This window comes from Neoarius graeffei, chromosome 19 (genome assembly GCF_027579695.1).
Source record: "Neoarius graeffei isolate fNeoGra1 chromosome 19, fNeoGra1.pri, whole genome shotgun sequence".
NCBI lineage: Eukaryota > Metazoa > Chordata > Actinopteri > Siluriformes > Ariidae > Neoarius > Neoarius graeffei.
This window is the reverse complement of record NC_083587.1, coordinates 12,335,072-12,407,160: the sequence shown is the minus strand read 5'-3', so window position 1 is coordinate 12,407,160 and position 72,089 is coordinate 12,335,072. Positions and strand designations below refer to the sequence as shown.

The 72,089-nt window shown below is 43.5% G+C and overlaps 1 protein-coding gene and 4 non-coding genes across 5 annotated transcripts; 1 reads left to right on the top strand and 4 right to left on the bottom strand.

Annotated features, from left to right (window-relative positions):
- Positions 1-17,225: 17,225 nt before the first annotated feature.
- Positions 17,226-17,298, bottom strand: trnat-agu (transfer RNA threonine (anticodon AGU)). The gene has a single exon. It is a non-coding gene; the product is annotated as a tRNA-Thr (tRNA).
- Positions 17,299-29,928: 12,630 nt separating this feature from the next.
- LOC132868118 (U2 spliceosomal RNA) lies at positions 29,929-30,112 on the bottom strand. Its single transcript, XR_009650807.1, has one exon. It is a non-coding gene; the product is annotated as a U2 spliceosomal RNA (small nuclear RNA).
- A 173-nt stretch (positions 30,113-30,285) lies between these two features.
- On the bottom strand, positions 30,286-30,399 carry LOC132868119 (U5 spliceosomal RNA). The gene has a single exon (XR_009650808.1). It is a non-coding gene; the product is annotated as a U5 spliceosomal RNA (small nuclear RNA).
- A 2,780-nt stretch (positions 30,400-33,179) lies between these two features.
- On the bottom strand, positions 33,180-43,353 carry LOC132867822 (uncharacterized). Its single transcript, XM_060900801.1, has 2 exons — positions 43,121-43,353; positions 33,180-34,238 (listed from the first exon to the last, which is right to left on the bottom strand). Exon 2 carries the CDS (start codon positions 34,210-34,212, stop codon positions 33,385-33,387), a length of 828 nt encoding a protein of 275 aa, XP_060756784.1. The 5' UTR covers positions 34,213-34,238; positions 43,121-43,353; the 3' UTR covers positions 33,180-33,384.
- Positions 36,067-36,148, top strand: trnas-acu (transfer RNA serine (anticodon ACU)). The gene has a single exon. It is a non-coding gene; the product is annotated as a tRNA-Ser (tRNA).
- Positions 43,354-72,089: the final 28,736 nt, after the last annotated feature.

Here is a 72,089-nt window from a genome sequence, read left to right as displayed (position 1 = left end):
CATTGGGACTGGTTGTAATCAAGGTGTGTTTTTTTTGTATATACTAACAGAAGCGTGCAGAAAGATCCACCCAACCTGTAAAGCCCACATCAAAGCCCACTCCGCAAGTGGCGGAGACACTGAAGCATGCCCCAAGCAAGAGGGGTGGATACCTCTTTCAGGTTAGCATTTGGCTGGGGTCTCAATTCCAGTGACATGATGCTTGACTGGCTTTCTGGTATTTTATGGTATTATGGTATTATGTAATAAAATACATGACATGCTCATGGTTCTTCTTTACTTTTGTGATATTATAATGGAAATCTCTTCAGAGTTCAACATTATTTTTCTGTGATATTGCAAAATGCAAATGCAGATCGTCTTCGAGATCTTCAATATTCATTGGATAAGAGTATTTTCTCACGTTTAGTGTAGAAATTATCTGTACCTCTTACAAATATTTTATGTGTACATACATCACTTAATCTGACCATATAATGGTAAACAAGGATTTCCAAATTTATCATTGATTTATAATTATATTTGCAGGCTCGCGCTACTGTGGCTGCAACAACGAACTACTGTACCGACCCACCATTCATCTGATTCGGAAACCAGAGACAGCTGTTAGCTCTTTCACTGCTAGAATTTCTATTACTGAATACTGGTTCACCATTAAATTTTTTCTAGAGCCAGAACAAAAATAATGGTTGGCATGTGTGTAAATATTGCAGTCAGTCTTTGTAGGTTTTTATGCCATTTTATGCTATTTTTGTTGTTGTTGAAAAAAAATGCACCGACTATGCAAAATATTGTTGCTTCTTCCATGTTTTCTGCATAATATTACTCGGGTTTTGTAAGGTAGTAGAAAGGATGTGAAAATGTAAGGTGGTGAGAACGTGCCCATATGAGTGTGAAAGTATCCATAGTGTAGTGGGAAGGTGGTGGGTACGTAACTTTACAACGTAGTAAAAACATTGCTGGTAGTCCAGAATTTTATGTAGTAATTACGTAAAAACACTACGTAAAGTCTACCAAACCACTATGTTGTAAGTACGTAGTTACTATGTAAATACGAATGCAGCGCATGGAGCTCTGGGGATTCGAGCTTTGACTTTGAAAAGACGATGGAGGTTTTGTTAAGAAAAAAAGTGCAATTGAGGAAATATTGAAAACTCAGCATCGGCATTATCAACATACGAATATTAAGAAATTGTGTTATGAAACTAGAAAGACCATTAAAGTGTTCTATAGTTATAGTTTGTTCATGAAAGATGGACATTTTTTTTTTAGAAGTGTGCACGTTTTGCACGAAGGTCTCAGGTCCTTATTACACAGTTATCAAAATGAATAATGCATGTAATACAGTACGTTGAGACAGAATTAACTCCATTGATCAGCCATCTGGCTGTATTTTTAGACAATTTCTGCAGGTTGGAATCTTTGGGCTTCGTTTCGTCGAGAAGAGACAATAACTGGTTTATATATAATAACTAAGAAACAAAGGGATACAAAAAATTAGAACAGGGACAATAGAAAGAAAAGAGCAATGACAAAACCTACACAACACCCGCAATACAAAAGAACAGTAAAAGATAGTGCAAAAACCCCATCATCCCACCAGCCAGGGGCCCAGACACAGCAACCACCGATGGGCCACATCACCACCCCCAGGACCCCAGACAGACCAAACGGGAGATGAGAACCGGCACCAGTGCGCAGCTTTGTCCTCGACCTGCACTGCAAGGACCTCATGCCATCTCTCCTGCACATCTAACATTGTGTGTGTGAGAGAGAGAGAAAGATTTTGATCATTCATATATATATATATCAGCTGGATAGTACAGTGGTAATGCTCACTGACTACGACGCAGGAGATCGGGGTTCGAATCCCGGTCGGGGCAAAACATCATCCAGTAAGGGTCCTTAGGCAAAAACCCCTCATGATATATCAGCCTACCTCAGGAATGAGTGAAAACATAACTGAAAGAGTCATACCGGCTCAGACGTCGCCCGGGTCAACAAGGTCTGCGTCAGTTGCTAGGGAACCAGGGCAAACTGATGAGAAATGGGCTACTGGAACAAGACATCGATGGACGAGGACAGAAAATACGGATTTGCTGGAATGCTACTATACAAGCAATCCCAGAGAGAAGGGATACATGCAGAGAATGTGGGACCATTGGATACTTCGAAACCCACAATCAAGGCTAACAAAGAAACAGCTATTAGCCCAGTGTTCCAACATCCATAATCGAAATCTGCTATCACAACTAGAGATTAATGAAATACAACAACGATGCTACGGCAAGGGGGAGCCAGGAAGACAGGTCAGCGGGGAGATGTCATCATCCCCACAACCAGAGATTGGGTACCAAGCCCCAACAGCTAACAGCCTCAACACAAGAGCTGCTGACCTGAGAAGGAAGATCGTGACCCAACTGGAAACCTGGAGCCCCCGACGAATACCGAAGCTGAGTTGCCAAGTACCTTCAGAAGATCTACTAGTAGATGTGAATGCTGCTCTGAAGACAATCTCCACAAGAACCATCACTGAGACCAACAAGCTGATACACAGTACAGCAACAGTAATCATGGAGATGCTTGGACACAAGGTGGGCTCGGGACATAACAAACAGTATCCACCATGGAAGAGACGATTAGAGGCCAAGATAAAGGCAGCAAGGAGAGAAGTTAGCCAGCTAGCTGAACTACAGAAAGGGAACATGGTGAATAAAGGGGCGCCCAGGAAGTACAACTCACTCTCCGTACCAGAGGCACTCGAAACTGCCAAACAGCGACTAACAGCTCTGGCCACCCGGTTGAGGAGATACACCAAGGAAGGAGAGGCCAGGAGAATAAACAAGCTGTTCTCCACTGAACCAGCCAAAGTGTACTCTCAATGGCAGGGGAACAACAACCGGTCAGACCCACCAAGAGCTGAGGTGGAAAAATACTGGAAAGACATATGGGAAAGAAAGGCATCACACAACACCGATGCCCAATGGTTAGTGGACCTAAGAGCTGACCACAGCAACCTCCCAGAACAAGAACCAGTAACCATCTCAATGGCAGACGTCCAAGAAAGAGTGTCAAAGATGAAGAGCTGGACAGCACCAGGCCCCGATATGATCCATACGTACTGGCTGAAGAAGCTAACTGCACTCCATGAACGCCTAGCAGCACAGATGAACCAGCTGCTGAGGGATGGAACCCACCCAGAATGGCTAACCCAAGGCAGGACAGTCCTAATCATGAAGGACCCCCAGAAGGGACCCATCCCATCCAACATCCAACATGGAAGGCCCTGTCAGGCATCATTGCGGCAAAAATGAGTAAGCATGTGGCTCAATACATGAGCGAGGCACAGAAAGGAATTGGCAGTAACACCAGAGGAGCCAAGCACCAGCTACTGGCCGATAGAACAGTCGCCCGAGACTGTAAGAAGAGACAGACCAACCTGTGCACTGCCTGGATTGATTACAAGAAAGCCTACGACTCAATGCCACACACATGGATACTGGAATGTCTGGAACTGTATAAGATCAACAGGAACCTAAGGACCTTCATACAGAACTCAATGGAAATGTGGAAGACAACCCTAGAGGCCAACTCAAAACCCATTGCCCAAGTCAACATCAAGTGCGGCATATACCAAGGAGATGCGCTATCACCACTGCTGTTCTGCATAGGCCTGAACCCCCTCAGTCGGATCATCACGAAGAGCGGCTACGGGTACCGATTCCGTAGTGGGGCAACAATCAGCCACCTGCTCTACATGGATGACATCAAGCTGTATGCCAGGAACGAGCGAGAAATAGACTCGCTGATCCACACCACCCGGATCTACAGCGATGACATAGGGATGTCATTCGGATTGGACAAGTGTGGCCGGATGGTCTCAAAGAGAGGCAAGATGATCCAGACTGAAGGGATTGACCTACCAGAGGGCAACATAGGTGATATCCAAGACAGCTACAAGTACCTTGGCATCCCACAGGCTAATGGAAACCATGAAGAGGCCACAAGGAAGTCAACCACAGCCAAATACCTCCAGAGAGTAAGGCAGGTCCTGAAAAGTCAGCTGAATGGTAAAAACAAGGTCCGAGCCATCAACATGTACGCACTACCAGTCATCAGATACCCTGCTGGTATCATAAACTGGCCAAAGGAGGAGATAGAAGCTACAGATATCAAGACTAGAAAGCTCCTCACCATGCATGGAGGGTTCCACCCCAAGTCCAGCACCCTGAGACTATACACTAAGCGGAAAGAGGGAGGCCGAGGGCTAGTGAGCGTCAAGACCACGGTCCAGGATGAAACATCGAAAATCCGAGAATACATCAGAAAGATGGCCCCAAAGGATGAACTGCTAAGTGAATGTCTCAGGCAGCAGAACCCTGATGAGAGTGCAGAGGAGGAGGAGGAACAGACAACCTGGAGAGACAAACCCCTACATGGCATGTACCACCGTCAGATAGAGGAAGTGGCTGATATCAAGAAATCCTACCAGTGGCTGGATAATGCAGGACTGACAGACAGCACAGAGGCACTAATCATGGCAGCGCAAGAACAGGCCATAAGCACAAGAGCCATAGAGGCCAGGATCTACCAGAGTAGATCAGACCCAAGATGCAGACTGTGCAAAGAAGCCCCTGAAACAGTCCAGCACATAGTAGCAGGGTGTAAGATGCTAGCTGGATCAGCGTACATGGAGAGGCACAACCAAGTGGCTGGGATAGTATACAGGAACATCTGCAACCAGTATGGAATAGAAGTACCCAAGTCCCAATGGGCCATACCACAGAAGGTGGCTGAGAACAACAGGGCCAAGATTCTGTGGGACTTCAGCTTCCAGACTGACAAACAGATCCTGGCTAACCAACCGGACATAGTGGTGGTGGACAAAGAGCAGAAGAGGGTGGTGGTGATAGATGTGGCGATCCCAGCTGACGCCAACATCAGGAAGAAGGAACATGAGAAACTTGAGAAGTATCAAGGGTTGAAAGAGCAGCTGGAACGGATGTGGAAGGTCAAGGGTTGCGTGGTCCCCGTGGTAGTGTGGGCACTTGGGGCAGTAACCCCCAAACTGGGAGAGTGGCTCCAGCAAATCCCAGGAACAACATCTGAAGCCTCAGTCCAGAAGAGCGCAGTCCTAGGAACATCGAAGATACTGCGCAGAACCCTCAAACTCCCAGGCCTCTGGTAGAGGACCCGAGCTTGAGGATGACATGGATACCCCCCCCCCGCCGGGGGTGAGAAGGAGATTTTTATATGATCAAAATCTCTATTTTTTATTCAGTTTTTTTATTTCACAATCTATTTTATTTACTACACACAGATCAAAACCTCTCTCTCTGCGCGCATGCCCTTCTAAGGGAGATGATTACCCACTTGACACTGTGGATAACAGTTGAAATAATCAAGACTGCATGATTGGGGGTAACAGTGAAATGAGCGAGCACAGAGAACACATTTACCTCATTATTTAGCTTATTATTTGCTCATTCTTTTGTGTGAATGTTTGTTCATTTAATTAAAAACATCTCACCTCATTATCTCTAGACGCTTTATCCCATTCTACAGGCAAGCTGGAGCCTTTCCCAGCTGACTACACCCTGGACAAGTCACCAGGTCATCACAGGGCTGACACATAGACAACCATTCACGGTCAATTTAGAGTCACCAGTTAACCTAACCTGCATGTCTTTGGACTGTGGGGGAAACCAGAGCACCCAGAGAAAACCCACGTGGGCACAGGGAGAACATGCAAACTCCGCACAGAAAGGCCCTCACCTAGCCTGGGCCCGCCCATCCTAAGCGTGACGCAACACGAGGGCCTGTTCCGAGCTTAATCTGGCCAGGCAGGCTATCGACAGCATTTCCAAGCTCCCGAAAAATCGGGAACCACTCAACTTTGAGCATCTCCAACGGCCCTGGGTAGAGGCGTGTTCAAGGCAGTGACGTAGTAGAACTGCGACCGGAAGCCATAGATTGTTTACAGAATCTATGCCGGAAGCGCTTCATTCACATCACAAACATGGAGCAGCGGCAAGCCTTTAACACAGCGGTAGATGCTGTATTGAAAGCATTCAACGGGAAGTTCTCATTGAAAACGGAGCAAAGAGCAGCCCTGGAGGTATTTATCTTCTTCCTGTTACTCAAGCAATTTCCGTCGCGTCACATACGTCAGAGGAAAGAGTGATGTGATTGGTTTAAGCTTCGTCACAGCCTTTTCTGGCTTCGACCAGTAGCAAACTGAGGCATTTCAGGGAGGCGGGTCAACCACGGGCTCTGGGAAACGGTTTGGCTTAATAGCTTGGCCAGACCAAATGCTCGGAGAGCTTTGAAGTTGCGTTAGCCAGGCTAGCCCTCACCGGCCACGGGGCTCAAACCCGGACCTTCTTGCTGTGAGGTAACAGCGCTAACCACTACACCACCGTGCCGCCCTAATTACAAACATGCTTGGAATAAAAGAAATTGCCAAAAACATAAAAGAGTTTCATTAATCAATGACCAAATTACATATGTAATGCTTCCAGATGATAATATATATTATTTTAAAATAGTATATATTTTAAAATTGGTTTGAAATTATTTTCTGCACCTGAATTGAGGACTGTGTAAAGGACATTAGACAAAAAGCAAAGGGGAGTCCCATATACATTTTCGTACATTGGGGGAGTGCCTGTTAGAGAGCGCACTTGTCCTGGGCCATCAGCATAGTGGCCAGTTCCTTTCCTCGCCGCCTTTAGTGTTTCCACTAGGTCCCCATTCACTGCTGGGTGGACAGGGAGCGAGCCCGAGGCTCAAACCAGGGACCGTTCGCTTAGCGGTCAAGCGCTCTAACCACTTGGCCACCTGCGCTCCAGACATTAGACACTGGATGCTTATTAATTTCCTTCCGCTTAACTATGACAAAACTGAAGTAATTGTACTAGGACCACATGCAGCTAGAAGTAAGTTTTCTGATTCCACAGTAACTCTGGATGGCCTTTCTGTTTCTTCACATGTAGCAGTAAAAGACCTCGGAGTGATTATTGACCCCAGTCTTTCATTCAAAACTCACATTGAGAAAGAAGTGGACGGGGGTGTTTTTTTTTTTAAATAAGAGTAAGAGTACTTTGGCTTGTTGGTCTAGGGGTACAGTTCTTGCTTTGGGTGCGAGAGGTCCTGAGTTCAACTCCTGGACAAGCCCAGGTTTTACCTTAAATGGTCGATCTGGACTGGGGTATCAGGGATTTCACTTGGTTCTTCAAGTGCTCATCTAATGAAAGTTACATCAGAAGATGTAATGTGTGTGATGTGCTCAAATACACTGTAAAGTTGCCGGATAAATAAAAAGGTTGGTTTGAAAAATGATTCTTTGCATCTGAAGTCTGTTCCAAAAATCACTAAAATCTCGTCCGCCATTATTAGTTCGCAGCGATTTACAGGTCGGCGGCGCTGCACACGTGACATCATTTGCGCCAGTCCGTTATTTTGTTTCCGCACGGACCTATCCTATTCTCTGCAGTGGCGTACGTTTTTGATACCGAGTCTTTTGAAAAAGACACGAAAGCTCTTCAAATTCGTCCTCAATCGTTCGCTTTTTGGATTCGGATGACATCGAACCTTTTGTGGGAGATATCATCTGAAAAACATGTGTCAGTTCAAAGGTGATCCCCCTGGTAACATTACTTCTTTGATCAGCTGCATCTCATGAGGCCCAAGGCAGCAAGCTAGCTACTGTGCTGTCAGCACAGTGCCAGCACCCTTTCAGGAATATTGAAACCCACTATGGTCTCAGTACCAGCACCTACCTGGACACAAGATTTAAAAACTTTGGGTTCCGGGACATGGCAACTGTTAACACAGTGAAAAAAAAAAACTTGTTGCTGAAATGCAGTCACTGAGCCAGTCCTCAGTCTATTCAGAATCAGATCCTCAACCTAGCACAAGCTCTGCCACCAGCACTGCCTCAGCAATGGCTCCTGCAACTACCTCACACTACCCTGCAGGAGCTTCTCCATGCCCAGCTGCAGCAAAAGGTGGGATATGGACAGAGTTTGACACTCAAATCCTGGAATCGCAGCAGCATCGCACAGCTGGCACTGATGTGACTATTGAAATGCACCGGTACACAGAAGAGAAGCCAATTCCACAGGATGGAGACCCACTTCTTTGGTGGAAAATGAATGAACCTACATTTTCCTCTCTGAGCAAGATTGCAAAAAAAACATCTGGGAGTAATTGCAACATCCATACCTGCAGAAAGGATTTTCTCTAAGGCGGGACAGTTAATAACTCAGAGAAGAAGTGCAATAAAAGGGAAGAATGTTACTGTTACTGAATAAAAACCTTTAAATCTGTTATCAACATGGGAACAGAGCCAAAAGGGCACCTCAAGGGATACTTCCTTGGAGGGCTTTGTGAGCAAAGAGCCAAAGGTTACGAGCCACTTGTAGTTTAAACCTGATTTGCACTACTGACTTTATTTTTCACACATATTTGTGTGCAATGGAAGAGTTTTTTTGTTGTTGTTGTGTTGTTTGTCTCATCTCATCTCATTATCTCTAGCCGCTTTATCCTTCTACAGGGTCGCAGGCAAGCTGGAGCCTAACCCAGCTGACTACGGGTGAAAGGCGGGGTACACCCTGGACAAGTCGCCAGGTCATCACAGGGCTGACACATAGACACAGATAACCATTCACACTCGCATTCACACCTACGGTCAATTTAGAGTCACCAGTTAACCTAACCTGCATGTCTTTGGACTGTGGGGGAAACCGGAGCACCCGGAGGAAACCCACGCAGACACGGGGAGAACATGCAAACTCCACACAGAAAGGCCCTCGCCGGCCCCGGGGCTCGAACCCAGGACCTTCTTGCTGTGAGGCGACAGCGCTAACCACTACACCACCGTGCCGCCCTGTGTTGTTTATATTGTCATATTTATATTTATTACGTAGTTGCTTTTATTTACTTATTTTGCACTACTGACTTTGTTACTTTATTACTGACTTTATTTTTCACAAATATTTGCGTGCAATGGAAGGTATTTTTTTGTGGTGTTGCTGACATTGTGATATTTTTGTTACATTGTTGCTTTTCTGTTATTTTGCACTTGTGACTTTTTTCTTGAACAATTTTGTGTAGCAGAAGGTGATAAGGGGCGGCACGGTGGTGTAGTGGTTCGTGCTGTCGCCTCACAGCAAGAAGGTCCGGGTTCGAGCCCCGTGGCCGGTGAGGGCCTTTCTGTGCAGAGTTTGCATGTTCTCCCCGTGTCTGCGTGGGTTTCCTCCGGGTGCTCCGGTTTCCCCCACAGTCCAAAGACATGCAGGTTAGGTTAACTGGTGACTCTAAATTGATCGTAGGTGTGAATGGTTGTCTGTGTCTATGTGTCAGCCCTGTGATGACCTGGCAACTTGTCCAGGGTGTACCCCGCCCTTTGCCTGTAGTCAGCTGGGATAGGCTCCAGCTTACCTGCAACCCTGTAGAACAGGTTAAAGCGGCTAGAGATAATGAGATGAGATGAGATGAGAAGGTGATAAGGGAATTATTTTATTATGAATATACTGTTGCATTGTTTCATATTGTTGTAGTTAGTTAATAAAAAAACATTTTTATTTGCCGAAAATCTTTGTCCTGCGTTTTATCAGACTCGTAATCAACCAAAAAAGGCAAAATCACAAAATTATTCAATGATCATAACATTTCAAGTAAAAGGTATCGGCATCAGCAATACTAGCCCTGTATTTACTTGGTATCACCTCCCCCTACTGGACACCGCTAGCCAAGCACTGCTCCTCGTCCGCTCGGCCAGACACATCATTGACCACACCCAGGTCTTGAGCTGACCACTGCTTGCGCCAAGCACAGGCCACAAGGCCCCTCAACAACCTGCTGCAACAAATGTCAGAAGTGGAATTCCAACCCACACCTCCAGAGGAGGTTGCAATTTGAACACAGCATCTTAGACCGCCCAGCCACCCTGACTTGCCACACCTAGCGCCAATCCGGCATAGAACATGCTCAGGTCTCATGTTGCTCTCACGCGCGGGGCATTCACTTGGCTAACTATTGCAATACTCGAGGCAGTGCTTTTACAAGTTTGCAGAAAAGACGGACTTTTCTGCAAACGTTTTACGGCAGTGCTTTGACTTGACCTGTCCGGGAGAGAAGCCCATTCTGGTTAAGACAGATACCTCTTTTGCCAGACAAAGCATGATTTATTTATTTATTTATTTATTTATTTATTTATTTTGAACTCGGCAATGAGTGACTGCTGAGCTGTGACCTCTGCTCTGCCCGTGCCAACTACAGAAGCAAGTATTTGCTTTCGACCAGCCAAGGTATGGACACATTTGCTGAACAAATCTTAAACAGTGACTCTACAGTTCTCTGTTTGTGGACAAATATACACCTGTCGCTTGTAGCCAATGAAAGGAAAACATGCAGGAGCCCGTGTTCTTCACCGCTTCATGGGTCGAACGTTGAAAAGAACAGTGCTTTTCTTTCAAAAATAAGGAAATTTCAAAGTGACCCCAAACTTTTGAACGGTAGTGTACTTCCGGTGTCCACCACCGGGTTCAGGGATTGCCCCCATGACAGGCACTGGAGACCTTGCGGCCACAACTCCAAACAGCCACATCTACAATGGAGGTAGAGAACATGGTCCACTCAGACTCAATGTCCCCCACCTCCCTCGGAAGCTGGGAGAAGCTCTCCCGGAGGTGGGAGTTAAAGCCCTCCCTGGCAGAGTGCTCGGCCAGACGGTCCCAGCAGACCCTCACCATACATTTGGGCCTGTCAGGTCTGTCCGGCTTCCTCCTCTGCCAGTGGATCCAACTCACCACCAGGTGGTGATCAGTTGACAGCTCAGCCCCTCTCTTCACCCAAGTGTCCAAGACATAAGGCCGGAGATCAGATGAAATGACAATGAAGTCGATCATCGACCTCCGACCTAAGGTGTCCTGGTGCCACGTGCACTTATGGACACCCCTATGCTCGAACATGGTGTTTGTTATGGACAAACCGTGACTAGCACAGAAGTCCAATAACAAAACACCACTCGGGTTCAGATCGGGGAGGACATTCCTCCCAATCACGCCCTTCCAGGTGTCACTGTCGTTGCCCACATGAGCGTTAAAGTCCCCCAGTAGAACAATGGAGTCCCCAGTCTGAGCACCTCTCAGTACTTCTCCCAGGGACTCCAAGAAGGCCGGATACTCTATACTGCTATTCGGCCCGTAGGCACAAACAACAGCAAGAGCCCTCTCCCCAACCTGAACGCGCAGAGGCAACCCTCTCATTCACTGGGGTAAACTCCAACACATGGTGGCTGAGCTGGGCAGCTATAAGCAAGCCCACACCAGCCCGCTGCCGCTTGCTTTGGGCGACTCCAGAGAAGTGGAGAGTCCAGCCCCTTTCATTGAGCTGGGTTCTGGAGCCCAAGCTGTGCGTGGAGGTGAGCCCAACTATCTCTAGCCGGTACCTCTCAACCTCCCGCACAAGCTCAGGCTCTTTCCCCCCCAGCGAAGTGACATTCCATGTTCCAAAAGCTAGCCACTGTGTTCGGGGATCAGGTCGTTGAGGCCCCTGCCTTCGACTGCCGCCCAATCCACAATGCACCGGCCCCCTACGGCTACCTCTGTGGGTGATGAACCCACTGGAGGTCGGGCCCACGTCACCACTTCCGGCTGAGCCCTGCCAGGCCCCGTGGGCAAAGGCCCGGCCACCAGGCTCTTGCATATGAGCCCCAACCCCAGGCCTGGCTCCAGGGTGGGGCCCCGGCTGCGCCATACTGGGCGACATCACGGTCCTTGATTTTTTTCATTTCCATAAGGGGGTTTGGTGAACTGCTCTTGGTCTGGCCTGTCACTTAGGACCTGTCTGCCTTGAGAAACCCTAACAGGGGTGTAATGCCCCCGACAATATAGCTCCTAGGATCATTCAAGCACACAAACCCCTCCACAACAATAAGGTGGCAGTTCTAGGAGGGGAATTATTTAAGACATTAAAATCCAATACCTCCAGACCGCCTTGTTCTCTATTACCTCTAATAACATCTTTTTTAAGATAATGAGTTTTTTTTCCTCCATATAAAATATAACATTTTGTCTAACTCCTTGATGATATTTGATGGTATACTGAGTGACAATGAAACATAAACTGATCTAGAGATACCTTCTGTTTTAGATAAAAGGACCCTTCCAAATAAAGAGGTCTCTCATTAACCAGAAGTTCAATTTTGCTTTTGTTTTTTTCAATAATAGGTAAGTAGCGGAGTTTGAATGCCGGTGAGTAAAGTGAATATGGAACTGTCATCACAAAGTTTTACCCAATAAATGAGTGTTTTTCACAGCCCGTGTGTACATTTGCATTTCTTGATATTAGACAAAGTGAACACAGATGAGAGATGTAAATGACAATAAGCATTTTGAACGAGACATGACAAACATTTGGTATCCAAAAATGCCGCTCGGCCTTTCCCCGCTCTCCCCACAGCACAGTTAAATGCATGAGAAAGTGATTATCGATAGCAATGTGTCCAAACTCCTTACGTGTAGCCATCCTACTACATGTCTACTGGACCCTATCCCAACCAACCCCCTGCTATCCATAGCTCCCATTGTTATAGCAGCAATCACACATGATTAATGCTTCACTGACATCAGGAATATTTCCTGCTGCATTTAAACAGGCTCAGGTAACACCATTACTCAAAAAACCTTCTCTTGCTCCCATTCAAGTGGAGAACTATCGGCCGGTCTCTCTCCTCTCATTCCTTTCTAAGACCATTGAAAGGGCAGTTTTCAAACAGGTCACAGAATTCCTCTTCCAAAACAACCTCCTTGACTCCAACCAATCTGGTTTTAAAAGTGGCCACACCACTGAAACATCTTTGTTGTCTGTGACTGAAGCCCTAAAAGAAGCTAGGGCAGCTATGAAGTCCTCGGTACTCATCCTGCTTGACCTATCAGCAGCATTCGACACAGTCAATCACAGAATCCTATTAAATATACTCTCAAATATGGGCATCACAGGTAAAGCACACTCCTGGATTGAATCCTATCTCACAGAGAGGTCATTCAAAGTGTCCTGGTTAGGGCACAGATCTGAACCGCACCTCTTTGTCACAGGGGTGCCCCAAGGATCAGTGCTGGGCCCCCTCCTGTTTCCCATGTATACCACCTCATTGGGCCAAATCATCCACTCACATGGCTTCTCATATCACTGCTGTGCTGATGATACTCAGCTCTATCTTTCATTCCCACCTGATGACCATATGGTCTCAGTGCCAATCTCAGATTGTCTCTCTGATATATCTGCATGGATGAAAGACCATCACCTCCAGCTAAACCTCTCAAAAACTGAACTACTGGTCTTCCCTGCCAAGCCAACCATACATCATAACATCTGTATCAAGACTGACTCCTTAGCTCTTGCTCCTACTAAAGTAGCAAGGAACTTAAGGCCAATTTTTGCTGACAACCCAGTCCTTGCAGATAGCGTCGCAGACAGTGTCTGCGTAGCCCCCCCACCTTCGCAGACGCTCTGCGCGCACCTCCCAAAAATTGTGACCACCGCAGAAGCCTCGCAGACAGCGCTGCAGACAAGAGGGCTCTGATTGGTCTACTCTACATCCGCTGTACACGCACTTCCGCTTCCCTACTTTCCCGGTTTGTTTTGTTTTCACGACCGGCATTTTTAAAAACACGAGTGAAGATGGAGCAGCATGAAGAGCGGTTGATTGAGGAAGTGAGGAAGTACGTACATCTATACGACTCCAGTTCTAGTCATTATTAAAAAAAAAAGTTCTAGTCATTATAAGTAACCGGAGGATAAACACTCCACTAACCACACCCACCTAGACACTCCTAGCGACTTCGCGCCCCCTTGCGTTGTGCCGGTGAATAACATCGCACACGTCTATACTCCCCGCTCAACAATAAATTACAACTGTCTGCGAAAAGCTATCTGTGAAAGCCTTGTCGCAAGAGCATGCAGAGGCCTTTAGGTGTCATGATTGATGATCAGCTGACCTTCAAAGATCATGTTGCATCTGTAGCCCGGTCTTGCCAGGTTGCATTATTTAATATAAGGAAGATTAGACCAGAGGGTGGCACGGTGGTATAGTGGTTAGCGCTGTCACCTCACAGCAAGAAGGTCTGGGTTCGAGCCCCGTGGCCAGAGAGGGCCTTTCTGTGCGGAGTTTGCATGTTCTCCCCATGTCCACGTGGGTTTCCTCTGGGTGCTCCGGTTTCCCCCACAGTCCAAAGACATGCAGGTTAGGTTAACTGGTGACTCCAAATTGACCATAGGTGTGAATGGTTGTCTGTGTCTATGTGTCAGCCCTGTGATGACCTGGCGACTTGTCCAGGGTGTACCCTGCCTTTCGCCTGTAGTCAGCTGGGATAGGCTCCAGCTTGCCTGCAACCCTGTAGAACAGGATAAAGCGGCTAGAGATGATGAGATGAGATGAGAAGATTAGATCATATTTAACCCAACAGGCCACCCAACTGCTGGTACAAACAATGGTCATCTCCCGCCTTGACTACTGCAATGCCCTTCTAACAGGCCTCTCAGCCTTTGTTGTGAAGCCACTTCAGATGGTCCAGAATGCAGCAGCATGCCTGGTCTTCAATCAGCCGAAAAGGGCACGTGACCCCTCTGCTAATTGAATTACATTGGTTACCCCTGGCTGCACGCATTAAATTCAAATCACTAATGCTAGCCTACAAAGTGCTTACTGGGTCTACACCTACTTACTTGAGTGCTCTGATAAAGGCTAAGGTTACTCTTTCTCAACTCCGGATATCAAAAGAACGCCGTTTGGTAGTTCTAGCACCACGCACAAGACAATCCAGACTCTTTTCATGTGTCATCCCACGCTGGTGGAATGACCTACTGAGTGCTACCAGAGTTGGGGCGTCCCTGTCTGTCTTCAAGAAACTCTTGAAGACCCAGCTCTTCAGAGAACGTCTTGTCCTGCACTTAGACTTTACACCCCCCCTCCCCTCCACTGCACTCATCTTGCTCTTGATTCCACTTTTGCACTCACACTCTAAAGCTCCCTCTAGTGATATTCCTTTTAAGACTTCTCCTATGTAGCTTGATTGTTAATTCTCTTTTTGTAAGTCGCTTTGGATAAAAGCATCTGCTAAATGCATAAATGTAAATGTAAATCTGATGGCAAACAGTGATTAATGATGAGCATGGCTTATGACACCAGTTATAATGATCAATTCAAACAGTATGGACAAGGAAAGAAAACAGCAATACACTAGCAACAGGTCAGCTGATGGTAAAGTGGTGGCAAAAGGCTGCCTGCGCACTGCGCATGCTCTGTTAGCTTAGCTTTAATATCGCCTGCATGGTTTGGCTCCTGTTACAACTTGGCCAATGAGGGGAAACATTTCAACCAAAGATCTTGAAAACTTTATATATTTTGCTTACTTTTCGATGAAATTTGCCATTCTGTGTTCAAAATAAGAAACCTATGATTTTGGTGTAGAGCAGAGGAAAAACCTGGGTGGGGGAGGGGTGGTTTCTGTCCCGCTCAATCCACAGAAATGACGTCAGAGAGCAGATTATCTCGCGAGCACAGTGAGTTTCAAAGATGGACCCAGTGCCAAAGATGAAAATGACAAACTCCAGATGTGTCGTGTTCTGTGACAGACGGCTGACTGGCTGTATTGGAACTGTTAGAGAGCACCAACTGCAAGTCGTGCGGATTCGTCATTCTAAATGACATGCTTTGCAGGCTGCTTTAGAACATCCCCACACCAACACGAGCTCTATCAGCATTTACTCACCTGGACCAAAGGTCCATGGGCTGCTGAGGTCAGTGTAAAGAGGTAAGGTTGGTTTCCTGCAGCAGAACTTGAAAAATGTGACAAATAATATCTTGAAACTTGGTATATAGTTGGCATATAGGGTGGGGGATATAGATGACTCTGTCTTCTTGTCATTTTTAACTTGTAATTTTCTTAACCTCATGCTTTTTCCATGTACATCTCATGGAGTTCTTGTCCCGAGTTTCTTAGTGCTAAAAGTTGGAACTGTGTAACCAGGAACTTACAAATATTTGCAGCATGATAAGAATCCTTTAGAGTTTTAATTGAAGTATTTTGTTTAAGATGTCAAAGGCTCACTGATAGATACTTGAGTGCAACATGTTTTGAAGAAACTTTATAGTCAGGGAGCATATGTAACCTACTTTGCAAAATTTGCCAAGTCTGGTTTCTCAGTATTAACCCTTTATTTACATCCCAAACAAATTATTTTTACTTGTTGTAATGTCAGCAATCACCATTTTCACCAAAAAAAGGAAATGCTAAATATCGCATGAAAAAACGTAAAAAAAACCCAACCATATATCCATATCACTTAAGTCCATTATAACATCTGTATTTTTTAATTACCCATTTACTAACTTTATATGAATAGAAATCATATATTTACATGATATTATCAAGTTCAGTTTAAAATGAGACATTTAAGTACATAGAGAACATAAAAAAGCCAGAAATATTTTACACTATTGCTACAGAACTTGAGAATATTTATAGCTTATATACATTCCAGAACTCAGCTCACAATCTCTCATTTTAGAAATTTCTGTGATACATTTATTACTAAGCTGCTCGCAGTTTTTATTTTTTTATGTCCAAACTACATCAAGAAGTAACACTTTGCCTAAGGATTCAAACACAAAACACGAAGATAAAAGCAGTTATTGGTAACACATGACCAGAACAGCTGCTTTTGACCTGAGTAAAAAGGTTGCGTGCCACAAATAACACCTATTATGGATATAATAATTGCATATTAATTATGTAATACTTTTATACCAATTTCCTATATGTGGTTTCAGGGCTCTTTTTATGCGCAAAGTTCCCCTGCATAATTAACTATGAAACAGCAGCCTACAAACATTACAACAAGCCCAGATTTATGAATTCATATCTGAACTTGTATATTATTACCAAAAACAAGACTTGGTAAATTTTGCAAAGTAGCCTCCAAATATAAACAAATACCACCTGACAATGATGGAGACTTGAGGGCAAAGTGCTTTGTAGAAATTACACACCAAAGACAACTTCAGATTCTCACTGATCTTCAAACTGTCTATATGAGGCCCTTCTGAAAGTGGTCTTCAGATGATGAGAAATCATGAGCAGCACTTTCTGGTGTCAGTGTTCTCAATATCCCTTCTTTTACCTAGATCATCATTCCACCTTCAAAGCATTCCTTGTAGGCCCCAGTGAGAATTGAACTCACAACCCCTGGTTTACTAGACCAGTGCTCTCACCACTGAGCTATGGAGCCTTAACACTTTCATAGCTGCTCAAGCTTGGGGCCACAGCAGAACCTTGAAGCCCCTGCACTGGGGTTATGACTGTGAAAGTGTTTTCAAAATTTCTACTTTCCTGATGTTGCATTTGGTGAACTTTTACTCATATATTACTTTTTTGAAGTTATTTTTATTGGGTCATGCAAAAACCTCTCGCACCCAACATCGCCTCACTTTTGATAAATACATGTATATTAAAGAAATAAATCATGATTATAAAATAAATTCATTGAAAAATGTGTAAAGTACTTTTATATAACAATAAATTGCTTAACAATTGTTGTAATAATAATTATAATTGTTAATTAAGTATTAATTAACAATTATAATTATTATTACAACAATTGTTAAGCAATTTATTGTTATATAAAAGTACTTTACACATCTTTCAATGAATTTATTTTATAATCATAATTACTTTTTGCCTCACAAAAAAAGGACACACATTTTAAATAATGCAGTGTGTCAATGGACTGTACATTCTGGCTACTTTCTCAATTATTTTTCAAATTTTTACATAAAAAATAGATTTAAGAGCAATGTTTGTTTCCGGAGCATGAGAGGTCAATAAAAATATACACTCACTTGCCAGTGTAATCGGAACTTGTTCTTGATTTGAAGATTCCTGTTCTTGGCTGCAGGAGTGGAACCCAGTGTGGTCTTCTGCTGTTGATTGCTGAGCTGCTTTTCTGTTCACCATGCTTATAAAGAGTTGCTGTGAGTTGCTATATCCTTGCTAAAAGCACTAAACAAGTTTTCAATAAGTTCATATACATCCCACTTTCTAAAGTCAAGATCCTGCAGTGTCTGAATTTTACAATGATATTTGTGTGTTAGTTTTTTGTAATCCACAGTGATTTTACACAGTGAGGTGTGTTTTAGTGAAATGAAGTCATTATTGAGAATTTCTGATATATATTAGCCTGGTGGATACACAGTACTACTAGGAACAGCTATTACACATAATATAATCTTATACCTTTTATATATTTACTTAAAAATGAGAAAATTGTCATGCTTGTGTGCAATCTACTTTCAGTGTTTCCTCTTTTATAATAAACTGTTTATTTGTGAATTATTCTTAAATGCTTCAATATGTCTCAAGGCTTGTAAAAATATTTCTGCGAACAATGGGAGAAAATCTTTCAGCAACATTGGTAACAGCCGAACATTGGCACCAGTTACCAGTTCTGTTCATACAAACTTTCCTTTCTGAGAGGATCCATAAGCAATACTCTTCTTTAACATAATGAGAGCAAGAAAACTGATTCCATCATTGTCTTGACTGTTGGATTATAAGTCATCCTTTTAATGTACTTCTTAAGTTTAATGACAGTTTTTCAATGCAAAAATAGTGTGTTTCACAAAAATGTTCAGTGATTCCTTGAAGACTTCTGCTAAAAGCGAGTTTGGATATTTGGGGTTTATATTCTTTTTTCAGGTTTTTTTTGACAATCTATGTTTTTTAATTATACCAACACAGAAGCTATACAGCACAACAAAAAAACAAAGACAATAGACAAAGACAACAGTGCACAAACAATGAACACAAGATGTGCAAAGAACCAAATGAATAGGTAGATTTTCAAAAGTGCAAATTAATCCTTAAGTGATTTATACAGTATCAGTGATTTGTATCAGTTTTTTTCTATTACCATTTTCTACACTGCAGAACAATACTGAAGACACCAAAACTTTGAAAAAACATATGGAGCACACATGGAACTATGTGACATACAAAAAAGTTTAAAAAATAAATTCCCACAGGAATGACAGACCGCATCAGAAACAAGGGGATACAAAAATTAGAACAACAGGGACAATGGAAAGAAAAGAGCAATGACAAAACCTACACAACAATTGCAATACAAAAGAACAGTAAAAGATAGTGCAAAAACCCCATCATCCCACCAGCCACCGGCGAAGCAGACAGGGGCCCAATACAGACACAGCAACCACCGATGGGCCACATCACCGCCCCCAGGACCCCAGACAGACCAAACACAGGGCAGCAAACGGGAGAGTAGAGCCAACACCAGTGCGCAGATTTGTGCTCGAACTGCACTGCAATGACCTCATGCCATCTCTCCTGCACATCTAACATTGTGTGTGTGAGAGAGAGAGAGACAAAGATTTTGATCTGTGTGCGTGTGTGCACTTCTAATGGAGATCATTACCCACTTGACACTGTGGATAACAGTTGAAATAATCAAGACTGCATTATTATATAATTATTATATAAGACTGGGGGGGGTAACAGTGAAACGAGCGAGCATGGAGAACAAATTTACCTCATTATTTAGCTTATTATTTGCTCATTCTTTAGTGTGAACATTTGTTCATTTAATTAAAAACATGCTTGGAATAAAACAAATTGCCAACAACATAAAAGAGTTTCATTAATCAATTACCACATTACATATGTCCCACTCGATGTGTTGCTACCTTGTCATGGTGGGGGGGCTTTTGTGCCTTCATGACCCTGAGGGCTATACCGGCGGGGGCTAGACCCCTGGCAGGTGCAACCAAGCTGGGCAGGGCTCAGGGTAGAGGACAGACGAAGAGCAGCACCTGGTCCTCCAGGTTGGGGGTTGGGCGTGGGGTTAACAACTCCACCCTGGAAAAAACAAATTGTTACAGAATCTCAAACAAGAAACTCAAAAGTCACTAAAGTTCTGGGAGAAGATGGACCCACGGCTGGAGAACGAATGATGCCTAGTAGTGAAAGCCTTATGGAAGCTACTAGGCGGACAACCATCATCTCTACCAGGACCACAACTAACATGGGAACATGGAACGTCAGAACCATGTTTGAAACTGGCAAAACAGCTCAAGTGGCGGCAGAGATGAGACGCTACAACCTAGATCTCCTGGGAATCTGCGAGTCTAGGTGGACAGGCTCTGGCCAGCACAAACTAGCCACAGGGGAGCTGCTGCTGTTCTCAGGTCACGAGGAAGCAAACGCACCCCACAGCCAGGGAGTGTCCCTGATGTTAATGAAGATGGTCCAAAGAGCTCTCATTGGATGGGAGGCACATGGCCCACGTATCATCATGGCCTACTTCTGCACAACCAACAGGAAAATCAACTTGGATGTCATCCAATGTTATGCCCCGACCAATGAGAGCGATGAGAACATCAAAGAGGATTTCTATAACAGGCTACAGACCATAATCCAGGCGCGGCCAAGAAGAAACATCATTGTCGCCTTGGGTAACTTCAATGCCAAGATCAGCAAAAACAACCAAGGGTTTGAAGGAATAATGGGAAAAGAAGGCTTGGGGGAAATGAATGAGAATGGGGAGAGATTTGCCAACTTGTGTGCCACTACAAACCTTGTCACTGGGAAGAGCTTCTTCCAACACAAGCGGACACACAAGACTACCTGGGTGTCACCAGACCTCAGGACCGAAAATCAGATTGACCATGTCTGCATTGGAAAAAGGTTTAGAAGATCACTGGAAGATGTACGGGTCAGAAGGGGAGCGGCCGTTGCATCAGACCGCCATCTACTGTGTGCCTGCATAAAACTCAAGCTGAAGCGAAACTGGACAGGACAATCCAGTCAGCGCCAGAGTACAACACCACCACCCTGAAGGAAACAGACAGGCTAGAACAATTTAAAACTACACTTTCAAAAAAGGCCCAGATCCTACAACAACAGACTGAGGAAAAAACTATGGATGAAAAGTGGCAAAGCATTAAAGAGGTAGTAACATCAACATGCCAAGAAGTGCTTGGTTACAAGAAGCAGGGACATAAAGAATGGATCTCAGCGGAGACGTTAAAAAATGTACAGGAGAGGAAAATGAAGAAAGCAGATATGAACAACAGCTGCACGTGTGCTAGGAAAGTTAAGGCCAAAGAAGAATATACAAAAGCAAACAGAAGGGTTTAAGAGCAGACAAGAAAAGATACATGGAAACCCTGGCATCCGAGGCAGAAGACGCAGCCCAAAAGGGCAACATGAGGGAGCTGTATGCTAACATCAAAAAGCTCTCAGGTAAATTTAACCAACCAGAGAGGCCAGTGAAGGACAGAGATGGGAAAAGTATTCCAGGGTTAAAACAACAAAAGCGGAGATGGGTAGAGCATTTTGAGGATCTCTTGAATAGGCCTTCTCCACCAAACCCAATAAATATCCAGCCAGCCAGCTGTGATCTCCCTATTGCTTGTGACGTTCCTTCAAAGGAAGAAATGTATAAGGCCGTCAAGCAACTGAGAAGCCAGAAGTCCGCTGGACCTGATGGTATTCCTGCAGAAGTTTTGAAGGCAGACGAAGTGACCATTGTGGACATGCTCCATCCCCTTTTCCAAAACATATGGGAGGAGGAGGATATTCCATTAGAATGGAAGGAGGGCCACCTGATCAAGCTCCCAAAGAAGGGGGACCTTAGCTCATGTTCCAACTACAGAGGGATAACATTGCTCTCAACCCCAGCTAAAATCTTCAACAGAGTCCTCCTAAACAGGATGAAAGACATGGTCGACCCACATCTCTGAGAACAACAAGCAGGATTCAGGAAGAACAGATCCTGCACAGACCAAATAACAACATTAAGGATTATCCTGGAGCAATCCTTGGAGTGGAACTCACCTCTATATGTAAATTTTATTGATTACGAGAAGGCATTTGACAGTGTAGATAGACAGACTATCTGGAGACTACTGAGGCACTATCAGGTGCCAGAAAAGATAACCAACATCATCAGGAACTCGTATGAGGGAATGTCCTGCAGAGTTGTTCATGGCCAACATCTCACAGAAGCCTTTCGTGTAAGGACAGGAGTTAGACAAGGATGCCTACTATCACCCTTTTGTTTCCTGTTGGCAATAGGCTGGGTAATGAAGACATCAACCGCCCAAAAGAGGAATGGCATCCAATGGACACCTTGGTCGCAACTGGAGGACCTTGACTTTGCTGACAACCTGGTACTTCTTTTTCACACCCATCAACAAATGCAGGAGAAAACCACAACCATAGCAACTTACTCAGCAAGTCTTGGCCTCATTATACACAAAGGGAAGAGCAAGATCCTTAAAGTAAACAAAACACAACCCCAATCAGGATTGAGGGAGAAGCAATAGAGGAAGTAGAGAGTTTCACCTATCTTGGAAGCGTAGTGGACAAAATGGGTGGGACCGATGCTGATGTAAAGGTACGGATTGGAAAGGCAAGGGCAGCTTTCCACCAGCTGAGGAATGTCTGGGGATCGTCGGAACTGCCATGCAACATCAAAATCAGGATGTTTAACTCCATGGTAAAGCCTATACTTCTGTATGGCGCAGAGACCTGGAGGACAACGGCCAACACCATGAATAAAATACAGGCCTTCATCAATACCTGCCTCAGGTGGATCCTAAGAGTATACTGGCCAAATACCATCAATAACCTGGAGTTGTGGCACCAAACAGGACAACAGCCTGTAGAAAAAGAGATAATCCAAAGAAGATGGAAGTGGGTTGGTCATACCCTTCGCAAACCTGCATCAAACACCACAAGACAGGCCCTATTCTGGAACCCACAAGGGAGAAGGAAGAGGGGCAGGCCAAGAAACAGCTGGCATCATGACCTAGATGAAGAGGTCTGGCTATACATGGGGACAACTGGAAAAGATCGCCCAGGATCGCGATGACTGGAGAGCACTTGTTTGTGGCCTATGCCCAAAATTGGGCAGTAGGCGTAAGTACATTACATATGTAATGCTTCCAGATGATACGATCTATTATTTTAAACACTTTATATTTCATTAGATTTTGGTTAAAAAGGAACACCATGTGACCTTACCGATTGGATTTAGCAACTACTAATGTTTATATTGGTGACATGACTGCTCAGATGGTGGCATGATCTTGCTGAAATAGCTCAGTAGGGAGAGCGTTAGACTGAAGCTCTAAAGGTCCCTGTTTCAATCTTGGGTTTTGGCACTGAAGTAATAATGCCACATTAAATCTAGTTCATGCTTTTGTTACCTCCAGGTTGGATTACTGTGATGCCTTACTGTCTGAATGATCTAACAGATGCATAAACAATCTCCAGCAAGAGTCCTTACTAGAACTAGAAGATATGACCACATCACCCCTATCTTATCCACACTGCATTGCTTCCCAATCAAATTTCGCACTGATTATACACTACTACTATTTAACAATAAAGCACCAAATGTGCTTTATCTCACGCCACAGTGCCTGAATGAGTTTCTGGTCCTTTATGACTCACCACAACGACTTAGCTCAAAAGGTGCTATCTGTTGGTACCGCAAATAGTTAAGGCTACAGCAGAGGCATAGCCTTCTTTTACAAATCCCCCCAGTTATGGAACAGCCGTACAAGTAGTGTTCGGGTCTCAGACACAGTCTCAGTGTTAAGTCTTGGCTGAAAATATATTTGTTTCGTCAAGCCTTTTTATTACATAAAGTAGCAGATCTGAAGGGTTCTTGGGCAGAGAGTGTGTTGATAAGTGTTTTGAGGAGTGTTTTGAAGTGCCCTTGAGCAAGGCACCTAACCCCCAACTGCTCCACAGGCTGCTCTGTGTATGTTGTACAACCCCGATTCCAAAAAAGTTGGGACAAAGTACAAATTGCAAATAAAAACAGAATGCAATGATGTGGAAGTTTCAAAATTCCATATTTTATTCAGAATAGAACATAGATGACATATCAAATGTTTAAATTGAGAAAATGTATCATTTAAAGAGAAAAATTAGGTGATTTTAAATTTCATGACAACAACACATCTCAAAAAAGTTGGGACAAGGCCATGTTTACCACTGTGAGACATCCCCTTTTCTCTTTACAACAGTCTGTAAACGTCTGGGGACTGAGGAGACAAGTTGCTCAAGTTTAGGGATAGGAATGTTAACCCATTCTTGTCTAAAGTAGGATTCTAGTTGCTCAACTGTCTTAGGTCTTTTTTGTCATATCTTCCATTTTATGATGAGCCAAATGTTTTCTATGGGTGAAAGATCTGGACTGCAGGCTGGCCAGTTCAGTACCCGGACCCTTCTTCTACGCAGCCATGATGCTGTAATTGATGCAGTATGTGGTTTAGCATTGTCATGTTGGAAAATGCAAGGTCTTCCCTGAAAGAGACGTCGTCTGGATGGGAGCACATGTTGCTCTAGAACCTGGATATACCTTTCAGCATTGATGGTGTCTTTCCAGATGTGTAAGCTGCCCATGCCACACGCACTAATGCAACCCCATACCATCAGAGATGCAGGCTTCTGAACTGAGTGCTGATAACAACTTGGGTCGTCCTTCTCCTCTTTAGTCCGAATGACATGGCGTCCCTGATTTCCATAAAGAACTTCAAATTTAATTCGTCTGACCACAGAACAGTTTTCCACTTTGCCACAGTCCATTTTAAATGAGCCTTGGCCCAGAGAAGACGTCTGCGCTTCTGGATCATGTTTAGATAGAGTTTTAGCTGGCAACGGCGGATGGCATGGTGAATTGTGTTCACAGATAATGTTCTCTGGAAATATTCCTGAGCCCATTTTGTGATTTCCAATACAGAAGCATGCCTGTATGTGATGCAGTGCCGTCTAAGGGCCTGAAGATCACGGGCACCCAGTATGGTTTTCTGGCGTTGACCCTTACGCACAGAGATTCTTCCAGATTCTCTGAATCTTTTGATGATATTATGCACTGTAGATGATATGTTCAAACTCTTTGCAATTTTACACTGTCGAACTCCTTTCTGATATTGCTCCACTATTTGTCGGCGCAGAATTAGGGGGATTGGTGATCCTCTTCCCATCTTTACTTCTGAGAGCCGCTGCCACTCCAAGATGCTCTTTTTATACCCAGTCATGTTAATGACCTATTGCCAATTGACCTAATGAGTTGCAATTTGGTCCTCTAGCTGTTCCTTTTTTGTACCTTTAACTTTTCCAGCCTCTTATTGCCCCTGTCCCAACTTTTTTGAGATGTGTTGCGGTCATGAAATTTCAAATGAGCCAATATTTGGCATGAAATTTCAAAATGTCTCACTTTCGACATTTGATATGTTGTCTATGTTCTATTGTGAATACAATATCAGTTTTTGAGATTTGTAAATGATTGCATTCCATTTTTATTTACAATTTGTACTTTGTCCCAACTTTTTTGGAATCGGGGTTGTACATCGAGCTGTGAAATGTCTGTAATGTAATGTAATGTAATGCCATGGTAAAATGGGATGTTTGGATTCTGCCCCCCCTTACACATTCACTCACATTTGTTGACAGTACAGTGGCCTTATGTACACTTTACGTACCATGGCGTCTTCAAGTCTCTGTTATGTTCTGACTCTCCCTTTTAGTTATGCCATCATATTTAGTCTTGCCGGAGTCCCCACTCGCACTCAGCACACAATGATCACTGTTTGTAACCATTACATGTCAGTGAGCATACCTAACAATCTGTGTTTCTCTCTCTATCTCTCTCTCTCTATTGTGCTACACATGCCACTCCTGAGACACCAGTGATGCTGATCTGATGCGTTACTTCTGGCTCGAGTTCTCATCACTTCACTCCTGTGGAGGATGACCCCTTATGGACAGCCTAAAGATCCACTTAGAAGATAGCATTGGAGAAAAACAGTTTTGCTCTGATGGCTCAGGACTGCAGTTGTCATGAACAGTTTTGCATTCAAGTCTCGATCAGTAAGCAGTTGATAACTTCAACAAAATAGACTTCATGCCAAAACTACAATGAATTTCCTGGTTACCCAGTTGCCCCTTTTCACTACAGTGGTGCTTGAAAGTTTGTGAACCCTTTAGAATTTTCTATATTTCTGCATAAATATGACCTAAAACATCATCAGATTTTCACACAAGTCCTAAAAGTAGACAAACAGAACCCAGATAAACAAATGAGACAAAAATATTATACTTGGTCATTTATTTATTGAGGAAAATGATCCGATATTACATATCTGGGCGGCACGGTGGTGTAGTGGTTAGCGCTGTCGCCTCACAGCAAGAAGGTCCTGGGTTCGAGCCCCGGGGCCGGCGAGGGCCTTTCTGTGTGGAGTTTGCATGTTCTCCCCGTGTCCGCGTGGGTTTCCTCCGGGTGCTCCGGTTTCTCCCACAGTCCAAAGACATGCAGGTTAGGTTAACTGGTGACTCTAAAATTGACCGTAGGTGTGAATGTGAGTGTGAATGGTTGTCTGTGTCTATGTGTCAGCCCTGTGATGACCTGGCGACTTGTCCAGGGTGTACCCCGCCTTTCGCCCGTAGTCAGCTGGGATAGGCTCCAGCTTGCCTGCGACCCTGTAGAAGGATAAAGCGGCTAGAGATAATGTGATGTGATGTGATTACATATCTGTGAGTGGCAAAAGTATGTGAACCTCTAGGATTAGCAGTTAATTTGAAGGTGAAATTAGAGTCAGGTGTTTTCAATCAATGGGATGACAATCAGGTGTGAGTGGGCACCCTGTTTTATTTAAAGAACAGGGATCTATCAAAGTCTGATCTTCACAACACATGTTTGTGGAAGTGGATCATGGCACGAACAAAGGTGATTTCTGAGGACCTCAGAAAAAGCATTGTTGATGCTCATCAGGCTGGAAAAGGTTACAAAACCATCTTTAAAGAGTTTGGACTCCACCAATCCACAGTCAGACAGATTATGTACAAATGGAGGAAATTCAAGACCACTGTTACCCTCCCCAGGAGTGGTCGACCAACAAAGATCACTCCAAGAGTAAGGCATGTAATAGTCAGCGAAGTCACAAAGGACCCCGGGGTAACTTCTAAGCAACTGAAGGCCTCTCTCACATTGACTAACGTTCATGTTCATGAGTCCACCACCAGGAGAACACTGAACAACAATGGTGTGCATGACAGAGTTGCAAGGAGAAAGCCACTGCTCTCCAAAAAGAACATTGCTGCTCATCTGCAGTTTGCTAAAGAGCACGTGGACAAGCCAGAAGGCTATTGGAAAAATGTTTTGTGGACGGAGGAGACCAAAATAGAATTTTTGGTTTAAATGAGAAGCGTTATGTTTGGAGAAAGGAAAACACTGGATTCCAGCATAGAACCTCATCCCATCTGTGAAACATGGTGGTGGTAGTATCATGGTTTGGGTCTGTTTTTCTGCATCTGGGCCAGGACAGCTTGCCATCATTGATGGAACAATGAATTCTGAATTATACCAGCGAATTCTAAAGGAAAATGTCAGGACATCTGTCCATGAACTGAATCTCAAGAGAAGGTGGGTCATGCAGCAAGACAACGACCCTAAGCACACAAGTCGTTCTACCAAAGAATGGTTAAAGAAGAATAAAGTTAATGTTTTGGAATGGCCAAGTCAAAGTCCTGACCTTAATTCAATGGAAATGTTGTGGAAGGACCTGAAGCGAGCAGTTCATATGAGGAAACCCACCAACATCCCAGAGTTGAAGCTGTTCTGTACGGAGGAACGGGCTAAAATTCCTCCAAGCCGGTGTGCAGGACTGATCAACAGTTACCGCAAACGTTTAGTTGCAGTTATTGCTGCACAAGGGGGTCACACCAGATACTGAAAGCAAAGGTTCACATACTTTTGCCACTTACAGATATGTAATATCGGATCATTTTCCTCAATAAATAAATGAGCAAGTATAATATTTTTGTCTCATTTGTTTAACTGGGTTCTGTTTATCTACTTTTAGGACTTGTGTGAAAATCTGATGATGTTTTAGGTCATATTTATGCAGAAATATAGAAAATTCTAAAGGGTTCACAAACTTTCAAGCACCACTGTATATAGGACACAGTTATAGAAGTGAGGTATTTATAATCACACCGTCTGTTATCACCCAAATGAGGATGGGTTCCCTCAAGATTTCTTCCTTTTGTTGTCTCAGGAGTTGTCACTGTAACCTCAGGTTTGCTCAGTCGGCATAAATTTATATCTGGCATTTATATAGTTCTGTAAAGTTGCTTTGCAACAGTGTCTGTTGTTAATAGCTCTATACAAATAAAATTGAATTAAATGTAAAGCCAGGATGCTGCAGCAACTCAACAATCTGTCAACACTGTAAGTGACACTGTCATGTGATGTTGTGGGGGCGGAGCTTCATGATGCTTCTTGAAGCTTTATGATGTTTCCATATTAGCTTACAGAAAGTCCTCAGAATATTTTAATTCAGCTAAGACCATTCATCATGTTCACTGTTATATTAATGTGTCTGTGGCTTTCACTTGGTGAGTTTTGATTAGATTTTTTTTATTTTATTTCAAAAGTTATGTGTTGACAATGATTAATTAGTCTGTGTGGTGTTAAGAAACAGTAGAATGTGGGTCTGACTTGTGTAGTTCTGGCTTGATTATGTAACGTTTAAAAACATTATGTTCTCTATGACAGGTGACTCCATGGCAGATTCAATAGAGCCACTTTTCACTCGTGAAGTTGTACATGAAGGTGATGATGTCACTCTGTCCTGCAGCTACAGAAAACTCACTGGTACAGTCAACAACCTGTACTGATGCATACAGCATCCAAAATCTACACCTGAGTTCCTTCTTTATATTTTTCCAAGTGGAGCTCTTTGTTCCAACCTTCCTCCAAGAATGTCTGCTAAAGTTGATGAAAAGAATAACCAAGTGGATCTGCTCATCTCCTCTACTGCTGGATCAGACTCTGCACTATACTACTGTGCTCTGCGGCCCACAGTGACAGGAAATCCAACTGCACTGTACAAAAACTTTCACACAGTTTTGTTTATACTGTAGGCAGTTCTGCTGATGATTTTGAGAAATTTTTGGTGGGAATCTCTCTTTCTCTCTGAATATTTATAAAGGGATTATATTGGTGCCACATGTTGTATAATAGTATCATAAAGCAGTAAAACAGTTTTTTTTATACTGAAGACAAATGAACTAATAGGTTGCTTAATTTGCATGCTCTCCAAACCTGATTTAATGAATTATCTCAAGCCACTTTATCCTGTTCTACTGGGTTGCAGGCAAGCTGGAGCCTATCCCAGCTGACTACGCGCAAAAGGCGGGGTACACCCTGGACGAGTCACCAGGTCATCGCAGGGCTGACACATAGACACAGACAACCATTCACACTCACATCTACAGTCAATTTAGAGTCACCAGTTAACCTAACCTGCATGTCTTTGGGGGAAACCTACACAGACAACATGCAAACTCCACACAGAAAGGCCCTCACGAGCCACAGGGCTCGAACCCGGATCTTCTTGCTGTGAGGCGACAGCGCTAAGCGCTACACCACTGTGCCACCCGGCATAGGAAGAGTTTTAAGCCTTAATATATAGATTGAGGCACTGCCTAAAAGCGGAGCTCCCATCTGCTTCTGGGTTGTAGAATTTTCTTATATCATAGCCAGCCTCTTTAGTTTTATTTCTTTACCATTATAGTTACTATACTGTTTCCTTATGTTATACAAAACGTTGAGCGACAACAGCGACAAGTTATTCACTACTACACTGTCCCAACTACTACTCTACTTCACTATTCACTTCACTAGTTGTTGGGTTTCCTGTGGTGGAAGGCACACACAGGACCAAAACCATCAGAAAGCAATTCAATGGGTTTCTTTATGTATCCACACTCTATACCTATGGAGTTACACTATGAAAGAAAGATGTTTTTTTTTCTTCATTTTTTGAATGAGGGCACTATTCCTGGAGGTACTAGAATCACAGGTTGATGCGTGGAGCAGAAGGAGCAAGCCACTATTATAACTCTCTGCTCTAAGAATCTGTTTAATAAAACATGCTCATAAAAAAAAACATATCCAGTAATAAACTGATAAGAACAGATACTACACTAAAGTCAATGGCTTTAAATATACCACTTCCACATATTAAAATCCAGAAAGGTATACACAGCTAGACTCCACCCCCAACAGCTGGATCCTTTTGAAGAGAGACATCATCTTGGGGGCGTGTATGTGCGTGTGTGTAGGGGAGTGTTTCCCTGCAGAAAGTTTGATATTTCAAACATTTGACCACCAAAAATGTCCAGCTCTACCAGAGCAAAGCCTGCAAAAGTAAGCTGAACTCATAAACATTCCTCTCCCTGGAAATCTTTAGTAAAAGGTGAAAGATTTATGCGGCAATGAAGATAAACCTGAGCTACACTTAACACTGGATCAGGTTAGTGACACCGTCTAGAGCAGTGGTGGCTGCTGGTTTTTAAAACAGGGGAAGCCCATTTTACGCATTCATCGTAAAACCTGTAGGCCGGATATCAAAGCATAGAAAGGTGTGCCCCATTAGCATAGTGAACTAGACAACCCTACCCAGTGGCAGAAATTATTTTTGCTTGTACATGCTAGTGCCTCATATCCTTAATCAAAAATATCGAACATCCAAAAATCACTGGCTATTCAACGAAGAGCCTTGAACATCATATCCTGATATGCAACACAGAGTCTTTAACACAACATCCAGCTGTACAACACATCCTTGAACATCTGCAACACAGTCTGGAAATTCATAACCAGGTAGGCTATGCAACACACAGAACCCAGGTATAACCTATAACACAGAGCCCACCATTCTCTTAACATTACTGAACAATATACACACTTCAGATTCATGAAATTATATGATGCACACTATTTATACACAAATTCTGCCCTCCGCTCCTTTTCCAGAAAATGGTCTGTGACCCTGTCATACTAGCTGGTTGTGCTTTCCAGAGACTTCACCAATTTATGTTAGCAGCTAGCACTGCAGATCCCAATAAGGCTCAAGCTAGCCTACAACCAGATTGAACTACAAATGAAATAAACGAGTGAATTCACGAATGATCAAACTGATAGAATGGATGAAAGTTAACGGAGCACAATGAGTAATATTTACATTTATTTACAGAGTAATGTACAGAGACATCAATGAGAAGAAACGTTTATATAAAAAGAAATTCGGACAGCACTTTGGCACATGACTACACTTTCTCGACATCCGCTAGGGACTGACTGATCATGCTTCCGTGTTCCTCTCCGAGGCCAAAGTACAGAGCCCGCCCTCCTCATGTCTTTCAAACACTACCTCCAATAATCCTTCGTCAGCCCGGCTTCTTGCCCCTCCCACTGTCTCGTTTAGTCCCAGAGAAGCCCGGCTTCCCTAAAAGTGACGATTTTGTCGATTTTAACCAATAACAACTAGCCGAAATTGGCTGTTCAGAGCCCTCTCATAGACTGCAACGGATACCCGGCTGCCAGTCCATAGAGCCCATTGAAATAAGAAAGGTTACAGCCAGTGTTGCCAGATTGGGCGGTTTTAAGTGCATTTTGGCGGGTTTTGAACATATTTTGGCTGGAAAACGTCAGCAGTATCTGGCAACTCTGGTTACAGCCTGGCAGCAAAGGTGATTCTCGTAGCGAACTGCAAGTTCGTCAGACATCACTCAAATAAGTTACAGGATAGTTATGAACGTAAATACAATCTTGGGCATATGTTATGCAAGTTATTGTTTTAATGAGAATTCAACATCATAGATGCCGCAGTTTGGGGAGAGAATTTTAGGGGAAGCTCGGCTTCCCTTGTTGTCTCCGAGAAATCGCCTCTGGTCTAGAGTGTTTTCACGTGACATCCTCAAACCAGAAGTCGACCATATTGGAGGCATCGGACACAGCAAAGCAATCTTTGTGAATTTTTCATAAACAAACCAAATAATGGTGAATTACTGCACAGTTTTGGGTTGCCACAATCGCTCAGATCATGAGAAACATCTGCACGTCTACCAATTACCTAAAATAATCTAAACTCAGGGGGAGGAAACCAGAAAATTGTCAGAGGAGCGTTGTTGTCTCTGGCTTGCCAAACTAAACCAGGATCTGACCGGCAAAAATCCGCACAACATAAGAGTGTGTTCAGTTCACTTTGTATCAGGTATGAGTTTTTTTAAGTTTTGATTAAGGTCTTAAAATTAAGCACAAAATTATATTTCTACTGTCTAGCCATGATGGTGCTTCTGTATGTTCTCTTGAGAGGAAGCTAAAGTTAAAAATCACAATCAGCCATCTGCTGTCAGCTGAGGTAGGCCCACAGGGGATGTGCACACATGATCTACAGTATATCACTGTACACAGTACACACCTTTGCTTTCACCTGACATTTGTCACCAAATTTCCGTGCTTTTCGTTCCCTGACCCAACCACAGCACATCTGGTTATAGGCTTCTCGTCCCTTGAAACACTTCAGATCCTCAGCAATGTGTGGACTTCGCGAAAAAATTATGTACTTGATGATGTTTGGGTATATTACAGCGGGCAGCAATGCATTGTCTTCACTCAGTTCCTCTCCCGTTTCGTATGGTTCCAGGCTGTCAATTAACTGCAGTTTCTCTCAGTAGCAGGCTCTTACACTGGGCTCCAGACTTTCTAGCAGCTTCTGCGGAATATAAATCTACAGACTGATTTTTAAAATAATTGCTAGAACTGCTTTATTCTAAAATGATTATTTTATTAAATTATTATTGTTGTTGAAATAAATTGTTAATTTTAATAACCATTTTATTTTTATTTATTGATTATTTAAAAGCAAAAAAATAATATGCTAATCTATACATTTATCAGATATTATTAGACTATAATATTTATACTTTATTATATATCTTAAAAACCTATTAAGCTTAAAGCTTTAATAGACATATGTACATATTTACATAAAGAATACATAAAATATACTATACTTTACCATTACCATGTATAAATTTGATGACTATTAATTTATAAATATTGATCATACTAAAGAATGACATAATAACATCCTACTGTTAAACACCTGGATTTTTAACACTATAATATATAAACCTGCAGACTGATTTGTAAAAATAAATGCCACAACTGCTTTATTCTAAAATTATTATTATTAATTTATTTATACAATATTTAAATACATTCTTGTTTTTTCATAAATTATTATTACCTTTTAATTAATTAATTAATTAATTAATTAATTAATTAATTAAAAGTGTAGTGTCGAGGGTTACAGCTCACTTAATAATTGGGATGCACCTCCTGATGAAGCCTCCTCAGAATCTTAATGAGGGTCCAAATTCTGCCTTTTACGAGGAGGGGCTTCACTGCAGTCAGCCTCATCCCACCTCCTCCTTATCCCTGGACAATCATCACCTGGTAGCCTACAGGTTTCAAAATATCGGCGTTTGGGGTCCTCAAAGGGGGCAGGTGACATGAGGGGGTCGGGGCCCATGAAGGAGGTAGGTGACATGAGACGAATGAGGCCCATAAAGGAGGCAGGTGACATGAGGCGGATGGGGCCCATAAAGGAGGCGGGTGACATGAGGGGAATGGGGCCAATAAAGGGGGTGGGTGACATGAGGGGGATGGGGCCAATAAAGGGGGCAGGTGACATGAGGGGGATGGGGCCCACAAAGGAGGCGGGTGACATGAGGGGAATGGGGCCAATAAAGGGGGCAGGTGACATGAGGGGGATGGGGCCAATAAAGGAGGTGGGTGACATGAGGGGAATGGGGCCAATAAAGGGGGCGGGTGACATGAGGGGGATGGGGCCAATAAAGGGGGTGGGTGACATGAGGGGGTCAGGGCCCATAAAGGGGAGGGGTCATGTGAAAGAGTCGGGATCCATAAAGGGGGCAGGTGATATGGGGGTGTCGGGTCATGTGAGGGGGTCAGGTCACATAAAGGAGATGGGTGACATGAGGGGATTGGTTCCCGCAAAGGAGTTGGGGTCCGTTTCCCCAAAGGGGAAAGGTTCCATAAGGGGGACAGAGACCTAAAAGGGGACTGGTTGCATAAGGGGGATGGGGTGTTCATCGGGGTCCATAAAGGGGAGGGGGTCATCAAAGGGGACGGGGTCCTCAAAATCACCCCACACTCGTCACCATCCTCTTTCTCCCGCTGATCAGGCCTGTGGTCTTCTTCATGGTCGTCATGCTCTTCTGTGCTGTTGTCGAGCATGATGACAGGAAACGTCCTTCCTGTGTCTAAAGAGATGGAGAAAAAAAAGTGAGACACATCTGCACGTCTCATCTAATGAATCAGAAACCTTTCTTTTTAGAACAGAGTCTGTTTTGTACAGCAGGAAATCCTCACTCGAATCATCCTTTACACCAAACACATTTACACAAGTGATGCTCCTGCAAACTCAGACACACAAACAATTCAGGAATTTTATCTTTTTTTTTCCTTCCTCCTGTGAGAAATACATCAAGATGTGCAAAGACAATTCTGTACAGAGAATCTGTAATAAACATCCCCTTCAGTTTTCACCACCGGCCTGTGTGTTTTTAAACCCGATTCAATACCACCATCCCCTCAATAAAAGCATTTAAACACTCAGCTATCACATTGTGGACATTTCTAAAAATATGTTTGACTAAATGCTTTAATCCTTTCGCTTGTTGTCCCACTGCTTATCATCTCATTTCTGCTCACTGACACACAGTTTTCTTTCCTATTAGTTCTACAGCACTTTTCTGAACCGCACCAATCAACAACTCAATACAGTCATAAACTCCGACACATTTCATCTTATTGAAAACATTTTATCTGTTTTAACTCGGTTATTATTTCCCAGAGGGTCTATTCACTGTTTCACAGCCCAATAAAAACACAAATAAAACCCTGAACACTGAAAAACAATAATTTAGTCACATTAGCTATGCTAACTGTGCTAATTAGCTGGCTAGCTAACCTTAGCTTCGCTAATATTCCTCCTCAGAGTAACTATTTCACTTTTAATCAACTTCAAGTAAACTATCGGAGTTTTCCAACAAACAAACTAACATTAAGTTACAGAAATAATTATCTCTTAAAACTTTAGCTGAATGGTTCATTTCTGCCCACATTAACATTTCTGAAAACATCAACACTTTTTTTCCTTTTCTGCTCGTTTGCTGTTTGTACTTTAACACATTTAATGACATTTTGAGCGCATCTGTCTGTTTTTAACACTCATCAGATTATCTGAAGTGTTTGTATCCATTGTAGCTTTAATATTCACACAGTAATGTGCTAATGCTAACAGCTAATTAGCTTAGCAATCGGATCCGACTTTTCTGGCTAGCCGCTTACTTTAGGCTCATTATCATAGATATAAACCGATTCGCCCAGCAATAAGGATCTCGCCGCTTCCACAAATAAGCGTTTTGTGGGGATTTCCAAACATTTAAACACAAACACCTTTCAATTTCCGCGAGGTGGGTGGGGAGATCATAAATATTCATGAGGAAAGTGCCGCCTGATTGGCCGGTGAAGTCTTTCTGTTCCACCGCATTGCTTTCTGGGGAAGTGGTTTTGTTTGGTTCCGAACCCATCAGTCCGAGTCCAGTAATTATTCTACCATCAGGAAAAGCAGCACAGAATTTACTGCGATTGGTTTCAAATGCATTTTGTTGTGGTTTGTGGATTATTATCCGTGAATAAAGTTGGACTTTTCTTCAAAAGGAGTGAAATAAAAGATTTGTACAAAACACAGTTTATGGCCCAAACCAGCATTATGTAATAATTCATTTACTGTGTTTTGATACAATCCTATAATTAGCCTCTGATCAGGAAAAGGAGCACAAAATTTACTGCGATTGGTTTCAAATGATTATAATTTCATTATCAGTCAGACTTCAGATGAGCATTTTAGACGGATTTATTTTTGAATATGTAGTTTTCACATTTTCATAACAGGCTTATTAAATAAATATACAGCAATAATGTTCCAACAAATATTTTAATGAGTCTGAGTTTTGACTTTGACAGGGTTACTAACACACCAAAGATCATTGCATCAGACAAAATAAATAAACACATTTAAATGTGGGCGAGGTGGCCGAGAGGTTAAGGTGATGGACTACTAATCCATTGTGCTCTGCATGAGTGGGTTTGAGTCCCACCCTTGTTACATGCCTGTTCTTATGGGCGGCGTAGTGGTTAGCATGGTTGCCTCACAGCAAGAAGGTTCCGGGTTGAACCCAGCTGCTGGCGAGGGCCTTTCTGTGTGGAGTTTGCATGTTCTCCCTGTGTCTGCGTGGGTTTCCTCCAGGTGCTCTGGTTTCCCCCACAGTCCAAAGACAGGCAGTTAGGTTGACGTGGGGTGGCCTTGGGCTGAGGTGCCCTTGAGCAAGGTGCTGCTCACTGGGTGTGTGTGTGTGTGTGTGTGTGTGTGTTCACTGCTTCAGATGGGTTAAATGCAGAGGATGAATTTCACTGTGCTTGAAGTGTGCATATGACAAATAAAGGTTTAAATAAATAAATATTAACATAGAGTATCTCATCATCTCTAGCCGCTTTATCCTGTTCTACAGGGTCGCAGACAAGCTGGAGCCTATCCCAGCTGACTACGGGCGAAAGGCGGGATACACCCTGGACAAGTCGCCAGGTCATCACAGGGCTGACACATGGTCACAGACAACCATTCACACTCCCATTCACACCTACAGTCAATTTAGAGTCAGCAGTTAACCTAACCTGCATGTCATGTCTTTGGACTGTGGGGGAAACCGGAGGAAACCCACGTGGACACGGGGAGAACATGCAAACTCCACACAGAAAGGCCCTTGCCGGCCACGGGGCTCGAACCCGGACCTTCTTGCTGTGAAGCGACAGCGCTAACCACTACACCACCGTGCCGCCCCAACATAGAGTATATAAAATTCAATTTTAACAAACAAACAAAGATTTAGGAAAAATGTAAACACCTGGAACTGAATTCATGACACCTTTTCTCATTATCTGTGCAAAGATCTGTACTATTAATTCAGATTTATTCCCTTTGCAGACTTTTTAATTCAAATCAATGTCTTTAAGTGTCAGATAGAAGCACATCCTGGCTGATCGCTTCATCAGGGGGAAATGGGGGAACTGTCCTTAAACTGCTCACACACACAAAATACATTATGATTTAATGCTGGGCGGCACGGTGGTGTAGTGGTTAGCGCTGTCGCCTCACAGCAAGAAGGTCCTGGGTTCGAGCCCCGGGGCCGGCGAGGGCCTTTCTGTGTGGAGTTTGCATGTTCTCCCCGTGTCCGCGTGGGTTTCCTCCGGGTGCTCCGGTTTTCCCCACAGTCCAAAGACATGCAGGTTAGGTTAACTGGTGACTCTAAATTGACCGTAGGTGGGAATGTGAGTGTGAATGGTTGTCTGTGTCTATGTGTCAGCCCTGTGATGACCTGGCGACTTGTCCAGGGTGTACCCCGCCTTTCGCCCGTAGTCAGCTGGGATAGGCTCCAGCTTGCCTGCGACCCTGTAGAAGGATAAAGCGGCTAGAGATAATGTGATGTGTGTGTGATGTGATTTAATGCTGTGACAAAATACAGACAGACAATAATCAGCAATTATTGGTCGATAGTGACGGCCGTCTGAAGCCGAGGCTCCGAAGCGCGTGCCGAGTATAAGGGGGCGTGGCAGATGAAGCCCCGCCTCGAGGCGTGGCTCGTTCGGAAGAAAACCACGTGAGGGACCACGTGAGGCTGGGGAGAGAATTTCTAAGAAAAGGAATCGCCTCAATCCAAACACAGTGAAAAAAAAATTGTTCCTCAACAAAACTCAAGGTTCCCCTAAAAGTTACTCTGTGCACTGCACGGCTGCAGTAGCACTCACAGTCCCATCACACAAGCACTGAACACAAAGCTTACTCCCTTTATGTTTATGTACACCTTTTTATTGTGCAGACAAAATTATACTGACCATAAATCCATAGAAAGAGACAAAGTGTGTGTGTGTGTGTGTGTGTGTAAGAGAGAGACAGAGGGTCAACACCAAATAACATACGGGCAACTAAGTAAAACAAACAAGCAAAAAAAAAAAAAAATCTGATGACATAAGTTATTTTAAAATGGAGCATTGTGCAAATTACTGTACATGCAAATAATAATGTAAAGTGGCAGAACATTGACGTGAGGTAGAAATTAAACATGCTGTACATTTCTCTTAGCAGTAGGTCGCTAGTGAAGTCTGCTGAATGAGAGTCTGAGTAATGAACCTTTTAGTGAATCACAACCGAGGCTTTGTTTATCATGGGTCATGTGGTTTTCTGCTCAACGATACAAAGCCTCAAAGCGGAGCTTCATCTGCCCCCTTATTCTTGATACGCGCTTCGAAGTCTCATTTGGCCATCACGATCTTTAAACAGTGATATCAGTTAAAACTATGGTCAGGTTAAGGTAGGACAACAAATGCAAGTGTATGTTGATCTTTGTGGAGTTTATTAAATCTATAGTTCAGTAACTGGCAAGGCAAGTCTAAAATACCCCATTATGAGTCTTGAAAGTATTTGTGTGTGTGTGTTTTGAATATATTATGAAGCCATTGACAACAACAAAAATCTACGAAATCATTGTACTTAGCAACCAAAAAGTGTGATCCTGAGTGTGAACATAGATCTGGAGCAGGAGACAGAGCCAAGACACCTCATCTCATCTCATCATCTCTAGCCGCTTTATCCTGTTCTACAGGGTCGCAGGCAAGCTGGAGCCTATCCCAGCTTACTACGGGCGAAAGGCGGAATACACCCTGGACAAGTCGGCACGTCATCACAGGGCTGACACATAGACACAGACAACCATTCACATTCACACTCACACCTACGGTCAATTTAGAGTCATCAGTTAACCTAACCTGCATGTCTTTGGACTGTGGGGAAAACCGGAGCACCTGGAGGAAACCCACGCGGACACGGGGAGAACATGCAAACTCCACACAGAAAGGCCCTTGCCGGTGTTCTGAAATTTCTTCCTACCTATAATTTCTTCCTACCCGTAGCGGAAATTTATAGCTGTATCTGAAATTTCTTCCTACCTATAATTTCTTCCTACCTGTAGCGGAAATTTATAGCTGTATCTGATATTTTGTCCTACCTTGTGAAAATATCCTACCAGCACATATATCTTCTTCCCTCTGTGTTCAGGGTGGTAGCAAATTATTATAGACATCAAACCCCTATAAATATCTGCTTCCCTCCATCTTTTAGGTGGTAGCACATTATTATAGATATCAAATCCCCATAAATATCTGCTTCCTCTGTGTTCAGGGTGGTAGCAAATTATTATAGACATATAACCCCTATAAATATCTGCTTCCCTCCATCTTTTAGGTGGTAGCACATTATTATAGATATCAAATCCCCATAAATATCTGCTTCCTCTGTGTTCAGGGTGGTAGCAAATTATTATAGACATATAACCCCTATAAATATCTGCTTCCCTCCATCTTTTAGGTGGTAGCACATTATTATAGATATCAAATCCCCATAAATATCTGCTTCCTCTGTGTTCAGGGTGGTAGCAAATTATTACAGTGAGTACAGTGAATATGGTCCAACAACTACTTCAACTTTGCCGCGGTCTTTAGCCGCCCAGAGTTCCTTCACTAAAACAAATACAAAGAAAAAGTGTGGCAAAATATATTTATTAACTTTATGAAAACGTGAATAAATCTTGCAACTTCTGCAGCTGATTTGGACTTGAGTGGAAAAGCTTCCACCCACTTGGAAAAAAAATCAGTAGCTGTCAAAATGTATTGACAGTTTTGGGAAGTGGTCCAGTAAGGTCGATCCCAATCAAATCCCACACGCCAGAGACCTAAAAAAAAGTAATATAAAGATAACCATAACACTAAACTGTTCACCTCCCATAAGGACATAGGGAGAATGTGATTTCACACTATTGTTACCTACTGTATAGTTTTGCACGAGTATTAATATGTATTTACCTTAATCACTAATTCAACGCTTAACATTTCTGCAATAACGAAAAGTCAAAGTTAACTCACCGAGTGAAAGCCACAGACACATGAATATAACAGTGAACATGATGAATGGTCTCAGCTGAGTGAAAGTATTCTTTCTGTACTATGATATGTTCACATCATAAAGGTTCATGAAGCTCCAGCCTACAGCACCACATGACAGTGTCACCATTGTTACTGACAGATTGTTGATTCTTACTGAATCATCCTGGCTTTACATTCAGCCTCACATGGGGAACCTGTCTTCAACTCCGACTGTCAGCAGAATTCATGGAAATATGAAAAATCAATCATTCTGGTTTGTAAAAATATAATCAAATAAATCTTTAAATTTCATGTTGCATTTGTTTTTAAAAGTGGTTTTGCTGCATTAGGGACTTTGGTCTTATCAGAAATTGCTGTGAATAAGTCATGATAAATAATTTAGTATAAAAGCTATTATTACTATTATTATAATGCGATTGATTTATTGACTTTGTAATAATGAAGCCTGTTATTTCACTGAGGTGAGGAACAAACCAGCTGCTGCTCTTGGTAATATTATGAAAGATGCCACCAAGCCATTAGTTTATCATCAAAGGCTCGAATTTAGCTTTTCCCTGCTATTAAAAAACACAATCAAGTTACTGTAATTACATTACTGCACTGACGGTTAATGGAAAAATAGTTAAAGATTATTAAACTCACCCGGCACTGATGCTGCATGAAAAACTCACGAGTCTCTTGACCAGACCCGGCGGCAGAAGTGGTCTAGTAGCTGGGCATTGCACTGGCTGGGGGTGGGCACGCATCGGCGAACCCAATTTTACTAGGGCGGTCCGGGGGCATGCTCCCCCGGAAGAAATTTTTGAAAAAAAACAAAAAACACTCTAAAATGGTGTATTTTGAGCTCTTCAGACACCCTGTTCCGCTGCTATATATTGTCCGTCACTGAGCGCATTTGCAGGGAATATTCCGTTTCATACGGAATATTGGCAGTATTCCGTTTGCGCACGAGTCATGTTGTAAACTCGTTCCGAATACCCAACACTGAATGCACAAACGGATGATTGTGATCAATGCTGACAGCAAATTAAGACTGATATTTACAATTAAGAGTGCGCAACAGAAGATTACATCACACTCATACCCCCGTGCCACACTCATCCTCCCTGCACAAAGCCTAACTGCAGTCACTGAATCCCTTCTAAGTGAAACCATGCGCATTAAAAGTTTTATGTCTCAAATCTAGTTTTGTGAAGCATGACAACATTAATCTTTAATACAGATGTGTTTTGTAGGTTAACTGAAACATCAAAACCAGTTTCTTACCTCCAGTGCTTACAGTGGTGCTTGAAAGTTTGTGAACCCTTTAGAATTTTCTATATTTCTGCATAAATACGACCTAAAACATCATCAGATTTTCACACAAGTCCTAAAAGTAGATAAAGAGAACCCAGTTAAACAAATGAGACAAAAATATTATACTTGCTCATTTATTTATTGAGGAAAATGATCCAATATTACATATCTGTGAGTGGCAAAAGTATGTGAACCTTTGCTTTCAGTATCTGGTGTGACCCCCTTGTGCAGCAATAACTGCAACTAAACGTTTGCGGTAACTGTTGATCAGTCCTGCACACTGGCTTGGAGGAATTTTAGCCCGTTCCTCTGTACAGAACAGCTTCAACTCTGGGATGTTGGTGGGTTTCCTCACATGAACTGCTCGCTTCAGGTCCTTCCACAGCATTTCCATTGGATTAAGGTCAGGACTTTGACTTGGCCATTCCAAACCATTAACTTTATTCTTCTTTAACCATTCTTTGGTAGAATGACTTGTGTGCTTAGGGTCGTCGTCTTGCTGCATGACCCACCTTCTCTTCAGATTCAGTTCATGGACAGATGTCCTGATATTTCCCTTTAGAATTTGCTGGTATAATTCAGAATTCATTGTTCCATCAATGATGGCAAGCTGTCCTGGCCCAGATGCAGAAAAACAGACCCAAACCATGATACTACCACCACCATGTTTCACAGATGGGATAAGGTTCTTATGCTGGAATGCAGTGTTTTCCTTTCTCCAAACATAACGCTTCTCATTTAAACCAAAAAGCTCTATTTTGGTCTCATCTATCCACAAAACATTTTTCCAATAGCCTTCTGGCTTGTCCACATGATCTTTAGCAAACTGCAGATGAGCAGCAATGTTCTTTTTGGAGAGCAGTGGCTTTCTCCTTGCAACCCTGCTATGCACACCATTGTTGTTCAGTGTTTTCCTGATGGTGGACTCATGAACATTAACATTAGCCAATGTGAGAGAGGCCTTCAGTTGCTTAGAAGTTACCCTGGGGTCCTTTGTGACCTCGCTGACTATTACACACCTTGCTCTTGAAGTGATCTTTGTTGGTCGACCACTCCTGGGGAAGGTAACAATGGTCTTGAATTTCCTCCATTTGTACACAATCTGTCTGACTGTGGATTGGTGGAGTCCAAACTCTTTAGAGATGGTTTTGTAACCTTTTCCAGCCTGATGAGCATAAACAACGCTTTTTCTGAGGTCCTCAGAAATCTCCTTTGTTTGTGCCATGCTACATTTCCACAAACGTGTTGTGAAGATCAGACTTTGATAGATCCCTGTTCTTTAAATAAAACAGGGTGCCCACTCACACCTGATTGTCATCCCATTGATTGAAAACACCTGACTCTAATTTCACCTTCAAATTAACTGCTAATCCTAGAGGTTCACATACTTTTGCCACTCACAGATATGTAATATTGGATCATTTTCCTCAATAAATAAATTACCAAGTATAAATTTTTGTCTCATTTGTTTAACTCTTTATCTACTTTTAGGACTTGTGTGAAAATCTGATGATGTTTTAGGTCATATTTATGCAGAAATATAGAAAATTCTAAAGGGTTCACAAACTTTCAAGCACCACTGCAAATCAAATGCCAAGTGCATGACAGCGCAGGGCTGACGAGATGGGCGCAGGCCGAAAGGTTAAGAAAACAGTGTGTCATGTATAACTATTTTGTAGCCCATACTTCTATAATTACTTACTATACTATACTATACTTACTTACTATACTTACTATAATCAACAACTCAAGTATAACTATTATGTAGTGATTAAAAATTCAAGCTCACCCTCAGTAAAGCAGTAGGCGACAATGTGCAGCTGCGTGGAATCTTCGCAAGACAGCGTCACTCCACTCCTCCCTGAACTTTTTTGTTAAGTTCTTCTCAAATGCCAATTTGATCAAATTGGCCTTGCGTGTGTGCAGCATGCTTTGTCTGTAGTCGGTGAAAACGTTCTTCAGAGTGGAAAAGGAGTTCTCGCAGAAAGCAGTGCTTGCGCCAAAAGTCAGAGCGTGTTTCCATTTCCGTTTAACCAAACCATTTCCGTTTAACCCGGATCATTACGAAATAACCAATCAGATGATTACAAATAGTTTTAACACATTTTAAATTAAGGACTTTTTCTTTAATATTATGCCATTTAAAAAAAAGAAAAGAAAAGCGTTTAATTGTAGTAGCCTGCGATTTATTTATTTATTTATTTATTTTAAATAGTGTGTTAAGCTGTTGGCCCTAGCCTATGACAGGGCGGGCGGGCCCACACTAGGGCAGGCCCACGTGCCTAAATGGGCGGGCCCAGCCCCCAAAGGCCCACCCATCGCACCGGGCCCGCTCTTGACAATCCGGTTTTCCAGTTGCACTCAGTACAGACAGTGTTGTATTGCTCCGCTTATTTAAACAGGCCATTGTTAGGGAAATAGTCTTCTTCTGCCGGTGGAAGAAGTCCCTCTTGTTTACTGCAAAATGTGTATATTTTGGATAGAATTCGAAATATGACTTATCTGCAATGTATTCCCATTCTTCAATGTTGCCTTAAAGACACTGCAAACAGTTGTTTTTTTCTGTAGCTCCCATCCCCCATTCCCGCCTTATTTTTCCTCTCCTTTTTTCCAACTGATGACTTACAAACCCAAGTTCAATCAAATCTGACAAATTCCCAAATAGTCAACACAATGAATAAGTTTTAATTTCCCGCCTTTTTTTCCTCTCCTTTTTTTTTCGACTGATGACTTACAAACCCAAGTTCAATCAACACATACAAATCTGCGAAATTTTCAAATAGTCAACACAATGGATAGCAATAAATTTTACTTTCTAAAACTCATAAAGTTGAGTTCAAAATCCAAAAATTGTCAGAGCTCTTTGTGTTAAAGAGAGGTAGTAAGTGGACATAACTAAATGAGGCTGCAATTTTTTACAGTGTACGGTTATTCTGCAGTGCCAAATACATTACTGTTTCTGAAATGTGATCAGGAAATTTTACTGGGGCACAGCAGATATATATTGGGGCATGTAACCCAGTAAAATGGGTCTGGCGATGCCGATGGACAACTCATAAATTCAAGCAACAGGTTAAACACAAGCTTGACCCTTACTGTGCGGTGAGCTCTTTGGGATGGCGCTTCTGACTTTTGTTTCCAGATCGTAGGAACTGCTCCGCGTACCAGACATCACTCAAATCCTTCTATGTGAATCTGCCTCACAAATGTATCTTTTGCAGAATGCATGGAGCAGACACCAAACTGTCCTGTCGGCTTGAAGTTACCTCTCTTTGTTGGTACAAATCAAACCCATTCATGCCGCAAGTGTCCTGCTGACTTTGGGCTACAATGGATCAAAATCCTGCTTTTTTTCATTGGCTACACTTGAACAGCCTTGAAGGACACACCCCTTAGGAGGCATGCTTTGGTTTTAGTTTTGTTGTGGAATTTAAAAAAAAGTGTAAAATGTGCTGCACTTTGCAAAGCAGACGAAGCCAGAAATGCCACGAACTTTCAAGCATTTCACATATGACGTCACTTCTTTGAATGAACAGTAACTTACCAGGAACGCGTTCGTGTAATGGCGGACTCAAAGAGCCAAACTTTACCAGCTAAACAGAACATGTCCCCGGTCTCATATTAAACCAGCTAAACAGAACATGTCCCCAGTCTCATATTAAAATGCAATTTAGACAGTAAACTATTTAACATGTCGAGTATTATAAGGTATAATTTCCAGAGGTAATGTAATTTTCGTAAGACGAGCACTTTAACGGAAACAAAGGGTTTGGGACATGACAGCTTGCTTGACCAAAAGGACCCTGTAGTTGAGACAATATGTGTATATTACAATCTGCAAACAAAAGCTCTACAGAGATTTGAACTCAGGTCACTGGAGTCAAAATCTACAGTGCTAACCATGACACCATAGGTCAGATTGCTTTCACCACCAAATTACTGGCATATACTGACATATACTTGGTTAAAGGCTAAAATGAAACCCACCACAGTCCCAAAACCCGAGATTGAACCAGGGACCTTTAGATCTTCAGTCTAACGCGCGCCGTACTGAGCTATTTCAGCAAGAGCAGGTCACCAGCTGAGCAGTCACGTCACCAGCTGAGCAGTCACGTCACCGATATAAACATTAGTAGTTGCTAAATCCAATCGGTAAGGTCACATGGTGTTCCTTTTCAACCAAAATCTAATGAAATATAAAGTGATTAAAATAATATCTGGAAGCATTACATATGTAATGTGCTAATTGATTAATGAAACTCTTTTACGTTGTTGGCAATTTGTTTTATTCCAAGCGTGTTTTTAATTAAATGAAAAAGTTCACATGAAAGAATGAGCAAATAATAAGCTAACTAATGAGGTAAATGTGTTCTCTGTGCTCGTTCATTTCACTGTTACCCCCCAAGATCACCTCAGAAGACCACAAACTCGGACCATCAGTTGAAGACATGGAGTTCCTGCGAATCATGGATGAGGAGTTCCATCAAGATGATGCCAACAATTGGGTTGGTCCCTTACCTTTCCGTTCACCAAGACGACAGCTACCTAACAACAGACAGCTCGCCTATGACCGGCTCATGTCTCTACGACGGTCATTAGACAAGAAACCATGCATGAAGGCACATTTTTTGGAGTTCATGGAGAACATGCTTTAGCGACAACATGCAGAGATTGCACCGTCACTCCAGGGAAACAAGGAGTGTTGGTACCTGCCCCTGTTTGGAGTTTACCATCCGAAGAAGCCGGACAAGATCCACATTGTCTTCGATTCCAGTGCAGCCTACGATGGAGTGTCACTCAATGATGTCCTCATTACAGGCCCTGACCTCAATAACTTAATAGGCATGCTCATGAGGTTTAGGAAAGAACAAATCGCTGTCACAGCTGACATTGAGCACATCTTCCATTGTTTTGTGGTGAAGGAGAACCACAGAGATTTTCTTCGCTTTCTGTGGTACAAAAACAATGACATGGCATGTGAAGTCACAGAGTACCGGATGAGAGTCCACACCTTTGTCACCAGCCCCTCACCCGCCGTCGCCATATACGGCTTACGGAGGGCTGCTGAAGAAGGAGAAGCAGAGTTTGGTACCACAGTATGCAGATTTGTTGAACGCGAGTTTTACGTTGATGATGGGTTAAAGTCATTCAGCACTGAAGAAGAAGCTATCAGTGTTCTAAAGCAAACTCAACAAATGCTTGCAGCCTCGAACATCAGGTTACACAAGATCACTTCCAATCGTCCTGCAGTCTTGGAAGACTTTCTGCCTGATGACCGTGCACAAAACGTTGAAGACTTGGACCTCTTTGCAGATGACCTGCCTATTCAGTGCAGTCTTGGATTATCCTGGAACATAGCCATGGATACCTTTACTTTCCGAATCACTTGCGATGAAAGGCCATTTACAAGAAGGGGAGTGCTTTCGACTGTGAACAGTCTCTACCACCCACTAGGGTTCCTCGCCCCAGTTACCATTCAGGGCAGACTGCTCTTGAGAGAGCTCACCAGCCTGGCAGGGGATTGGGACTCCTCTCTCCCAGACCACTTGGAAGCAGAGTGGATAAATGGAGAGACTCATTGCAAGCCCTACAAGAACTTCAGATTCCACGTGTCTATTCACCCGTTTCTACAGCAGAGGCCCAGCGAAGGGAGGTTTGTGTGTTTGCTGATGCATCAGTGAAAGCTGTGGCTGCAGTGGCATACATGAGAGTGTTATCTCAAGAGGGGCATGTAGAAATTGGCTTTGTGTATGGGAAAGCAAAGTTGGCACCTCAGCCTGATTTGACCATCCCGAGGCTAGAGCTCTGTGCAGCGGTGCTTGCTGTGGAGATGGCAGAAATGGTAACCATGGAGATGGATGTGATGTTTGATAACATAGTATACTACACTGACAGCAAGGTAGTGTTAGGATACATCTACCAAACAAGAAGGTTCTATGTCTACGTGCACAACAGGATACAACGTATACGGCAGTCTTCATGCTCTAGACAGTGGACATATGTACCATCGGAGTTAAATCCAGCTGACTACAGATCTCGTTCTGTGCCAGCAGCTCTTCTCAGTAGCACAACGTGGCTAAAAGGACCAGCCTTTCTTAAGAACCCATCTTTGAACCTCTCCGAGCCTCAAGAGGCCTATGACCTCGTCGATCCTGCAGCAGACTCTGAGTTACGTTCCCAAGTGACGGCAAACCTTATGTACATCCTTGCACATACTGTGCAGCCCAAGCGTTTTGAATGCTTCTCCAAGCTAAGCACTCTGATCAGAGCAATAGCACATTTGATCCACATTGCTCGCACCTTTTCTCACTCTGCTCCCACCAACAGTTGCAGAGGTTGGCACATCTGTCAGCCCACGGTGGAAGAGATGGCGGAGGCTAAAGTGTGCATACTAAAGAGTGTTCAGGGAGAGTGTTAGCAAGAAGAGATCAAATGTATACGCGAGGGCTCAAACATATCCTCTTCAAGCAGCCTATTGAAACTGCACCCGATTCTTGACTCTGATGGATTGTTGAGAGTTGGGGGCCGCATAAAGCACTCAGGCCTACATTTGGATGACATCAATCCTCTCATTGTCCCCAGCCATCATCACCTGTTAGTGCTTCTTATACGCCACTACCACGAAGCTGTGAAACACCAAGGCAGGCATTTTACAGAAGGTGCCATCAGGGCAGCAGGCTTCTGGATAGTGGGTGCAAAATGAAGCATTGCCAGCCTTCTGTTCAAGTGTGTGACGTGCAAGAAGCTGCGAGGAAAGACAGAACAGCAACAGATGGGAGACTTACCAGCTGAGCGGCTACAAGTAGCGCCGCCCTTCACATACGTTGGTGTTGATGTATTCGGGCCATGGGACGTTACTTCACGCCGTACAAGAGGAGGACATGCCAACTCCAAGAGATGGGCAGTGATGTTTTCATGCATGTGTACAAGAGCAGTCCACATTGAGTTGATAGATACGATGAGTGCCAGTAGCTTCATCAACGCTTTGAGGCGTCTCTTTGCCATCAGGGGACCCGCACGGCAGATCTGGTCCAACTTTGTAGGTGCTTCTTGGGAATTACAGATGTCCAACACTGATTTATCCTCAGGAAGTGTAGAGAGGTACCTTAGCAAGCAGAATTGCACCTGGGTGTTCAATCCGCCCCATTCATCCCACATGGGTGGTGCCTGGGAGCGGATGATTGGGATCGCCAGGCGCATTCTTGACTGTATGCTACAAGAGCAAAGGGCCCAGTTGACACATGAGGTCTTGTCTACACTTATGGCCGAGGTAGCTGCAGTGATGAACGCTCGACCTCTGATCCCAGTATCATCAGATCCAGAATCAACTTTAATCCTCACTCCATCCATGCTCCTGACTTTGAAAAAAGGGTCCGCACCTCCTCCCCCTGGCAACTTTGAGGGTGGTGCCATGTACAAGGAAGAATGGAAGAGAATTCAAAATCTGGCTGACATCTTCTGGGGCAAGTGGAGGCGCGAGTATCTCCACACATTGCAGTTCCATCGAAAGTGGCAGGACAAGAAGCCTAGTTTGAAATGTGGAGATGTTGTACTACTCAAAGACGCCCAATCAAAGAGAAACCAGTGGCCCATCGCAGTTGTCACAAAGACTTTCCCAGGACAAGACAGACTGGTCCGGAAGGTTGAGGTGACCACTTTAAAAGATGGCAGCAAGAAGACTTTCTCTCGTCCCGTCACAGAAGTAGTTCTGCTTCTGTCCGAAGAACCTCCCAGTGATGAAAGTAGTTAATGTGGGTTCTTTCAGACCCCAGGTGGGGAGTGTCATGTTTTGTCTTTTGTTTTCGCATTTCATTTCATTTGCTAGTGTTTCCATGAATGGTAAAACGAATTCACCTACCTTTATTGTGAAAATTATAGTAGCACTTTTATTTTGATAGCTCACTTGTAGTTAGAGGCTGTCAATCAAAATCTTATGGCAGAAAACGCAGAGCTATCGGTAGACAGCCAGGTATCTTTGTTCACCACTTGACACACTTCATGCTTGCTAAAGCAACGTCTGTAATTTTACAACAAAGAATTTCAGTAAACTTCATTAAAAAACAACGCTTCTGTGGAGTTTCTGGAATGTTGTTTAGCTGTGTGGATAGCTAGCAACCCTTCTAGTGAGGCCAGCACAATTATAGTTCGTTGTTAAATTTTGTTTTTACTGTTCTATTTGCCTTTTTACAACATGCCACTTTATTTCTATTTTCATCTACTTACATGTTCAGAATTTATGTGCATGTTCAATATTGTCATTTGCCTTTTTACACCTTAGTTATACATTGTTATAATTTGTTATATTTTGTTGTTACTATTTTATTTGCCTTTTTACACCTTGCCACTTTATTTCTATTTTCCTTTTTTATCTATTTACATGTTCAGAATTTCTATTTGCATTTTGTATTTTCACACCTTATCATTGTTATATTTTGTTATTGTTATATTTGCCTTTTTACTCCTCATCATTGCTCTTTGGAAAATAAAAACAAATCTTTTTGGAAAAGGTGTTATTATTCTGAAATACCAATTTGTAAAAGTCAACCCACAGAAATGTTATCACATTTGAACATAAGAACAGTCTTTTCTGTAACATCATACAAAGAATATTAAAGTTGAGGTCATTTATGAGGGCCATCACTCCTCAAGTGTTCCAAGCATGCCACAAGTCACCATCTCGTTCTGCCATGGCACAGATCCGTTTTCAGTCTGGAAGAAAGACATGAGGTCATTCCTCACAGCCATAGATGCTCTGGTGGCACGGGCTCTGGACATCCTTGATGGGTCAACAGGGTCCATGTTGGAGTCCCCGGTGACTTCAGCTCACCACTCACCAGACCTCACAGACCCAACTCTGTCCACATCTGCAAAGCTGGCTGGTATGTACCGGGACTCTTGGCTTGCCACCTCATCTGTGTGGGTGAGGTAGTTGTGCAGCACCACACAAGCCTTCACCACATGCGCAACTTTGTCAGGGAGAAACTCCACTGGCCGTCCAAGAATCCTCCACCTTGCAGCCATGATGCCAAAGGTGTTTTCAATCACCCGTCTGGCCCTGCTGTGTCGGTAATTGTAGATTTGCTTGTCTCACGACAGATTCGTTCCTGCATTGAGGGAGGGGAGACAATGAAACACTCATTATTGCACTGCATGTAGATTGTAGAACATTCAATTTTACTTTTGTTTACATGGTGTAGACGGTCACTGCAATCATGGCTATAACATGTTTTAGCATTCCACTTGTTAACATAGAAGGCGTCAGGAAATGCAGTAGACCATTGAAGAATTGTTTCAGTTTACATAGCAGACACGGTCACACACACCTTGAAATGGTCGCATGAGATTGCAGTGGAGGGGGAAAGCAGCGTCACCCACAACAACATGTGGTATCTTGACTGCAGTCCCGGGAAGGTCAGCTGGTGGGGGCAGGTTCAGTTTGTGGTCGAGGAGCAAGGACCCAAAGGTACTTTCCTTGAACACCCCACCGTCGCTCTCACGTCCGTAGGCTCCGACATCCACCATTGTGAAACGATACCTTGCATCACACAGTGCCATCAACACAATGGAGTGGGGGCCTTTATAGTTGAAATAATCGCTCCCTGCTCGCGGTGGAGCCTTGATGGTGACGTGTTTTCCATCGATACTTCCCACACAATTTGGGAAATTCCACAGTCTCCAAAAGTCAGCTGCGATATTTTCCCACATGGCTGTTGTGGGACATGGTAGAAATTCTGGCTGTAGTGCCGTCCACAACGCCTGGCACACCTCGGACAATATCAGCGACACTGTGCTAGACGCTAGCTTGTAGCTTAATGCGATGGTCTGCTGGTTTGTACCCGAAGCCAAAATACGCAGCGCCACTGCCAATCTTTGGGGAACATCCACGGGTAAACTGTGCATCGTCTGGTGTTGGATGAGGGGCTGTAGACGGCAAACAAGCTCATCAAACCGAACCGCGGACATCCTGAAATATCTGAAATGCATTTCGTCGTCGTCTCTCAGAGGCCGAACGAGTGTGGCAAATTCTCCAGTTGCTCCCCGAGACTCATTCAAAGGGCGTACAGCCCACCTTCTACGGCGTGTCCTTCGCCTCTCTGCCAACTCCTGCACCAGGAGTGTTTCGATTTCTAGATCCTTCAGCTGCATCTCGATCAAAGTGCGGACTCGTCCAGTCGCCATTGTTGTTGGTGTTGAATGACATGTTGCTCCTCAGTAACCGGAGGATAAACACTCCACTAACCACACCCACCAACTACTTCTAGCGATTTCGCGACTTCGCGCCCCCTTGCGTTGTGGCGGTGAATAACATCGCGCACGCCTATTACTCCCCGCTCAATGATAAATTACAACTGTCTGCGAAAAGCTATCTGCGAAAGCCTTGTCGCAAGAGCATGCAGAGCCCTTAAGACTTTAGCATTTGTTTGGCCAAAAGAATACAACTTATTTGTACAAAATGTATTTTAAATTGATGTGTATAGTTTTTCTTTTTATGGTATTCTTATTTAATGGTATATGGAGTTAATAATCATTAATAATCATTATGTTGTTTACATTTTTCCATGATCTTGAGCAGATTGAAGCAGCTTTAGCCACCAGTTCTGCAGGACCCCAAGACGAATGCACGGCACTGGGGAATTGGCTCGTGGCCAGGATCCTGAAGGTGCCCGATGAGAGATGGAAGGACTTCACTGTAGCTGCCCAGAATCTGATGCGGGAATTCACAAAGCCCATCATGTCCCCTCCACAAGCCCCAGACACTTTGTTGCCTCCTCACATTGCCTCGCAACAGTCCTGGCAGCATCCCTCGCAGCAGTCCTGGCAGCATGACCCACCCCATTGCAGGTGCAGCAGGTGTGTATTACAATGGAGTAGCCAGCGACAAGATGACACATTCTACTCTGCACATGTGTATATCTTCATGATAAATTAGATTGTGTATAATTATCTTTTTTTAAATGACAAATTTTGATGACATATATAATTAAAAAAACAACAAACAAAAATCATATTTTAAATGTTTAATGTTTCTTGTCACATTAAAAAAAAAATACAGGTAGATAGAGATAACTAAAATTTAAATATCTTTTAACGTCTTTATTTTGCAGATATCGGTCCCTCTACCTAGGCCACATTCAGCAGGGCCACCCACAGCAGGGCCATTCACCCCAAGAAGCACGTCAGGGGAGAGCTTCTCCAACATAGGTCTGAGCGACAGTTTCATGAAGCAGCTCGAGGGAGGGGACTCCGGATCGACCCTGACAAGCCAGAGGGAGGAGGAGGACAATGTCTCAGATTAGCTATATAGGAGCGGAAAGACATGAATGTAATTTGTTTTTGTTAATATGTTTTGTTAATAAATGAATGTAATGATTAACCATATATAATGACTTGTTGTTCATATTTTCCCAGAAATAAGACTTCTGAAAAAAATTACTACAGAAAGCAGAACGATGTGGGTGTGTCCGAACACATCTAGTTCTCTGAAAATATTTTACTGATTTCATTGAGACTTGGCAGAGGTATAATTAATCTAAATGTTATTTATCATATTTCGGTAGTTACTTTATCTTTTTTAAAGAATTATATATATATATATATATATATATATATATATATATATATATATATATATATATATATATATATATTTTGTGTGTGTGTATATATATATATATATATATATATATATATATATATATATATATATATACCACTGTTCAAAAGTTTGGGGTCATCCAGACAATTTTGTGTTTTCCATGAAAAGTCACACTTTTATTGACCACCATAAGTTGTAAAATGAATAGAAAATATAGTCAAGACATTTTTCTGGCCATTTTGAGCATTTAATCGACCCCACAAATGTGATGCTCCAGAAACTCAATCTGCTCAAAGGAAGGTCAGTTTTGTAGCTTCTCTAAAGAGCTAAACTGTTTTCAGCTGTGCTAACATGATTGTACAAGGGTTTTCTAATCATCCATTAGCCTTCTGAGGCAATGAGCAAACACATTGTACCATTAGAACACTGGAGTGATAGTTGCTGGAAACGGGCCTCTATACACCTATGTAGATATTGCACCAAAAACCAGACATTTGCAGCTAGAATAGTCATTTACCACATTAGCAATGTATATAGTGTATTTCTGATTAGTTTAAAGTGATCATTGAAAAGAACAGTGCTTTTCTTTCAAAAATAAGGAAATTTCAAAGTGACCCCAAACTTTTGAACGGGTGTGTGTGTGTATATACATATATATATATATATATATAAACAAACTTTCACATTGTCTACGGACGTTTACTGCATTTTATATGCATTTCGAGCTATAGTACCCTAGCTACGTATATACAATGTTGGATCTATTAAACGATACCTTTTTGCATAATGTTTGTCATTTTGTTATGATGTATAATAAAGTAATAGTAGTATAAAACATATGTAAAGGAATATACACAAAAAACATATATAATGTGTGTGTGTGTGTTATGATAATGTGGTCAAATTATTATATGCCGAAATATATATACACCTCTCCAATTGCCGGGTAAGCTGTGTGACAAACGAATGTCGTTGGTATGCACAACGTACAGATCATGCGCAGTTCTTGCAACCTTCATATGAAGCCCGCATGGAACGCACGGTCAGTACGATTATTGCACGTTTGACGGACGTTGGTCTTGCAACTTACATGCGTTGGCTGTATGAATGAAGCGACAGCCGTATGTCCGAGCAGCCTCAGATTTCGTGCGTGGTACGCACGTTCGACTTCCAGGTTATACATTGGGTGCGCGGTGATCTTACTACTTCATGGTCACCACAACTACGTTCTCCACAAACAAAAAAAATGCAGCGATTTGGGAAACGCCAAAAATCGTACGGCCAAAAAATCGTAGGTCCGGTTGTGACCTAGGCTTAAGGAAAAAAAAAAGTTTTTAACCAGTAAGTGAAATATTTCTAGCCATGAGCCGATTTGTGTTCATTTTGATATGGCTTACAGCTAAAGAAAATCCCAAATTCAGCATCTCTCAAAATTAGAATATTGTAATTTAACCAGGTGTAGAACTTCGAGTGGGTGGGTGGAGCACAGAAGTACGGCAGGCCAGACCTGAGTTTCCAAAAACTCTTTATTTTTACACTTTTCAGTGACTTTACAATCTCCCAGCCATACATACATGCGCGCACACACACATAAGTAATCTGGTTGGGGAGAGAGCTCCCTTCCTCTGCTCTCTCTCTCCTTATAAAGGGTGCGGTCACTGGGGAAGACACACAAAGACAGGTTAACTGACATCAGGTGCAGTGATTCTGCCACTTACCTTCCCTGACTCCGCCCTCCATTCACAGACTGACGCTTGACCACGCCCCCGCTGCCACATACCCCCACCGCCTGACTCAGACTGGACAGCCAACTCCCCCCCCCCCCCCCCCCCGACGGGAGAGGAAGTCTGCCACGACCATCTGCGCCCCCGGCCTGTGGACCACCTTGAAGTTAAAGGGCTGGAGTGCCAGATACCAACGGGTGATCCGTGTGTTGGCATCCTTAATGCGGTGGAGCCACTGGAGGGGCACGTGGTCCGAACAGAGGGTGAAAGGGCATCCCAGCAGGTAGTAGTGGAGGGCGAGGACAGCCCACTTGATGGCTAGGCACTCCTCCTCCATCATGCTGTAGTGTCCCTCACGCACTGACAGCTTTCTGCTGATGTACAGCACTGGGCGATCCTCCACCTCCTGGGACAGAACAGCCCCCAGCCCCCTGTCCAATGCATCCGTCTGCAACATAAAGGGGAGAGAAAAGTCAGGTGAATGTAACAGTGGCCCCCTACACAGTGCAGCCTTCACCTCAGAGAAAGCCCGCTGGCATTGCTCCGTCTACTGGACCGGATCTGGTGCCCCCTTTTTAGTGAGATCAGTCAGCAGGCTGGTGACGTCCGAATAATTAGGTATAAACCTACAATAGTAGCCAGCCAGCCCCAGGAACTGTCTCACCCCCTTTTTGGTCTTGGGCCTTGGGCAGACCGCAAGCGCTGCTGTCTTATTAATTTGGGGATGCACTTGCCCATTGCCCAAGTGGAAGCCCAGATACCGTACTTCCACCCACCCAATCGCACACTTCTTCGGGTTGGCTGTGAGACCCGCTCGCCTCAGCGACCCAAGGATGGCCCTCAGGTGTTGCAGATGCCGCGGCCAGTCATTACTATAGATGATAATATCGTCTAAGTATGCAGCCGCATAGGTGGCGTGGGGATGGAGGACCCTGTCCATAAGCCGCTGGAATGTAGCAGGTGCTCCAAACAGCCCAAAAGGAAGTGTGACAAATTGGTGTAAGCCAAACGGTCTGGAAAAGGCTGTCTTTTCTCGGGATAATGGAGTCAAGGGGATCTGCCAATAACCCTTTGTCAAATCCAGTGTTGAATAAAAGCGAGCTGTGCCTAGTCGATCCAGCAACTCATCAATATGAGGCATTGGGTACGCATCGAATTTAGACACCACGTTGACTTTTTTCTATAGTCCACACAGAACTGGACCAACCCGTCGGCCTTGGGAACCAAGACCACCAGGCTGCTCCAGTCACTGTGGGACTCCTCGACGATGCCCATGTCGAGCATGGCCTCGAGTTCTTCCCAAACCACCTTTTTCTTGTGTTCGAGCAGCCTGTAAGGGCGGCTGCGCACTACCACCCCTGGGGGCGTCTCAATGTGGTGTTCTATGAGGCGGGTGTGGCCGGGCAGGGGCGAGAGCACGTCCGAAAATTCGGTCTGCAACTGGGCAACCTCCGTGAGTTGGGTCGGGGAGAGGTGGTCTCCACAGGGGACCGGAGAGGTAATCTGCTCATTTCAAAGTTTGAGCAGATTGAGGTGATAAATCTGTAGCACCCCACCCCTGTTCATTCGCATCACCTCATAGTCGACGTCCCCAACTCGCTGTGTGACCTTAAAGGGTCCTTGCCACTTGGCGATCAATTTGGAGCTCGACGTAGGCAACAGCACAAGTACTTTATCTCCCAGTGCGAACTCCCTAAGGCACATACCCCTGTTGTACAGGCAGATTTGCCATTCTTGGGCCTGCCGCAAATTCTCCTGGGTTAGGTGTGTGAGTGTGTGGAGTTTTGCGTGCAGGTCGATAACATATTGAATTTCATTTTTGCTCGTTGAAGGTCCCTCCTCCCCATTTTCCCGTAGAACATCTAGGATGCCATGCGGCTTATGCCCATATAATAATTCGAATGGGGAGAACCCCGTGGAGGCTTGTGGGACCTCTCGCACTGCGAATAACAGGGGTTCGAGCCATTTATCCCAATTGCGTGTGTCCTCGCGTACAAACTTTTTAATTATGTTCTTGAGGGTGCAATTGAACCATTCGACTAAACCGTCCATTTGTGGGTGATAAACACTGGTGTGGATCAGCTTAATTCTGAGTACCCCGTGCAGTTCATGTAGTGTGCATGACATAAACGTAGTGCCTTGATCAATCAGAATCTCTTTGGGGATTCCAACTTGGGAGATGTCGTGGAAGAGTGCTTCCGCAATACTACATGCTGAGATATTGCGAAGAGGCACTGCTTCTGGGTATCGCGTTGCATAGTCCACCAGAACTAAAATAAAGTGATACCATCGTGTTGACCGATGTAATGGCCCGACGAGATCCATCCCAATTCTTTCAAACAGGGTCTCGATTAATGGCAGAGGGCGCAAAGGCGCTTTGGAATGGCTGCTGGATTTACTAACTGGCATTTGCGGCACGCCGTACACCACCTATGGACATCACCACGAATCCCTGGCCAATAGAACCGGGCCATTATTCAGGCTAGTGTCTTATCTTGCCCCAAGTGTCCAGCCATGGGATTAAAGTGAGCCGCCTGGAATACAAATTCCCAGCGGCTCTTTGGGATCAAAAGTTGTGTGATCGGCTCCTTAGTCTGAGTGTCCTGCATCACTCAGTATAAACTATCCTTCATAATGGAAAAATAGGGGAAGGACAGGGTGGTGTTTGGCTAGAGCGTTTGACCATCGATTACTCTCAGTTGGTCAAACACATGCCGCAGAGTCTCGTCTCGTGACTGCTCTCATGGGAAATCCGCGAGGGATTCCCCGAGAGAAGGAGGAGGAGCCTGCTGCTCCTGACTCTGATGCGGTGATGACGTAGATGGCTCTGTGACAGCTGCTCCCGCCAATGCCACGCCAGGACCTCCCCCTGCTGAACTATGGCAGGCCCCACATTTAGTGAACTAAATGATTCATTATTTCCCGAAATCCCTGCCAATCAGTCCCCAAAATTATCGAGTGGGTAAGGCGAGGATTAACCACCGCCTTTACACTAAATTTATCCCCTCAAAATAGAATGTGGACCGACACTAAAGGGTAGTTGTGAACATCCCCGTGCACACACAACACCTTCACCAATTGTGCTTTCCCCAATGCCTTGTCTTGCACCAGGCTTTGGTGGATTGAGGTCTGTTTACAGCCGGAGTCCCTCAAAACCTGATACGTATCCCCTTGGATACTCACCGGTATGCGATACGCTCTGGCCCAATTGAGGGCGGTCCCTGGCGCATCAGGAATCCGGACCACCGCGCCCACCTCCATTACCGAGCATTGATGCTGGAGGTGCCCCAGGTCCCTGAAGCACCAGCAAACCGGCCCAAGCTCTCTCTCTGCACTGGCGTTCTGGGGCTCACTCACCTGAGGGGGGGGAGAGACAGATACGGAAGTGGGAAACGGGAGGGCACCGCGGGTGCGGTGGGCCAGCTGGGGTGGAGCCGGCCTCTGCCTCCGCGGTGGGGGAACGGGGTGAGGACGAGGAACATTAGGGGAGGGGGAGAGAGAGAGAGGAGTGGGGAGAAGAGGAGATATGCTGTCCTGCCATCAGAATAGCCGCCAAATGGTCCTCCGCCAGCTCGATGGCCTGATCCAGCGATGCCGGGCGATGGCACTTGACCCACTCCTCGGTCCCTTCGGGAAGTTGGGCGATGAACTGCTCCAGTACCACCAGATTGACGATTCCCTCAGTGTCGCAGTTGTTAGCCCTCAGCCACCGCCAGCAGGTGTCCCGGAGTTGCTGGCCAAACGCGAACGGCCAGTCGACCTCCTTTAGGCACAGAGTGCGGATGCGCTGGCGTTGTTGTTCTGGGGTGCACCCCACACGCTGGAGGATGGCCTGGCGCAGGTCTGCGTAGACCAGCCGGCTGTAGGCGGGGAGCTGTAGCACGGCCAGCTGTGCCTCACCGTGCGCTGTTCCACCGGCCAGCCCCAGGCATCTGCTGCTTGCTCAAAGAGCGCGAGGAAGGCCTCAGGGTCATCGTGCAGGCCCATCTTCATTAGGGTGAGGTGGGAGGGCCCATGGAGGTGGTGGACCCCACCGATGCGAGGAGGTGCCGGAACGCCTGATGATCTTCCTGCTGCGCCAGCACCAGGGCCTCGAACCTTTGCTCTTGCTCCTTTCAGAGGGCGACCAGCACCTGGTGCTGGTTCTGTTGGGCCATGGCGAGGGCGTGGATCAGGTCCGCGAAGGGGGAGGACTCCATGGAGCTGTTCTCCTCTGTGCTCCGAATCCCGGGTTTCAGCACCACTGTAGAACTTCGAGCAAGTGTGTAGAGCACAGAAGTACGGCAGGCCAGACCTGAGTTTTCAAAAACTCTTTATTTTTGCACTTTTCAGTGACTTTACAATCTCCCAGCCACACATACACGCACACACACATAAGTTGTCTGGTTGGGGAGAGAGCTCCCTTCCTCTGCTCTCTCTCTCTCCTTATATAGGGTGCGGTCACTGGGGAAGACACACAAAGACAGGTTAACTGACATTAGGTGCAGTGATTCTGCCACTTACCTTCCCTGATTCCGCCCTCCGTTCACAGACCGACGCTTGACCACGCCCCCACTGCCACACCAGGTATTAGGCTACTTTTGGCAGTGTGGGCAGGTGCCAAGTCCTGTTGGATGAATTTAATCAGCATCTCCATAAAGCATAATTCTTCCTACGTTGCCCTAACATTAGGCTTAGGTTATACATAGTGTGTGGAAACAAACATGAAACATTAGCCAATAAATTGATTTGAAACTTATCTGTTAATAATTTGGAAAATTGGGAAATTATTCACTTTTATAGGTGAAGAATCTTCTGGGCGCCCTTGATGATCCACGAAAGGCAGTGGAATTTCTCAACACCATCTGCGCCTTTTACGAGTGTTGCATTTCATACTTGAAGGAATGGGGAGCTCCATTTAATGAGATAGAGGTCCTCTCCTGGACTCTCCTCAACACTGTCCCTCAATGGGATGAGGTTGAATTGTCCTTCCAGTACGTGTCGTCAAGATTGCATCAATGTCACATTGACGAGACCCAGCTGTTTGACGAGATGTCATCTGTGTGGCTATATACCACTGAGAAGGTGGCTCAGTGGAGCGCTGATGGCAAGCCAAAGGATGAGCACTGGGCAGCACTGCTGTGTTGAAAAAATCGATTTTCTGATTCTGAATCGATTTGCATATTATTTCCTGAAGATCTATTCGTACGTCCAAAGATAGATTTTTTTTAAATTGCATTTTTCCCCGGTGAACTTTAACCCCACTCGTCGCGTCATTGAATTCGCGCAGGCGGGGTCTGAACATGGCGTCGGACATTAGTAGCAGCGATAGCCAAGTCTCGGCTTTGAAGACGCCAGAAAAACTGAAAGCCAATGTCTGGCACCATTTCGGCTTCAGAAGCGACAAAAAATACGATGTGCTTGACAAAAGCAAAGCTATTTGCAGGGCATGCCAAATGGAGGTGAAGTACTGTGGGAATACGACCAACCTCAGAAACCACTTGATGCGACATCACCCAGATCTCATGTCCAACTCCAAGCCATCCACCGGGCCGCAACAGGTGAAACTGAAGGAAACTTTACAACTACCTGCAAATTCTGCATGTTCTTGCAAAATAACTGCGGCGATTGCGGGCTTCGTTTGTAACAATATTTGACCGTATTCCGTTGTCGAAAACGAGGGCTTTAGGCGGCTATTGAAAGTAACGGAACCACACTACGTTATGGTGTCTCGCAAACGTCTGTCTGAAGAAGTCATCCCAAGCATGTATCAGTCAGTAAAAGAAAAGGTGAAATGTAAGCTTCAGTCAGCAGAGAGGGTGGGCATTACTAGTGATACATGGACATCAGTGGCTACAGAATCTTACATCAGTGTGACCGCACACTACATAGATGAGGAGTGGAACCTTATCTCGTATGTACTACAAACCACAGAAGTTGAAACTGACCATCGCTCTGCCAGTCTAGCTGAAATGTTGACTGCGGCATTAGAGGAGTGGGGGCTGATGAGCAAAGACCCAGCCATAGTGACCAACAATGCCGCCAATATGGTGCGTGCGGTTGAGATCATGGGGCTAAGTCTTATCGGCTGCTTTGCACACATAATCAACCTCGCCTCGCAAGCCGGTCTCAAACTCCCAAATATTGTATGCCTGCTTGGGAGAGTGAGGCACATTGCGAAGTTCTTTCATTGCAGTACGACAGCCACCCGTATCCTCAAAGAAAAGCAGACACTACTGCAACTGAAAGCACACAAGCTCACGCTTGATGTCGTGACCCAGTGGAATAGTGCTCTGGAAATGCTCGAACGCTTTCTGGAGCAGCAACCTGCAATTTCTGCTGCTCTGCTCTCTCCCGAAGTCCGCAGAAGTGAAAAGGATCTATGCAGTCTGAAAGAGGACGACATCACAGCTGCAGAAGATGTGGTCAGAGCTCTGAAGCCAATGAAGACAGCAACTCAAGTCATGTCGGAGGAAAAGACCCCAACTCTCTCAGTGATCACACCCCTGCAGGCCCTGCTGCTCAACGAGATGACCAGTCTCCCAGAAGACTCCAAACTTGTTAAGGACATCAAGGATGAGATAAAGAAAAACCTGAGCACAAGGTAGGCGCATGTGTGTGTGTGTGTGTGTGTGTGTGTGAGCTGCATTACTTGCTTGTGTGTGGGAGAGAAAGCTGCAGTGTGTGTGTGTGTGTGTGTGTGAGAGAGAGAGAGAGAGAGAGATAGAGAGAGACAGCTGCATTGCTTGCTTGTGTGTGTGTATATATGTAACTGTATTAAAGGAAACATAATTAAAGAAAACATTATTATCCTTCTGTGGTGGTATAGATAGATTTAAATTTAAATGTGGAAAATGTAAATTTCAGGTATTTGAACCAGAAGGACATGCTGCGTCACCTCAGCTGTTGATCCATGCTTCAAAGCCCTCCCATTCCTCACCGAGGAGGAGCGAGACATCACCTTTTCCAGACTCCAGACTGAAGTAATCAGTTGGATGGAGGAAGAAACATCTAATGTAAGTAATAAGAAGAAGCCCTGTGGAAAAAAATAAAGCAAACTCTCTCTCTGACTCACATGTATAGCTCTGTATATAATACACATTTTCTCTCTCTACTCTCTCACACAGCAAGATGATGCTGGTGATGAAGCTGATGGAGAGGAGGAGGAGGAGGTGGGACCCCAACCCCCTGCACCTAACCCCAAGCCATCCAGCGCCTTGGAGTGTCTCTTTGGGGAAGCCTACAGACCAGAAAAGGAGAGAGGAGCACAGAAGACACAAGCAGAAGAGGCAGAAGATGAGATCAGGAGGTACAGGGCAAGGAGACCTGCAGGACTAAAGGACAATCCTTTGGCCTGGTGGAGAGAGAATGAGAAGGAGTATCCTCTTTTTGGCTCGTATGGCAAAGCGCTATCTCTGTGTCCCTGGGACCAGTGTTGCATCTGAGAGGGTTTTTTCAACCACAGGCGATATCATTACTGCAAAAAGAAGCTGCCTTACTCCTGGGCATGTAAATGAGCTCCTTTTTCTGCAGAAGAATCTTTTTGTACCCAAGTGATGGCAGTTGATGGACAGTTTACCCAGTCTGTCTCAGGTCAAGTTTAAGGTCCAGTCAGAATTTATTTTTGTGTGCACTTTAACAGGAAACAGCATTTTTATTTACAGTCTGAAGTTGAAATTTAAGGTTTATTATTTATTTAAGTTTAAAATTTAAGGTAAATTTAAAGTTTAAGTTTAAATGTCCTGTTTACATGTTCGCACTTTAAAGGCAATTGAATGTTTTATACTTTTTATATTTTGAAGATTTTACACAAAACTGTGAGACACTTATGTTTCCTAAGGTGCTGTACCTTTGGTTCTTATTTACAAATGGTATAATGACCGTTAGGTTACTTTGAAGCCAGTAACCAGCAATCTGTTTACATTTACACTGGCTAAGAATCTCTTTTTTCACATTATAAAATAAAAATGAATTTATGTGCAACAGCAACAGCTTTTGGGTGAATTCTTAATCTTAATAATGCACCAGGTTAGTGTTTCATTTGGACACTATTGTTGCAGGTATAGAGACCTCTGGCATCCTCTGTTTGCTGTCTTGATTCGCCTTTCTGTGAGGGGGTTTGATCATTATCATTTTCACCAGTCTTACAGCCATCATTAACTACCAATACTTGATTAATTTGCTGCTGAATGTCAATATAATACAAGTATTAATATGTTGCTTAACTACACAGTCAAAAATGGTTCTAATAACACTAACCCGAATCGATATTGGATTGGATCGAATCAAGTCGAGATCGGATCGCATCGAATCGTATAGAGTCGTGATAATCGATTCTGAAGCTTCAGAATCGGAATCGAATTGATTCTTGAAATTTGAATCGATACCCAGCCCTACTGGGCAGAGATGTTCGCACACTTTAAGAGTAGGGAGATTCCTGACAGCAAATTCAGCCAGCTTTGCCAGTTTCCTATGTGCCTACCTGGCACCAATGCTCCAGTTGAGCGAATATTTTCACTAATAAGCAACACCTGGACTGATGAGAAGAATCGCATGACCGTGCCTACTCTCAAAGCCTTGCTCATTACCCAGGCCAATTTCGACGATACTTGCTCGCAGTTTCACAGCAGTCTCTCGGGCAATAAAACACTACTGGAGCAAATTCACTCATCATGTAAATATATGCAATAAAATGGCATCTTCTTTAGGGTGGGGTGGGTGGCTGTGTTTCTGAAACTTGTTTTTGTTGTCTTTCATCTGTATCATCTGTCTTTAATCTGTATCACAGATTGTCTTGACTTGTTTGATGCTTTTGTCAACTCAGGGTTCACGTTTTCAAAATAGTTAATAGCCTACACTGGTTAAGATTAAACAGAGGCATTTTGGGTAAAGGTTCGGAGGTGACAATGATTAGGCTCATGTGCTCGTTCCTGTTACAATGCATAGCCTATTGTTTTTCTTAATTAATCGCATAAAATGTTGATGTTAATATGCAAGCAATGCATTTTCTTGGCGTCTTCACAAAGGTGAAAGAAATCAGTTGAAATTTAGGCTATTAGCCTATTCCCTATCATCACATCTGTTGTCTTTCTTATTTTAACTGAATTGTGATAGTAGTACATGTAGATAACAAGAAAATACTTGATTATTCTCTGAAATATTGATAAAAGTGAGCTTCTACAAAATGATAAAAGCACCTGTCTGAGCCATGGTTTGAGCCGGTGCATGTTTACATCAAAACACGGGTGCATGCATGAGTATCATGGTCATGCGCAAAGTGTACTGGTTTTAGAGTCGGGAAATCTGGTTACCCTATATACAGTAAAACTAACATGAATCACTTTGTGCAGTTATAAAGCTAAAATGAATCACTTTGTGCAGCTATAAAGCTAACATGACTCATTTTATGCAGCTATAACCCTAATATGAATCACTTTGTGCAGCTAAAAAGCTAAAATGAATCACTTTGTGCAGCTATAAAGCAAGCATGACTCATTTTATGCAGCTATAACCCAAACATGAATCACTTTGTGCAGCTAAAAGCTAACATGAATCACTTTGTGCAGCTTGTGCAGCTATAAAGCTAACATGAATCACTTTGTGCAGCTATAAAGCTAACATGAATCACTTTTTGCAGCTATAAAGCGAACATAACTCATTTTATGCAGATATAAAACTAACATGAATCACTTTGTGCAGCTATAAAGCTAACATGAATCACTTTTTGCAGCTATAAAGCTAAAATGAATCACTTTCTGCTGCTAAAAAGCTAAAATGAATCACTTTCTGCAGCTAAAAAGCTAATATGAATAACTTTCTGCAGCTATAAAGCTAATATGAATCACTTTGTGCAGCTAGAAAGCTAAAATTAATCACTTTCTGCTGCTAAAAAGCTAATATGAATCACTTTGTGCAGCTATAAAACTAATATGAATCACATTCTGCTGCTAAAAAGCTAATATGAATCACTTTCTGCAGCTAGAAAGCTAATATGAATCACTTTGTGCAGCGATAAAGCTAACCTGAATCACTTTGTGCAGCTATAAAGCAAACATGACTCATTTTATGCAGCTATAAAGCTAACATGAATCACTATGTGCAGCTATGACCCTAACAGGAATCACTTTGTGCAGCTATAAAGCAAACATGACTCAATTCATGCAGCTATAACCCTAACTTGAATCACTTTGTGCAGCTATAAAGCGAACATGACTCATTTTGAGCAGCTATAAAGCTAACATGAATCACTTTGTGCAGCGATAAAGCGAACATGAATCACTTTGTGCAGCGATAAAGCTAACATGAATCACTTTGTGCAGCTATAAAGCAAACATGACTCATTTCATGCAGCTATAACCCTAACATGAATCACTTTGTGCAGCTATAAAGCTAACATGAATTACTTTGTGCAGCTATAAAGCTAACATGAATCACTCTGTGCAGCTAAAAAGCTCACATGGATCACTCTGTGCAGCTAAAAAGCTAACATGAATCACTTTGTGCAGCTATAACCCTAACATGAATCACTTTGTGCAGCTATAACCCTAACATGAATCACTTTATACAGCTATAACCCTAATATGAATCACTTTCTGCAGCTTTCAAGCGAACATGAATCACTTTGTGCAGCTATAACCCTAACATGAATAATTTTATGCAGCTATACAATACAAAGACCAGAGGACAATACAAAGACCAGAGTCATTGAGGGGACAGTGGAGAGGGCAAATGAATTGAATGACTTCTTCAATTGGTTCAACCAGCCCACGTCCCCCCCCCACCCTCTCCCTCACTGCAGTCATCTCTCCTTCTTCCCTCAACACACCTCCCCCCAGTCATCACAGCAGCCCACTCCTCCCCCCATCCCCCACCTCAACACAGACTCCTCCATGCATTACTGCAGACCAGGTCAGAGGTCAACTGAGGAAGCTTCACCCCAGGAAAACAGCAGGCCCGGACAAGGTGTGTCCCCGACTACTGAAGACCTGCGCTGCTGAACTGGGTGAACCACTCCAATGCATCTTCAATCTCAGCCTGCAGCTGGGGAGAGTGCCCACCCTCTGGAAGACATCATGTATTGTTCCATTTCCCAAAAAGAATCAGCCCAGTGAGCTGAACAACTTCCGACCGGTGGCATTCACTTCACATCTGATGAAGACTTTGGAGTGGCTCTTCCTCAACCTCCTCAGAGCCCAGGTACAACATGCCCAGGACTGTCTGCAGTTTGCGTACTGGGCAGGTGTTGGTGTGGAAGACACCATCCTCTACCTGCTACACCGAGCCCACTTGCATCTGGGTAAGGGAATTGGCACAGTGAGGATCCTCTTCTTAGACTTCTTGAGTGCCTTCAACACCATCCAGCCCCTATTGCTTCAGGACAAATTGAACAGGATGCGAGTGGACCCCTGCCAGGTCACCTGAATCTCCAGCTACCTCACTGACAGGCTGCAGAATATCAGGCTGAAGGACATCACGTCTGACACTGTGATTAGCAGCACCGGAGCACCTCAGGGCACGGTGCTGGCCCATCTTTTCTTCACCCTGTACAATGCGGACTTCTGCTACAACTCGGAGCTGTGTCATATTCAGAAGTTTGCCGATGACACAGCCATCGTTGGGTGCATCAGTGATGACAGAGAGGAGGAGTATAGGAGCCTGGTGAGGGACTTTGCTGTGTGGTGCAACAGGAACCATCTGCAGCTCAACACCTCGAAGACCAAGGAGCTGGTCATTGACTTTGGGAGGGTCAGACCAAGGTCACGACCAATTCTGATCGAGGGAGTCAAGGTGGAGGCTGTGGATTCCTACAAGTACCTCAGGCTGTGGCTGGACAGCAAGCTGGACTGGACTTGCAACACCAAACACTTATACAGGAAGGGACAGAGCAGGCTATACTTCCTTAGGAGGCTGCAGTCCTTTAACATCTACAGGAAACTCCTGTAGATGTCAGTCTGTGGTCGCCAGTGTCCTGTTTTACACCATGGTGTGCTGGAAGGGCAGCACATCCAAGAAGGACACATCCAGGCTGGACAAACTGATCAGGTGGGCCGGCTCTGTGGTCGGCATGAAGCTGGACTCTCTGGAGACGGTGGCAGAGAAGAGATCTATGGACAAACTATTGAACATCATGGACGATGCCAGTCACCCTCTGCACACCGTCATCAGGAACCAGAGGAGTCTGTTCAGTGACAGTCACATTTTGCAGCTATAACCTGAACATGATTCACTTTGTGCAGCTATAAAGCTAACGTGAGTCACTTTGTGTAGCTATATCCCAAACATGAATCACTTTGTGCAGCTATAACTCTAATACGAATCATTTTATGCAGCTATAAAGCTAACATGACTCAATTTATGCAGCTATAATACTAACATGAATCACTTTGTGCAACTAAAGAGCGAACATGAATCACTTTGTGCAGTTAAAAAGCTAACATGAATCACTTTTTGCAGGTCTCAAGCTAACATGAATCACTTTTTGCAGCTATAACCTGAACATGATTCACTTTGTGCAGCTATAAGGCTAACGTGAGTCACTTTGTGCAGCTATATCCCAAACATGAATCACTTTGTGCAGCTATAAGTCTAATACGAATCAGTTTATGCAGCTATAAAGCTAACGTGACTCAATTTATGCAGCTATAATACTAACATGAATCGCTTTGTGCAGCTATAAAGCTAACATGAATCACTTTGTGCAGCTAAAGAGTGAACATGAATCACTTTGTGCAGTTAAAAAGCTATGATGAATCACTTTTTGCAGCTCTCAAGCTAACATGAATCACTTTGTGCAGCTATAACCTTCACATGAATCACATTTTGCAGCTATAACCCGAACATGATTCACTTTGTGCAGCTATAAGGCTAACATGAATCACTTTGTGCAGCTATAACCAAAACATGAATCACTTTGTGCAGCTAATACGAAATTGATTCGTATTAGAGTTATAGCCTATAACTCTAATACGAATCAATTTATGCAGCTATAAAACTAACGTGACTCAATTTATGCAGCTATAACGCAAACATGAATCACTTTGTGCAGCTATAAAGCTTACACGAATCACTTTGTGCAGCTATAAAGCAAACATGAATCTCTTTGTGCAGCAACCCTAACATGAAATCACATTTTGCAGCTGTAAAGCAAACATGAACCACTTTATGCAGCTATGACACTAACATGAATGAATTTGTGCAAGCTATAACCCTCACATGAATCACTTTGTGCAGCTATAAAGCAAACATGAATCACTTTATGCAGCTATAAAGCTAACATGAATCACTTTGTACAGCTAAAAAGCAAACATGAATCACTTGTGCAGCTATAAAGCTAACATGAATCACTTTGTGCAGCTATAAAGCTAACGTGACTCAATTAACGCCAGGAAACGGGAATCCGCCAGGGTCCACGTATTCAATCTAGATCGTGTCTGGTCCGGTGCTGTGTAAACATTGAGAATACGCGGATACGCTGTGCTGAGCTCTAGCTGGCATCGTCATTGGACAACGTCACTGTGACATCCACCTTCCTGATTCGCTGGCGTTGGTCATGTGACGCGACTGCTGAAAAACGGCGCGGACTTCCGCCTTGTATCACCTTTCATTAAAGAGTATTTGCAGTATGAAAATACTGCAAATACTGATGCAAATACTGCCCATTGTGTAGTTATGATTGTCTTTAGGCTTGCCATCCTTCCACTTGCAAGTGGTAAGTGATATGCGCTGGGATCACACAGCGGCTCAGTCCCGAATCACAGCTCGTGCGCTATACTCGCGCGCTCTGTAAGCTGCACAGGGCCGGAGTGCGCACCCTTCAGAGGGCACTCGCTGTTCAGGGCGGAGTGATTTGGAGCGCAGGATGCCTGCGGAGCCGAGCGTATCCGTGTATTGGTGTTGCTGTGTGCACACTAATCGTTTTAAAAACGTTAATCTGATGATCCGCTGATACAGTCTAATGTAAACCCCACCTAACATGAATCACTTTGTGCAGCTGTAAAGCTATCATGAGTCACATTGTGCAGCGATAAAGCGAACATGAATCACTTTGTGCAGCTATAACCCTAACATGTCATCTTTTGAGCTATAATCCTAACATGAATCATTTTGTGCAGCTTTTATCCTCACATGATTCACTTTGTGCAGCTATAAAGTTAACATGAATCACTTTGTGCAGCTATAAATTTAATATGAATCACTTTTGTGTCGCTAAAAAAGCTCACATAAATCACTTTGTGCAGCGATAAAGCTAACATGAATCACTTTGTGCAGCTATAAAACTAACATGAATCACTTTGTGCAGCTACAACTCTAATATGAATCATTTTGTTCCGCTATAAAGATAACATGAATCATTTTGTGCAGCTATAAAGCAAACATGAATCACTTTATGCAGCTATAACGCTAACATGAATCAATTTGTGCAAGCTATAACCATAACATGAATCACTTTGTGCAGCTGTAAAGCTATCATGAGTCACTTTGTGCAGCGATAAAGTGAACATGAATCACTTTGTGCAGCAATAACCCTAACATGAGTCACTTTTTGAGCTATAATCCTAACATGAATCATTTTGTGTAGCTTTTATCCTCACATGATTCACTTTGCACAGCTATAATGCTAACAAGAATCACTCTCTGCAGCTATAAATTTAATAGGAATCACTTTGTGTCGCTAAAAAAGCTCACATGAATAACTTTGTGCAGTGATAAAGCTAACATGAATCACTTTGTGCAGCTATAAAGCTAATATGAATCAATTTGTGCAAGATATAAACCTAACATGAATCACTTTGTGCAGCTATAAAGCTATCATGAGTCACTTTGTGCAGCTATAACCCTAATACTGTTAGGGTTTTGCTGGGATTCGAACCTGGGTCGCTGGTGGATAATCCAGCAAACCCCCACTAGGCCACCAGGGGGATGACTCAAGTGCAGAGGCGTGAGGTGAAAGTAGAGTATCAAAAACAGTTTATTTACAATATATACAATCCAAGGGAAAAACAAAAAGAATAATCCAAAAGCTCAGAATATATACAAAAATAAAAATATCCCAAGGTTCAATGTCCAAAACCCAACTCAGAAAAGAAGAGACAAAAACTCAAAAGCTCAGAAGATCCAAAGGTCAAAACAAAAATCCACAAAGTCCAAAAGAAAGCAACAAAAACCAAGAATACTAAGACACAGGCAAGGTACATGGGACAGAGGGAACTAGCACTAATAGCATAGCATAAAGACTCCGTGACTAGGGACCAAACAGAGGGAGTATAAATACACCAAATAAATTGAACACAGGTGACACTAATGAAGACAAACAAGCAATCAACACAAACACAAAACACAGGAACAGAGGCTGCCTCTAGAGGCCAAAACAAACATGACTAGATAAGGAAATAACAGCGGCCTCTAGAGGCCAAAACAGTCCCAGTCTTAACAAATACGAATCACTTTATGAGCTATAATCCTCACATGAATCAGTTTGTGCAGCTTTTCTCCTAACATGAATCACTTTGTGCAACTATAAAGCTGACATGAATCACTTTGTGCAGCTATAATCCCAACATGAATCACTTTCTGCAGCTATAAAGCTCACATAAATCACTTTGTGCAGCTATAAAGTTAATATGAATCACTTTGTGTAGCTAAAAAAGCTCACATGAATCACTTTGTGCAGCTATAACGCTAACATGAATCACTTTGTGCAGCTACAAAGCTAACATGACTCATTTTGTGCAGTTCTAACCCAAACATGAATCACTTTGCGCAGCTATAAAGCAAACAGGAATCACTTTTTGCAGCTATTAAGCAAACATGAATCACTTTGTGCAGCTATCAAGCTGTAAAAAGGGATCAGTCTCATAATTTCATTCATCATTAATTCAAGTGTCTAATAGTTTTTGCTAAACTATTAAAATCAATGGAATAACTTAGTGGTAATGTTGCGATAGTTTTTGTGAGTATCATAGCTCTAATGTAACACATTTACTCTCGATCTATAACATTCATATAACAACCAAATGGGCGAAGGCAATTAGACCATGTATCAAAAGGAGGAATGAGTTATGTGGCTATGTATTGGTTTACAAAGGTGTTTTCAGTGTTTTTTCCCCCCAATATATTTTTGAAAAATGTCCCATCTGTGCTGTGCACAGTATAGGGAAAGGTCAGACCCTCCAGGATTTCGTGATTTTGCGATTTGCAGCTTCAACGCAAATTCAACCAATCCCCGTGAATTCAGGGCGGTGTTGCAATTATATCTAATCACCGCAACTTTCCCGCAAATTTGACCAATCGTTGGCATCGTCTTGAGGTGATGTCGACAAGCTACCTTCCGCCTTACTTCCAGTGTTGCCAGATTGGGCGATTCCCGCCCAATTGGGTGGTTTCAAGTACATTTTGGCGGGTTTTGAAAATATTTTGGGCTGGAAAACATCAGCAGTATCTGGCAACACTGCTTACTTCCGTGTATACGTTCAAGAGAAGCAGCATGTGCGAGTTAGTGTTTATGTAGGCTTAAATTCTGTTACTGAAAGTGTTATGTTTACAGTGAAGGACTGTGTGCACTTTACATTATTTTTTTTACTTAATACAAGAAATTAATGGATGCCAACATTTTTGCCAAAATGGTATTTTATTTTCCATTGTTTAGGCAGCTTCAGCATCATACTGTGAGATTCTGTTCAAATTGTTTTTTTTCTTCTATGTCGCCTGAGGCATTTATTTTATTAGTTTATAATTATTGTTGTTTAATTTAGTCTTCAGGAGAGACTGCCTGCACACAGTACTAGTATTAATAGTTTTTTTTCTTACATGAAAGCTGAGGCATTTATATTATATTTTAAGGTAACTTCATGTTGTGCTGTGAGGTTCTATGCACTTTAACTTTTGAACCAACAGGTGCATTTGAATAAGTAAAGCCTATTTTTCTGCATTTTTGTAGTCCTGGTAATCTTTTATATTGGTAAAGTTGTTTATAGGACCATTTCTCAGTGTCTTTGTTTTTTTAATCAATAGTTTTTCAGTAATAACTTATCACTCAATTTTAATCACAAAAAGAGAAAATCGCAACAATTTCTCACAAGTTTCACTTCCTCCCGCAATGTAATCGCAACAAAAACCTAAAAAACACCGCAACTTTCATCGCAATTTTTTGGAAAACCCCCCACAACATTTTAGCCTGCAACAATCACAAAAACAGCCCGCAAAATCCTGGGGGAACTGAAAGGTCAGAGTATGCCTACAGCTGCGCAACCAACACCAGATATGCTGTTTGATAATTTGAAGATGGATTTCATTGAGTGCTTGCCCAATAAGCAAAAGTACTGTCTAGTGATTGCTGATATATTGTCTAAGTGGGTTTCCAACCTCCAAACAAGATGAAGGTGCAGTAGCAAAGGCCCTGCTGACTGAAATTATTCCATGTTGGGGCATGCCAAAGAAAATTAGCAGTGATAATGGTTTGC

Bases quoted from the DNA above. Each gene is read 5' to 3' on its own strand.
- LOC132867822 (XM_060900801.1), bottom strand. From the start codon at position 34,212: ATGCTCGACAACAGCACAGAAGAGCATGACGACCATGAAGAAGACCAC.